This window comes from Solanum lycopersicum, chromosome 3 (genome assembly GCF_036512215.1).
Source record: "Solanum lycopersicum chromosome 3, SLM_r2.1".
Lineage (NCBI taxonomy): Eukaryota > Viridiplantae > Streptophyta > Magnoliopsida > Solanales > Solanaceae > Solanum > Solanum lycopersicum.
Genome location: NC_090802.1, coordinates 52,659,482 through 52,720,429, shown reverse-complemented (window position 1 = coordinate 52,720,429; position 60,948 = coordinate 52,659,482). Strand labels below are relative to the sequence as shown.

At 31.5% G+C, this 60,948-nt stretch overlaps 1 protein-coding gene and 1 long non-coding RNA gene across 2 annotated transcripts; both read left to right on the top strand.

Annotated features, from left to right (window-relative positions):
• The first annotated feature begins 4,891 nt into the window (after positions 1-4,891).
• Positions 4,892-5,723, top strand: LOC112941185 (uncharacterized). Its single transcript, XR_003246244.2, has 2 exons — positions 4,892-5,083; positions 5,486-5,723. It is a non-coding gene; the product is annotated as an uncharacterized lncRNA (long non-coding RNA).
• Positions 5,724-24,709: 18,986 nt separating this feature from the next.
• On the top strand, positions 24,710-27,307 carry LOC138347654 (protein FAR1-RELATED SEQUENCE 5-like). The gene is made up of 4 exons (XM_069295957.1): positions 24,710-26,862; positions 26,943-27,009; positions 27,117-27,188; positions 27,263-27,307. Exons 1-4 carry the CDS (start codon positions 24,710-24,712, stop codon positions 27,305-27,307), a joined length of 2,337 nt encoding a protein of 778 aa, XP_069152058.1.
• Positions 27,308-60,948: the final 33,641 nt, after the last annotated feature.

Genomic DNA, 60,948 nt, shown 5'->3' with positions numbered 1-60,948 from the left:
GCTAGAGGCTTCACGCAAAAACCAGGTATTAATTTTTATGAAATTTGTCTCCAGTAGCTCGTCTTGAGACAATTAGAACTGTAATTGTTGTTGTTGCACAAAAGAAATGGAAGATATTTCAACTTGATGTTAAATCAGCATTTCTGAATGGAAAACTTGATAAAGAGATTTATGTTGAGCAACCTCAAAGATTTTTTGTTCAAGGGGAAGAAGAAAAGGTGTATTAGCGGCTTTCATCGTTGACGAACACCTGCGCTAATAAGACAAAGAAATGGAGTAAAAAAAGCTCTTTACGGGTTGAAGCAAGCTCCTGGTACAATGAAATTGATACATACTTTCTGAAAAATAATTTTCAGAGAAGTAAAAGTGAAGCCACTTTGTATGTGAGGAAAGAACATGGTAGCATTATCATTGTTTGTCTCTATGTGGATGATTTGCTCTTTACAGGAAATGATGTAAAGATGATGCAAAATTTCAAAGAAGATATGATGCAAGCTTATGAAATGAGTGATCTTGTATTGCTAAATTATTTCTTGGGCATCGAATTTTGTCAAGTGAAAGAAGGAATTTTTATTTGTCAATAGAAGTATACTAAAAGTATTTTTCAAAAATTCAAAATGATGGATTGCAGGTATGTGGCAATACCATTAGTAGCAAATGAGAAGTTTAGAAAAGATGATGGAGAAAAAAAAGTTAATAGCTCACTTTTTAGGAGTTTGATTGGAAGTTTGCTATATCTTACTTCAACAAGGCCAGATATTATGTTTGCTGCTAGTTTATTATCCAGATTCATGGAAGAACCAAGCCAAGTACACTTTGGAGCTGCAAAGTGTGTTCTACGCAACTTGTACGGAACAATGGATTATGAGATAATGTACAAATTTTGTGGAAATTTGAACTTAATTGGTTATTATGATAGTGATTGGGTTGGAAGTATAGATGCTATCAAAAAAGCAAAGTGTTGTTGCTCAATCCACTGTCGAAGCAGAATATGTTTCAGCATCCAAGGCTACTTCTCAAGCTATTTGGCTTAGGAGAATATTTGAAGACACTGGTGAAAAACAAAAAAAAAGGATTGTTCTATATTGTGATAATAAATAAGCAATTACAATTGCCAAGAATCCAGCCAGCCATGAAAGATCAAAGCATATTTCCATCAAGTATCATTTTATCCGAGAAGCACAAGATAAAGGCGAAATTTAGTTGCATTATTTTCAGACAGGATAACAACTTGCTGACATCTTCACCAAAGCACTTCCTAGAGAAAAATTTTGCTATCTTCGAGAACGCATTTGAGTTATCAAGCAAATGCATTAAGGGGGAGTGTTGGAATTAATGCATCAATGTTTAGTCTTCCAAAATTGTCTCTTAGTTTTTCAAGAAGTCTTTTTAGAATTTTGTAGTACATGTATCTAGTAAATTGTGATACATGTATTTAGTTATTTGTGCAAGACTTTTTGTTTTCTATTTTGAGTAGTATAAATAGTGATGTAGTTGATGATTGTAATCATCTCAAGTGGCCTTAAGTAGCCTATAATAAACTTGAGCATTCTCTAAAGATATTATTTCCTTCCATATTTCCTACATTACCTTCCTTACTCGACAGACAAGACAAACCAGCAACAAGCATACTCATCATACTGCTCTTTTCTGCAACCATATCCGGCGCATAACAGGAAATTTGGGTGAACTTAAGGCTATATTCATGAACGCTCATAGATTCCTCGTTAAGGGTAAGAAATTATCTTACCTTTGCTTCAATCAATTCCCTAGAAAGTAACGCCCCAAGAAAGCTTCTTCAAACATAGTGTAACTCAAATTTGATCACACTTAGCTCTTTCTTTCTTCCATTGGTCAAACCATATTCTAGCGACACCGTTTAGCTGGTGTGCAGCTAGTTCCACTCTCTGAGCATCAATGACATGCATGATCTCGAAGACTTCTCAAGATCTTCAAAAATAAATTCTGAATCCTCAGTGATTCTTGAACCAGTGAAACTTGGAGGATTCATCCTTAAAAACGCACGATTCTAGAAGTATCAACCACTACTAATGATTCTCTCTTTGTTGCGTGCATAGTTGGTCACAACTTGGCTCAACATCCTGATGTCCTCATAGAACTCAGCATTGGTGACCTCTCGCATTTGCTACCCATTGTTCCTCAATGTTCCTTCTAACCAGGCGACCGCGGATAACTTTTTGATTAGGAATGATCTGAAAGATATGCACATACAAATGAGATCTTGAACTATTTTTTTCACTACACACTCAGAACCAACAAATGTTTTTCCATAGATAAATTTACAGTATGGTTCACAATCATGTTTCTTATCACCTCCTTTACATGATATATATAGCATCCATTTCTGATGGATATACATAACCATTTGCTTTGAGCACTTGAATCATTATCACCAAAATAACTGCAAAATCAATCAATCAACACATAAAATAAAATTTATTAATGCATACACTACATCAAAAATAATCTTTACAACTAATTGATTGCAATAGTTTAATATGTTCTTTCTGACACAATTAGATCTTTTGAAAATGCTTTTAAAGCCTGTAACAACATAATTGGATTCAATGACAACTAACACTCTTTAATAATGTGAATATTTGCTACTGCTAAAAATTATTTTATTGCAGTCATAATGCAAAAAAAAAAAAACAATACAAAAGTAGTGTATACATACCACAAACGTAAGCTATGAGGGAAGAAGTATTGCTAAGATGTGATCTTTAAATATGAACACTAAATAATTAATGTTGTTTGTTTTTATTATTTGAATGTAGAAGTGAAATTGTGTATTAATAAATATTATAAAAATTTTATTTCAACAAAATATATCACTTTTGATTTTTTTTTTTAAAAAAAGCTTTAAAAAATTTAATAGTCATGATTTGGAGTACTATTTTTTCATTCAAAACCTTGATAAACAACTATACACCAAAAATACTATTGCAACCAGTGTTCTTGACACACGTCAATACAAGAAAATTATTAATATAAAAAAAATACTTGAATGGATTTATGAAAACTTACCTAACAAAGTGGTGTTTGATTGAGAAAAGAGAGAAAGAAATTTTTTAGTTATGAGATGAAAAGACACGCTCAAAAAATAGAAGCTATGATTTCTTAATTGATAACTTATCAAATGAGTCTGAATGTTGTTGAGAGTCTCCTACAGATCTGATTCATTCAAACCTTTTCAGACTCATTAAGAGATATTTTTTAAAAATAAAACAAATAAACTTAATGAGTTGAATCTGGATGATTTAGATTCAGACCTAAAAACCAAACGTACTTAATGGACTGAATATGAATGATTAAGATTCAAACTTCCATTTAGTGCAAACAAATGAGGCCTTAGCTAGCATGTCAAAATTACTGTTTAGACCCCCAATTAAATCACTAAAACGAAAATTAAATAATTGGTTAGTGAATAGACAATAGAACCCTTCTAAAATCCGATTTTGACTTTCCCTATCTAGAGAACCCTTCAAATGGGCATATCCCCTCATATGTACATAAAATTGAGAAGGCTCGGCGGCATTGGAAATATAATTCAAAGATATTTCCTACAATATCTTGTAGCACATCTAATTCATTCTTAACTATGAGTTATGGTCATTTGAAGTTGACCCAAAACTCATACTTAACTTAACATGGTCAAACTTTTCAAATTTGATTATTTCCAAAAATATGGCTTCTTTCTAATTCTAATTCTTTCAAATCGCGAGTGTTACAGATGTATTGTTAAATTGAGTGTGATCAACATTTAACTTTTTTGTAACTTTGAAGTGTTTATCTTGTTAAACAAAAGTAGTATTAAGAAAAATATTGGAATACAATTCAAAATCTGATATGGACCCACATATTGGGACTAAGCTTAGTTTTATTTAGTACCTGATCACCCTCTTCATGGATGAGATTTTCAAGTAAACCCAATCGTCAATATCAAATTCAAGTTTGATACAAATTTAATAGTAGTAACGTGTTCGTTCATTGAATAATTAAAAAAACTCACTTCTTTCTGTACAAAATAAGTTTTTTTTTTGCCACGCCAATAGAAACCACAAAATTAGATCAATTTTCATCTCACCAAATGAGTGACTGAAACTTGTCCCTTACTACCTCAATATACGAGCAAAAATATCTTGTCATGGTCACTTAATATTTCTAATATATAAATAATGTTTTATGTAATTGAAGCATAACCTGTATAAACAAAGAGACTTCTTAGCAATGTCACATATTTTCAAATTATTTGTGCAATTTTCTATTGTATATCAGCTTTATTTTTAACCTCATAATTTTTATTGCAATAAAACTTTGGAGAAATTTAATGATTTCAACCTAACAAGACTTGATAAGATTGATAAAAATCTTGATATTGAACACTAAATTAACTTCAATGGTAAGAATAACATATAATGTTCCAACCGTTACGAACGAACGAAATCTATGTGAGATGAGGTCTAGGGAATAACATATGATGTTCCAATTTAGGTTATGCTACACACGGACAAAATCTTTGTTAGATGAGGTCTGGGGTATTTCGAGAAAATGATTGAGTGAAATGTTTAAGTAGAGTTTGTTTTCCTATCCCTAAGGCATTAAGGAGTCCATAGGACTTTTTATAAGTAAAGTCGGGTATATATAACTCCTGATATCAAACTTTGCGCGAAGAGGTTTGTTAGGATCGTCGAAATTTTTGAAATAGACTAATTTGAGAGTATTTTTGAGGTTTTGTCCTGTGCAAGCCGCTATAGTTGGGGACACGTGTCTACGATAACCAAAATTTAATTTCCGCTATGGGCCGCTTTGGTCCACTATAAAGGTATTGGACCACTATAAAGGGTTTAATTGTTGTAAATGCGTAGAAATCCCCAAAACCCTTAATAATCATACAAAAACATTTTGGGGGAAAACAAGAGCGACTATGGGAGATTTTCAGATAATTTTCATTAGGAACCTTTCTCTTACTAAGTAATTCATTTTCTGATTTAGTACTTTGATTTGTTGGCCTTCGATTCAGTAATTGTGGTCCTAGAGGATGGCTTGGGTTCATCCAAAGGTGGGGAAAATTCTAAGTTTATGAGGATTTTGAGGTGTAAGACCTTGACTTCTTTATAAAACATTTGTTCTTGATTCGTTTACCATAATTCACTAGTGTAACGATGAGATTAGTAGGTCTAGGTGCATTAATGTTGGGAAAGTCCTATATTGGATGGGAAAATCACAAGGTTGACCTGGAGTTTGGGATTAAGTTATAATATGAGAATGTTTAGGTTAATTGAGATTTATTTGGTACTTTTGTTATTATTTTAAATCAAGAACAAGCTAAAATTTCACAAAATGAGTAATAGCTCATGATCTAGTGTAGAGTTTACTGAGTAGTTAGAACTTAAATCTGTCTTTAATTCATAATATTCTTGTAGATTGACTGTAGATTTAATACCTCGGCCTTTTGATGCAGGGTTTGGTTGATTAAAGAGTGTTGATTATTGCTAATAGGGCAGAAATGTACTGTGGAAGCAAGTATTATCCTATGACTAACTATGACGGACTAGTTCATGATTGTAAACCTTTTAATATTCTTATTGAGGTGAATTGACGGTATGCCATAAGGATTAAGTAAACTATACATAATGCATGTTCAGGAAATAAATTAAAGGAATAAATGTGAATGATATTTTATTGTGAATCTCACACAATGAATTTGTCTTGATTGCTCGTGGTTTACTAGTGTAATTGTACTCATTGTAATTGTGCGATATATGTGATTCATCTTGATCAGACACCATACCAAATATGAGATATCTCTTGATTATATCATGCAACATGCCTCGTTGATATTATCAATTGACTTGAGTACATGTCTGCTATGAAGTATTTAAGGTTGTCTTAGATATCACACCTGATATATGTTCTATTGTCGGTTGGTTGGGGTAGCACAATTTGCACATGTTGCTATTTGTTTGTTTATTGAGTAAACTAGATTATTTTATTGTGATGTATCTATCATCGTGCCACTACCCAAAACGAGTCGTGAGTGGAACCCATACTTAACCTCCTAAGCGGGTGAACCAAGGAATCCAAACCTTTAACATATACCAATATTTCTACTAGAATATCAACAATAATGCGGAAGCTCCAAAACTTGTTAAAGTAACCAATCAACTAAATCTCTAAGGTCTATTATATATTATCCCCAAAACCTGAAATTCATCACATCAAGGACATCTAATTTTCAATAGTAAGTCTAAGAGTATTAAAGACACCAAAATAATTAAACTAAATAGTTTATGTCCAAAAACTAAGGACATCATGTCATGACCGAGAGAATCCAACAAGAGCTTGGAACCCGATATGCTTGAGACTAGCTAGAGTTGAAGGCGAGTTGAAGTCGATGGTACACTCACTGCACTCCATAAAATGAAATCAAAAGAAAACCCAAGTAGGGCTCAGTACGGGGCAACATGTACTGAGTAGGTATCATCGGCCAAACCAAAATAGAAACTAATATGCAATGAATAATAGTATGAAATAAACTATGACACTTAACTGGTAGCAAACAACAAACAACATGAACAAGCGACAATGGAAGCCAGTACACAATCACTCACAATATCCAACAAACATATGCGGATCATGCCTCCACACCACGCTCATTTAGGAAATGGGTTCTTTGAGATTGAGTATGTTAAGTTAATTCAATAACTTTTTCCTTTAATGTTACTGTGTCGGAATGTGACACTCCAATTCAATTATACCGTGTCGAAACGTGATACTACGATCCAATTATATCGTGTCGGAACGAGACACTCTGATCCAAGTTACCGTGTCGAAACGTGATACTCTGATCCAATAATACTGTGTCGAAACGTGACACTCCAATCCAAGAATATCATTAATTTATTAATTATTATCACCATTTTCAATTGATTACAATATTTCATCAAGCCTTCTTTACTCAAGGCATCACTTTGATAGAGAGAGTTCAAGATCATAAATTTCATGGTCTCACGATTTTAGACCAATCACAAACCACACGTCCAAGCTACACAATCACAATATCAAGTACATAGAAAACTTCACAGTATCATTCAATGCATATCAATCGCTATTAAGATTTTACTAATCGAATAGAATAAACCATAACCTACCTCCACCAAAGAGCTGAAGTCAAGCAAGCTACTTTTCCAATACCTTTCATTTCCTCAATGCCTCCGAACATTTCCAATCTATCAAGTATATATTTGTACATTAACGAATATATAAACACTCAAAACTATAATCAATTTCCTAAAGTTCAAGCCGAAGGGTTTCTAAATTCTTTCTATAAGCATAACTTAATGAAGTTTAAATAATACGAAATACCTAGTATTTAATTATCCATCTCAATACATCAACATATAATTTATAACAAGATAAAACATTTTAATATATCAAATTTTGAGCCACTGCTTGCGAAACTAGTGGCAATGAACACCTCCACTATACACCTCACTTTAATACACCAATTCTTTACACCATTAACGTTCTGACCTAACTTTTCTCTCACCATTCATCTAACATTAAATACTATACATATGCACCCTTTAACTTTGTAATATAATATAATAATATTAGTAAATAATTTAAGTTTAGGCCACTAGTTACACTGGCATTACCTCTGAACCACACGTACAAATCCTACTACCATCAAAGAAAGTCACTCACAGATAGTACTTTTCAAACTACACTAATAATTTACAATATAATATTCTTATAACCATACAATGTAGCATGACCACCAAGTTACAATTAGTAACTTGTATTGGATAAGGACGTACATAAGCCAAAACAATCATGTATTTGTTCCGTTAAAACCTGTCCTACACTGCTAATGATCATTCAAATAATTAAATAATTAATCCTACAATCTATGTGTAAAGGAGCTCAACAAAAGTGTTAGTGTGCCTTAGTTGGTTAACTGATTAGTTGTAGTTAGAGGATTAAATCATTGTTTAAGTGAGCTTAATTAAATCAATTAGAGAAATAGTTAGCATTGTCAGTAATGTGTATAAATACAGACACAATGTACTCATTCTTCTCAATAATGAATGAAAGAAATTTTCTTCTTTTATCACATTGTTCATATTACTGATTACAAATCTTCAACATCTTTACATGGTATTAGAGCGTCAACGAGTGCAGATCGAGAGGATTTCTTCCACATGAAGTGAGGAATTCAAGAGATTTTGCACTCATCTCTTTCGTAGTTTTTTTTTTTTGTCATTTGATTTCATGGAGAATTTAGGAAATCTAGCACCGAATACTTCAGAGAATACTTTTACAAATGTTACTGTTACCACACCATCCATTGATTATCATCATCCCCCTGTTTCTATATCCCTCAGATGCTCCTGGTTCTTTGTCAATTGGGATTATGTTAAGTGGATCTGATAACTATACCTTGTGGAGCAGATCTATGAAGATTGCTTTACTAGGCAGAGATAAACTCGATTTCATTGATGGATCAGTGAATCGAGGTCAATTCACTGGAGATTTGGCTCTCTTATGGGATCGTTGTAACGCAATCGTGGTTTCGTGGATCATGTGCAATGTAAGTAAAGATCTCTTGAGTGGTGTTTTGTTTTGTTCGAATAGTTACTTGATTTGGGAGGATTTGAGAGAAAGATTTGATAAAATAAACAGCTCACGAACTTTTCAATTGCCCAAGGAGATCTTCACTCTAGTTTAGGGTACTTCATTTGTTTCTGTCTATTATTCTAAGTTGAAGGATTTATGGGATGAGTATGACTCAATCATGCCACCACCTTCATGTGATTTCCCTAAGTCTAAAGAATTCAGTGAACATTACAATACCAGAGGGTTTTGCAATTTTTGATGGGTCTAAGTGACAGTTATAGCGAAGATAGAAGTCTGATTCTGATGATGCCTCAATTTTCTAATGTTAACCAAGTGTATTCAATGGTGAATCAAGATGAATGTCTAAGGATTGTGACATGAACTAGTATGATGATGCTGGATTATTCCACACCCACATCTATGTACTCTAAGATGGGGATGACATAAATAGGCAGAAAAGAGGACAATTATTTTGTGATTATTGTCACGTGAAGGGATATACTAGGGGAGAATGCAACAAGCTGAAAAAGTGTGATTTTTGTCACAAAACAGGATATGTGAAGGAAAAATATTTTCAGCTCATTGGGTATCCTGTTGATTATAAAGGGAACAGACAAGATGATGTGGTTGTTGCTGGTTCTTTGACAGGTAGTAGTTTGGCTGACCCTAATTTTGCAGGTTCCCAAAGGATACAGCACTCAAGTCAACATATGATGCCTTAGTGTTTCCAAAATGATATACAGTCTAGATATGATCCTCATCACTATATACAACATCAACACAGTTTGATCAATCAGTCACATCTTCCACCACAACAATTTGCATCATCCAGTCATGTGGATGCTTGTGCTGGCAAAAATGGTGTTGCAACTAGAAGTGTGAACATGGAAGGTACAAACCACTTCTTTTCTCGTGAAAGTAATCATGTAAAGTGGATAGTAGACATTGGTGCCACTAACCACATGATAGGTGATCATAGACATTTGATGAGTGGAGGACTGTTAGAAAATGTAGGACAAGTAAATGGAGGGCAAGTACAATTACCCACAGGAGACTCAACAAGAGTTTAACATGTTGGAAATTGCAACCTGGGTGGAGGTGATATTCTTAATACTGTTTTATGTATGCCAACTTTCAAGATAAATCTTATGTCAGTCTCAAAAATGACAAAAGACTTGAATTGTTGTGCTACATTTTATCCAACCTATTGTGTGTTACAGGATCTCTCATCTGGGAGGGTGAGGGCGACTGATAAGGAAAAAGGTGGCCTCTACACTTTGTATTCACAGATAGAAGATAAACAAAATGATGGCGGAAAGTGTAGTGACAAGTGTTTTACATCAAGTCAAGAAGTAGATACTTTTACTTGGCATCAAAGAATGTGTCATGTCCCAATAAATATTCTTAAAAAGATGCCTATGTTTCATGATATTCGTAAGAATAAATCTTTTACTTTGAATAATTGTGAGATATATACACTTGCTAGACAATCTAGATTACCCTTTTCAAAAAGTATGAGCAGGTCTACTTCTATATTTCAATTGTTACATATTGATGTTTGGGGACCATATAAATGGAATACTTTTGATGGAATGAGATTTTTCCTAACCATTGTTGATGATTATTCAAAATGGACATGGGTTTTTTTTATGAGACTCAAATCAGATGTTTTCATGCTACTTAAAAATTTCTTTACTGAAGTAGAAACACAGTTTGGAAAGAAAGTTCAAAGGATAAGGTCAGATAATGGTGGTGAGTTTTTTAGTCATGATTGCAGCAAGTTATTACAAAGTTATGGTATATTGCATGAGAGTTCTTGTCCTTACACACCACAACAAAATGGTGTTGTTGAGAGAAAGCATAGACACATTTTTTAAACTGCAAGAGCCATAAAGTTCCAAGGTAATTTGCCAAATAGTTTTTGGGGATTATGCATAGAATCAGTTGTATATGTATTGACTAGAATACCCTCTACTATATTGAATGGATAACCATTTGAGTTATTGTATAGAAAATCTCCATCTTTAACACACCTAAGGTTCATAGGGTGCTTATGTTTTGCAACTAATCTTTATCAAAAGGACAAGTTCAGTCCAAGGGCAGTGAAAGTTGTGTTAATTGGTTACAGTGCTCATCAAAAGGGACACAAGTTGTATAATCTAGAAAGTAAGACCTTCTTTATTAGTAGAAATGTGGTGTTCATGGAATCTATATTTCCATTCAAGGGTAGTGTGGAAGATCCACAAATTCACAGTATGACTCATCATCATTTCTCTTATGATGACCTGATCACATGTCCTCCTGTTAATATCAATTTTGATGGTCCTGCAATTTTCCCTGCTGAAGAAATTACAGTCTTGTCTTCTAATAATGTAGTAGTACCTGATGCAGAACATATTGAAGTCTTTCCTTCAGTTGTTGCAGTTCTTATAGAAAGTTTTGAAGTGAGAAAATCTACAAGGGGTTCAAAACCTCCTATATGGCACAAGGACTATGTGATCAAGACAGGGTCTAGTTCTTGTACTTATTCTATTGGTGATAATATAGATTATACTGGTATTTCTTCAAGGTATCAAAGTTTCATATCACAATTTTCAGTTGATACTGAATCTCATAATTACACCCATGATGCAGCTAATGATACATGGGTAAATGATATGAAAGCTTAAATCCAGGCACTAGAAGACAATAAGACTTGGAAAATTGCTATGCTTCCCAAAGGAAAGAAGGCAATAGGGTGTAGATGGGTGTACAAAATCAAATACAAGGCAGATGGGACTGTTGAAAGATTTAAGGAACGATTGGTGGCTAAAGGGTACAACCAAAAGAGGGGATTAGATTATCAAGAAACTTTTTCACCTATGGTCAAGATGACCACAGTGAGAGCTGTCATCTCAATCGCAGCAAGTAAAGGATGGAAGTTATATCAGATGGATCTTTACAATGCATTTCTGCATACATGACCATCCCAGAAGGCTTTTCTAAGCTAAGAAGAAACGTTGGTCAAGTGTGCAAACTTTTGAAATCTTTATATGGATTGAAACAAGCATCGAGGCAGTGGAGTAATAAACTCACTACAGCTTTAACTTCAACTGGTTTTCAACAAAGCGCTGGTGATTATTCTTTATTTACAAAGAAAGAAGGTGATAAGATATCTATAATTTTAGTCTGTGTGGATGATCTACAACTGACAGGCAATGATTGGTTTATGCTACAACACACTAAAGATGTGTTGCATACAACTTTCAAGATTAAGGACTTGGGAGACTTGACGTATAATCTGGGCATTGAATTTGCTAGAAGTGAAGCAAGAATCTTGATGCCTCAGAGAAAATATGCATTGGACCTAGTAGCAGATATGGGACTTGCTGGAGCTAAACCTATTACAACTCTCATGGACCAAAGTCAGAAGCTTACATCAACTGAATTTGATCAGTATATCCCATCATCATATGAAGATCCAGGACTACCAGACCATACTAGTTATCAAAAGCTTATTGGAAGACTGCTATATCTCACAGCAAGAAGACTAGACATTGCATTTGTTGTGGAAAGTCTGAGTCAGTTTATGCATTCTCCCAAAATATCTCATATGGAGGCATCCATGAGATTGGTGAGGTATGTAAAATATGCTCCAGGTCTTGGGATATTGATGTCATCTAGTGGTGATAATTTCATGAAGGTATATTGTGATGCTAATTGGGGAGCATGTGTTAATAGCAGAAAGTCTATTACAGGTTATGTATTGCAGTATGGGCATTCACCTATTTCCTGGACTCGTAGTTCAGCAGAAGCTGAGTATAGGTCTATGGCCTCTGCCGTTGCAGAAGTGGTATGGATGACTAGCTTGTTCAAAGAATTAGGTGTGGATATTAAAGTTCCCATTACCTTATTTTCAGACAGTAAATCAGCTCTTCAAATTGTTGTCAATCCTGTTTTTCATGAACAAACTAAATATATAGACATCGATTGTCATTTCACTAGGGAAAAAATCCAAGAAGTCCTTATTATCACTGCTCATCTTCCCTCTGAAGAATAGCATGCTGACTTGTTTACAAAAGGACTTGGTAGATACTTACATTCTTATTTGATATCCAAGCTAGGAATGAAAAATATTTTCATAGCATCTAGATTGAGAGGGAGTGTAAAGGTGCTTAATAAATGTGTTAGTGTGCTTTAGTTGGTTAACTGATTAATTGTAGTTAGAGGATTAAATCATTGTTTAAGTGAGCTTAATTAAATCAGTTAGAGATTTAGTTAGCATTGTCAGTAATGTGTATAAATATAGACACAATGTACTCATTCTTCTCAATAATGAATGAAAGATATTTTCTTCTTCTCTCACATTGTTCATGTATCTTTACACTATGTTCATACATATAAAATATACGAAGGTTGATTTTTTAACTGAAGTTGTAGTCCTTCTTCGAGGTTGTAGTCTGCAAATTTGGTTCCTACCTAAACCCTTATGTCTTTTACAAAATATTTACTCCTTAATTATTATTTAAGCCTAATTTTGGCAGTGGTAGGAATTACCTACTATTAATTCTAATGTTATTTTTCTTAACTATCAACTAAATAAATTATAAAAACTACCCCATTAATTCTATAATTGTAGTCACGAATAGTCCAAAATGCCTCTTTAAAATCTATCGAGAAGTAATTTATGAAATAAAAAAAGCTATAATACTCAAAACGACCAAAAGGATCTTTACACATTATTATCCATGGGTGGCTGCTTTGTTGTGTTTAATAAAGGGATGGTTCAAGTGTAGACCGATTTGAAATGTTAAATATTGTCGTAGATATTCCTAAGAACCTCAGTGGTCCGAATTATTTTAAAGGTGATTGGAAATTAGATGTGAATTATGGTGATCGTTTAGACATGTCTAATATGGTTAGTAGATCAGGTTGGCGGCCAACAATCTTGTGCATAGTTTATTTGTTGGGACTATATATATTTGTGTGTATGTGTATGTTTGTGTGTGTTAAAGTGGTTTGTAACCTTAGAGTAAGGTACGTGTGGTGTTTGGTATACAAGGTAGGGTTGAAAAATCTTCTAATGACATAAAGGGTAGGTTTGAAAAAACCTTACAATTAGAGTCATCAATATAGGCTAGGCCCATTGGGCCGGCTTGGCCTAATCCGAATTTTAATAGGATTGTTTTTAAGTCATTTAAGAAAATGACTTTTTAGCTCAACCTGAATAACCTACTGATTTGTGGGGCTTGAAAAATATCGGTAGGGTCGGTCCATGGACCAATAAAAATTAATCAAAAAATATAATGTAATATTAATATTTAAAATCAAAAAGATTCCAAACTCGACAATAATGTTAATATTTCTATTCAGATATTTATACTTTTACTTGAAAAAAAACTTTATAATTATTACAAAGATAATTTTATTTGTTAATTTGATTAATAAGTAGCAACATTAACATACTGTAGTATTATTTTGTTGATATTTTTGACAATATTTTAAATTATAAATTATAATTTAGTTTAATTATTTTAAAAAATATAATTTTAAAAAAAGTGAGTTGGGTCGGCAAGCCTATAGTCCACGTACATGTGGGTTGGACCGACCGTTTTCTAGCCTACACAAAAAATAGACTAGCCCGACCTGACCCATAAAATGTCAAAGCCTGTATTGGATAGCCCGAATGGGGTGGGCTTGCCTATATTGACAACTCTACTTACAATGAAAATAGGGTTGAATGTTTAATGGTAGAATTGGCAGCAAAATAGGGTAGGAGGGCTAGAAACAAAGTCTATGGGTCATAATTAGTAGACCAAGGTTGGTAAGAGTGTCATGACTCAAACCGTCATGATTAACACCCACACTAATTCTCTAATAGAAGAACAATTGTTGCAACTCAACTAAACAATGCTAATCAAAAGACAAGCATTTAGAGAAAGTTGAGTTCCCATTAAATCAGTAAGTCACCAAACACAAACATAAACAAGCGAAAATTCAACTCCTAGGACCCTAAAGTCATTGTATCAAAACATTGAACTAAACGTTCTAAAATAAAGGGGATGCAACCCCAAAACAACTAAACAAAAAGTAAGAGTTTGAAAGGTCTAAGTCTGAAGGGAATAGACTAAGATTCTAGATAAATTCATGGTAGCTTGAAAGAACTGGCTCATTCTTAAACTCGACAATTCAGTGATCTCCTAGTTGTGGTCTCTCAACAACCGCTTGAAGTTTCCCTGTACTAAAAAAAATGCAATATCAGTGTGCAAACAATGGTGCATATAACAATGCTCGTGTAAATGCAAACAAGTCCAGATCTAACTATATAAGAAACATATATATATATATATATATATATATATATATATATATATATATATATGCATAAAATATTAAAGTCAATTTATTCTAAAATCAATCAATTGTAAAACCTGGCTATTCCGGTCAAATCAAAAAAGATTTTGTTCCTCAAATTGATTAAGCATGTCTTCAGTCGAAGACAACTTGTAGACATCTTTACTTAAACCTCTTATATCTTCAAGAATTTCAGGTGTGGCAGTTGAAATTGCCTGTTCGCCCAAACTCTTAGATCGTTCATTGTTTTGATGATTGGCAAATGGAACGTTTTCCTCCAAACGTCGAAAATTTTCTATATATCCATAGTTATCTCCGAAATTCAACAACACTTGTTGAGCAGCCACCACATCTTTGAAATTATTAGTGGTCCCCGGCTTATTCTTTGATGGAACTACATCAATTAAACTACTTTCTTGTGAACCAATTCGAAGAGGATCGGTCTTAAAAGGCAGAGGAGATTTTTTGTAAAACAATAAATCACCTATCTTTTTATCCCTAACAGCTTCTAAAGGTGCCTCCATAATTAATTTTGTATATTGAACTAGGTCTATTTTGTTGGTCTATATATACTACTAGAATATGTGTTACCACAAAAAAAGGCTAATAAATCTATTTTTATATTAAGTCCAAGCTTCAAGATTGTTGGAAAATAAGAATCTAGTCTTGATTCTACTTACTTGTAGTCTGAAGCATGCTAATCATTATTTTTCCGTTTATATATATTCAATTAGTGACGAATTAAATGTCGTAGTTAATAATTTCATAGTTATATATCATATTTGTTGTTATATATATATATATATATATATATATATATATATATATATATATATAAATGTCGTAGTTAATAATTTCATAGTTATATATCATATTTGTTGTTATATATATATATATATATATATATATATATATATATATTCTTACTTTATAAGTGGGAGTTAATCAGCTTCCCGTCAGCATGTCACCAGATGGTGATAGACTTCCTTTTAAGGGTACTTTTGTCCATTTGAGCTTAATTCTGTGCAGTGCTTGTTTGTACTTTGTGCTAGAGTACTTTTTGTTGAATCACAATTATTAATAAAAATAATTGTTCCTCTTAAATGTCAAGTTTATCCTATATTTTGAAATATGGGCTCAAAAGCTTCATATTTGTATACCTATTAGAATGAATAGTGTTGTTGATCAAAAAATTAATCAACTTTAGTTACCATAAATATTTTGATCTCTTGACAACGTAGCCATTTGCTTATATGATTAATGAGACATTTTCCCATTTCAATTTCATCCATCATTGCATTTTTTTTTCTTTTCTATTATTAAAGAAGTATGAGTTAAAAACATAGGTATCAACATGTCTACTGGGTGTCCTTTTATTTTTTTATGTAAGAATATTTTAGTCTCTTCAAATTAATTAATGAAATTTGTCTCACTATCGTAAAAGAAACTATAAATTTTCTAGGATCCCTCTCTCCTTCTCCTTTTTATTTTCTGCCACCGCAACATATATCTTCAAAGTTTTCATTTTCTTGGAAAAGTAGCTTAGATGTTCACTGGTGCTCTTTGAAAGGTTTTTGTCTGTTGTTAGCATGCAATACAAGAAAAAAAAGTAATTGTCATTGCTAAAAAAATTTACAAAATGTAAGACTCAAAATCATTACATAAACTCTTCTTCTTTTGAAATTTTATTTTCATCAAAGTTTGAAGATTGTGACCGGTAAAATTTGCTTCTTTTTCATTATATTTCGCAAATCTTTTGAGGATTTCTAAGAGATACATTGGAGGCTCTAAATTTTAGAGAAAAGGGTTAAAATTTCTTATGAACGGTGTGAAATAGACAACTTATAGTATTCGTTACATTTTGGGATAAAAAATATCTCCGCTATTATCTAGACTAAAAATACCCTCAAGAGTTAGAACTCCAAATTTTGACTTACATGGCAAGCCATGTAGGACTAATTCTTCCAGCTAACCGTTGCCAACTAGGATTCACTAAAAGAAATTAAACTAGTCCTTTAGCGGCAATAACAATCGCTACAAAAGTCCAAAATATCGTCACATACAGTTTTTTAACATCAACTTCTGATTTTGTGTTCTTTTTCTTCATTATATTTTTAAAAAATAAAATGATATCGATTAAGGAGGAGTTTGAAGACACTGTATATTTTATTCCTATGTCATACATAAATGTATAAAATGAACAATAATGCATTATGTAATAGGAGATTTGATTCGAGAACTAATTTTGAAAATTTTCGTAACAATTTATTTGTTTCTGAAAATTATGTTGCAACCAAAAATTAATTATAATATTCTTTTGGTTGAAAAAATTGATCTTACTAGCGAATATTGTTGCATCCTTAGTCGCCACTAAAAATCACTCATAACCTTTAGTGACAATATTTCAGGATTTTGTGCTTTATTGCCTCTAAAGTCAAGTTCTTTGAAGTGAATCCTAGTTGGCAACGCTTAAGTGGAGGGAATAGTCCTATTTGACTTGCCACATCACTAATATTTAGGTAGTCAACTCTTGAGGATATTTGTGATCTCTTGGAATAACAACGGGTATGTTTATTCCTAAAAACTATTTAAGGGTATAAATAATCTATTTTGCATACTTTAGAGATATTTTAACCTTTTTTCGTTAATATTATCTTTTAAATTTTAATTAAAATTCAATTTTACGGAAATCTTTATTGAATTTGAGTTTTTTGTTACACATCTGATCGACTGAAGGTTCATTGCATATGAAAAGGATACAAGTAGAGCATGTTAAGTGATACATCTCTATTTTGGAGTTAACATCCTAAATAAGTCACTTAACTTAAAAAAATTATTTAACAAAGTCATTAAACTTTATTTTATATCAATTAAATCATTTAACTTAGGAATTTATATCAATAAAATCACTCAACTAAATTTTTCATTATATTTTTACAATTTGAGAAGATGTTCTCCTTGTATATCATTAACTAGTCAACTGAACCGCGCTTCACGTAGTATTAGTGATTTCAAAAATTAAATTGAAATAAATAATTATTTTATTTAAACCCACAATTTTTTTTTTACATATCAACAAATGATACCAAAAATAAAATAAATCATTAAAATAAGGTGAAACGCCATAACAATAATCAAAAGAAAAGATAATTATTTTTTAAAATTAGATTTATTCGTAAAAAAAATAACATTATTTATTTTTTAAAATCTATGCCCGAACACCTACTTAAAAGATAACAATCTTCTAATTCTATTAATAAAATATTCATAATTATCTTATCTTTCATACTTATAAGTATTATTATTTAATTTTGCATGTCTTAAAATATGGGAGAAAAAATTATTTACTTATTTTATTTTCAAAAAATAGAAAAAAATATTTATTCAACTCGATCAAATTTTAACTTCCCATTATAATTGTCTTCTTTATTATAGATTTTAATGTATATGCATGTATTCATCCCCCTTCAATTTTTATAATTCTTAATTAATTTTATTAATGTAGAGTAAGTAACAATATATTGAAAAATGGGAGATGAAAAGACAAAAATTAACTCAAATACATGTTTCACTATCAAACTATGTATATATGAATTATTCTTTTTTTTTTAGTTATTCAATCTTTTAAAATTAGGAAAAATGTCATTAACAAATGATGAAACTTTTTTTGTGCAATTATTTTAATTAAAAATGTATTTAAAATGTTAAAATAATTGATATAAATAAATATCAAATGCTAGACTAAAAATGATGTTATATATATATATATATATATATATATATATATATATATATATATATATATATATATATATATATATATATATATATATATATATATATATATATATGTTTCAAAATAATTGATATAAATAAATAATTATGTAATTTTTGCTTTGCTATTCTTGTTTAGTTATAATAACTTACTTCTTGGAATAAATAATTGACAGAAAATAAACAAAAAGGAAAAAACGTGATTTATGGAAATATAAATAGTATTAATGGAGAGATTAAGGAAATTAAGTAAAAGAAACTAATAGCATATGGTAGTACTTAAATATGGTCTCTTTTTTTTTTTTATAAAAATTTATAGTCTTTTAAAGTTAAATAAAATAAATATTGAGGCATACTTTTTCTTTTGGCAAAAGTGAATAGTTATTTTAATAAAAATATAAGATAAATATCAAAATAATTGATAAAAAATAATAGATATCAATGCTAAATTTCATAAGGGTAACGTTGCATTTTTATTTTAGTTTTATTATTAAATATAAATAACTTATTTTTTAAAATAAATAAATAATTTAAAAAGTTATTTAATAAAATAATATAGTAAATAATATTATTAGTTATGATATTAAGAGAATAAATTAATATAATTGATGAAATGATTCAAATATGATCATATTTTCTTTTGAATCTAAAAATGCATAAAAAAAAAACAGAGAGATAATATCAACATTAATTTTCTTTCCTTTCAAATTACAAAACATATTATCTATTTATTCTTCTCCTAATTTGAAATGAAAATAGATGGATTCTTTCTCCAAATAATTATCTTACCCAATGTTACACTAATCATTCTTCCAATCAATTTTTTTTCTCTACTTATAACATTTCTCCTATCAATATATTTGAAAGGATCATGATTGTTTCTTTTTTTTCTCTTTTGTTGAAAAAATTCGAAAGACTAGAAATTTGATATATCAAATCATTTTTTCCTGTCAATACAACATTTCTCCTACCAATATCTTTGAAATCATCATGATATACTTTTTTTCTCCTCTTTTGTCAAAGAAAAGAAAAGGATCTCATTGTTATTTGTGATATCCTTATATTCTTCTTTATTATCGTAAGCAAAGAAGAAATGAAGAAATCAGTCTTTCAATCAATTTTTTTTCTCAACATAACATTTCTCCTATCAATATCTTTGAATGGATCATGATGTACTTCTTCTTTTCTCTTTTGTTGAAGAAATTCGAAAGCCTAGAAATTTGATATATCAAATCAATTTTTTTCTGCCAATACAATATTTCTTCTATCAATATATTCGAAATCATCATGATATACTTTTTTTCTTTTCTTTTGACAAATAAAAGAGAAGTTCATTGTTGTTTGTAATATCTGTATATTCATCTTTATTATCATAAGAAAAGAAGAAATGAAGAAAAGAGCAAGAGTTCATTATTGTTTGTCAGAAATACTCAAAAAAATTTATTTTATAGTCTAAATAAAATAAACAGTTATGAAAAATGAAAAGTTTTTAGTCTTTTCATGTTCTATTTACTTAAATATATATTAATGGGAGTGAAGTTTTCAAAGAACATAATTAATTGTATAATTCATTTAAGTGCTTTCAGTTTTTTTAAATACAAATAAAAAATAGAAAATAAATTTAAAACTTCAAAATAATGGGGAGATAAAAGATAATGAAAATGCTGGCCATAGAAAGGTGCCACATAGGATTGTTTAGATTCAGCTTTATATATATATATATAGATTTCATTTAACTCACCAGTCATGGACCTGGTGACTATCAAAAAAAATATATGTTGAAAAGGGTCAAAATTGCGCTTAAACTATGTGAAATAGATCAATTATGTCCTTCGCTACATTTTGGGATAAAATATGCCCCAACTGTTATCCTAATAGACCACAGATATCATCAAATGTTAACACCCCACATTTTTATTGACTTGACCAGCCACTTGGGACTAATCCTTCCACCTAACCATTGTCAACTAGGATTTACTACAAAAGAATTAGACCTTTAGCGGCGATAATTTGTCGCCAAAAACCCAGAAATCGTCACTAAAAGTTTTTAACATTAAATTCTAATTTCGTATTTTTTTCTTCATTTTTTTTACAAAGACAAAAATGATATCAATTAAATAGTAATTTTAAGACACTGTATATTTAATTTTTATGTCATTGTAAATGTATAAATATAAAATGATGCATTATATAATAGGAGACGTGAATCAAGAAATAATTTTTACAATTTTTCCTAATAATATTGGATATATTTAATACTAATATTGCAATTTATTTATTTCAGAAAATTAGGTTGCAATCGAAAATTAATTGTCATATTTTTTTGTTGAAAAAATAGGTTCTACTAGCGAATAGTTGTTGGAGCCTTGGTCGCCACTAAAAATCACTCTTAACCTTTAGTGGCAATATTTTGGGATTTTGTGGCGACATTGTCTCCGCTAAATGTCAAGTTCTTTTGTAGTGAATATTAGTTGGCAAAGCTTAGGTGGAGGGATTAGTTTCATGTGGCTTGCCATATCACTTAAAAATTGGGGTGTTAACTCTTGAGGGTATTTCTGGTCTCCTAGGATAACGGCGGTGGTATTTTTAATCCCAAAATGTAATGAAGGGTATAAGTGATCTATTTTGCACAGTTCAGAGACAATTTTGGCTCTTTTCAAAAATATAAGGGTCATTAAAAAATTTATTTGTTAATCAATATATTTTATTTGCCGATTGAATTTAAAATAGAAAAAAAAAGTTTCAGACTTCTTAACTATGTATACATTTTCTTAGAATATCTCGTGTATCAAACCGTACATGTTGTTTAGGTATGTTTAGTATGTTTCATTTGGATTAGCTTATCATTTTTTATTGTTCCTTTGTTGCATTGAAGCAAAGATTTGCATTTGTAGTAGTCAATAGTGGAAGAAAACAAGAAACTATCTCTATTTTTGTACAATTAAAAATGTCAATGGATATACAGTAGTATTATGCTTCATCTATTAATCTCTCAATAAAATGTACTATGTCCATTTCATAGTAATTATCCTACATACTAAAATAGTTGGTCCAATTTAATTGTATAATTTATAATTAAGGGAAATTTTATTATATCTTTCTTTTTTATCCTAAGATGTATTGTTAAGTTGGATGTGATCAATATTCAACTTATATTTTGTAACTTTGTAGTGTTTATCTTGTTAAACAAAAGTAGCACTAAGAAAACTGTTGAAATACACCTCAAAATCTGATCATATCGGGGACTAAGTTTCCCTTTATTTTCGAACTTAATCACCCTTCATGAACGAGATTTTTAAGTAAATTCAATTATCAACATTTACTTCAAGTTCGCCACAAATTTAATGGCAATATCACGATACTTTCATTCAGTGAATAAAATTTAAAAAAATGACTAACATCTTTCTATCTAACTAGACAAGTACCGCCCGTGCAATGCTTTGCACGCTTGAAAATGTTATATTATTTGACGTGGCTATACTCTATTATACATAGTTTTATTCACTTGAGAGGACTTAAATCCAAAATTAGGATTAACAACTTATAAATAATGATAATTTTTTTTGGGAGATCAGTATATATAGATTTGTTAAGATATAACTGGAATTGCATAACTCCATATCTAGCTACTTGGTGATTGTAACAGAAAAAAAGTCACAAGACAATTTCGTAACATGCACCCTCAACTTAGCATAAGACACTATTTTATAACAGACACACTCAGTTGTAGTAAACTTTGCTCCACACTGTTTTGAAGAATCAAAACATTTGCAAATCAATAAATGACAATTTATTGATGAAATTTCTCAGAGTCAAAGGAAAATATGAGGAAGTTCATTGCACTTGATTCAAGTCCACTATCATAGAAAATAGTTGAATTTTCTGCCTAAAATTTTAAACAATAAAGAAATTATTCAAATCAAACATATACATAAAAGATATAAGGTGATAAATCAATAAACATCAAACTATATATGTTATCTTATACCTTAACTTATTGGCTCCTACGATTACATCAAACTTTAGGCATCTTATTATTTGAATAAAACTATATATGTTATCTCATTCCAACAATCAGTATTCTTCCTATGGACCCTTTGTTAGTTCTATTGCTTCTTTTAAGCTAAACTCGCAAGATTGTTAAGGTGTTTGTAGATGTTCTGAGCCATGTATATTTATGATGGCTATTTTAATAAATGGTCCTTGATGCCCGTTCAAATATCACAAAACATAAAAATTATAATACATTATTACATATAGTAGCAGACCTAGAATTCAAACATCATAGGTTCAGTAAAATGATAGTTGATTATTACATAAAGATAAGTTTATATGTTAAAATTATAACAATAGTAGGTCTTAAGCCTTTGATTTTAAAATCTAATGATTCAAATCTACTAAATTTCAAACGTTAAAATTCATAAAACTTAAATTCAAGATAGGTCTCTAATTAGATCTTTGAATTAACAGTGTATCTTAATTGGACACCACCAATGAAAGAAAATATGAAATAGGCTATAAATTAAATAGTTCATTTATGCATTTTGCGAAACAAGTAACAGACATTAGGCAACGCTTTACAAATAGATCACTGCGAGGTGAAAATTCGTTCAAAAGATTACCGCATTCTATTATACCAAAAGCATATATTTCATCATTATACGTGGCACACAATTGTAAAACTATTTAACTTCTTGAAAATTAAGGATGAAAAAGCCTGATAGTCTGGAGGATAAGTTGAAGGTATATCCAAAGTATTTAACTCTTTTATATCAAATTTAGTATGTAAAGTAGTTATTAAATTCTTAAAGATGTGTTGCTGATCTAACCTTATATCCTGTAGGATATGGAGCCTGTTGTTTTTAGTTGAAATGGAACAGAAACTTAAACAGATTATTGCAGTAAGCAAGAATGTTAATTAGCATGAGAGAGAGGGTTACAAAAGATAAACTCGTGAATCTAGTAAAAACATAAACATCAAAAGTAAAAACTTTGATCAAATCATTGATAACATATGGAGAATCGATCTTTTGCTCTTGGCGACTAGTGATAACATAAAGGCTGCTTTGCTCATCTGTCGGTCCTTGAAATAGCTCCTCTAGGTGTAGTCACGTCTGGTGAGGACATAAATGTGAAATGAAGCAAAGTTAAAAGGCATATTCATGTATTATGTCTTTAGTTTTTATATTATTTTTTATTTGATTCTACTACTTCATATATATATATATATATATATAATAAATAATAAGAGGGTTTCCTAGAGGAGCTTAGGGTCAAGTTTATCTAATTACGGGGAACTAAATTTCTTTTAGAGTTTAACTGCTATCCACCGACGGTGGACAAAAAAATTACACGGACATTTTATTTTTGGAATATTTAATTTTTTTAATTAATATATTTTAATATTATTAATATTAAAATAAAAATAATAACATAGTGTTATATGGTAACTTGAATTATAAATTAATTGTACAAATTTAATTAGGATTCTTATTTGTCTTACCAAAAATAAAAAATACATAATTTCTTGTGTTTTCTTAGTTGTATTAACGTTCTTCTTTTTCTACATAAACCATTGAAGCAACCAACTATCCACCATTGAAGCAATTTGAAACAATTATCATGGTAGCGTTTTCCTCGTATATCTTTTTTTACATAACTTATTAAGTCTTTTTCGCAACATGAATAAACGTTTCAAAGAAATATTCTTGTTTTAATGTATGAAGAAATTTATGTTTTGTAGTGATGAAGATATTTAAAGAATACGTTTAAGAACTTTTTAGCAAATTGAAGAAGTTCAATACATTAGCCATGAAAAATATTTAAAATTTTAAAGCTAACTTACCCTATCAGTCTAATATCTAATAATTGTGTATTGCAAGAAACTTTTGAAATCTCTAATTTAGAAGAGCAAAATGCAGAAGGAATTGAAGATTCCTTGGAGGATATAGAAAGCAACATGAATGCAGTTGTATCTTTTGTTCCTCAACTAGGTGAGCAAGAATTAAGAGAGCCTTACATCGGTATGGAATTTCAGTCACTTGATACTGGATTTAAATTTTATCTTGATTATGCTCATCGTAATGGTTTTAGTGTGCGCAAAAATCGAATTAGTAGATCAAGAAAAGATAAATCCATTATTGGTCAAGAGTTTGTTTGTTCAAAAGAAGGATTTCGTTCAAAAAAATGTCTTGAGAGTAATAAGCAACGAGATGAGACTAGAGAGGGGTGCAAAGTGATGATATATATGTCAAAGAAAGAAGAAGAAAAGTGGGTTATAGCTAGGCTTGTCTTGAATCATAATCATGAACTTGCTTCTCCTAATAGTCAGAAATTCTTGCGATCAAAAAGAAAAAAATCAGAGGCTCAAAAAAATCTTATTGATCTCTTAAATAATTCTGGTATTCGTCCAAGTAAAATCGCATCAGTGTTAACTACTCAGGCGGGAGGCATAGAGAATCTCAATATAACTGGACGAGATATTCAGAATTATTTGAGCACTAAAAGGCAAAATTGTCTTGAGAAAGGAGATGCACAATTGATGTTGAAATACTTTCAAAAGCGACAATCTGATAGTCCAGGATTGTTTTATGCAATACAAATGGATGTGGAGGGTCATTTAGCTAATTGTTTTTGGGTAGATGCTAGGTCTAGGATAGCTTACAAGAATTTTGGAGATGTTGTCCTATTTGATCCTACATACTTGACAAATAAATATAAGATGCCTTTTGTTCCATTTACCGGAGTTAATAACCATCACCAATCCATTTTATTTGGATGTTCTCTTCTTTGGGATGAAACGGAAGAAACTTTTCAGTGGTTACTTCATACTTGGCAAGAGGCAATGTTTGGTATTTCCCCTCGTACAATAATCACAGATCAAGATGCTGCAATAACAAATGCAGTTGCAAAGGTGTTCCCGAATAGTGCACACCCTTTTTGTATGTGGCACATTGAGAAGAAGATTCCTGAATATCTAAGTCATGTTTTTCATGCATTTGATGATTTTAAAAATAAGTTTAGTAAGTGTTTACATTGTACAACAACTCCTGAGGAATTTGAAATTGCTTGGATCGATATAATGAAAATGTACAATTTAGAAGAGCATATTTGGTTGCGTAAGATATACACCATTCGCGAGAAATGGATTCCAGCATATGTGCGAACTACTTTTTGTGCTGGAATGTCAACAACTCAAAGAAGTGAAAGTATAAATAAATACTTTAAAGATTATCTTAACTCTAGTACGCCAATGAGTGTATTTGTGACGCAATATGATAAAGTTGTTGACGCTAGGTATGACAAAGTAAGGGAGAAGGATTATAAGACAAAGCATTCAAAGGCTATCTTGAAAACATTATATCCAATGGAGGATGAAGCAGCCAAAATATATACCAGAAAAATATTTCAAAAATTTCAAGAAGAGTTAATTCAATCTCAAAAATTTATTTCAGAAAAAATTGAGGTTCAGGATGGGATACATATTTATAAAGTGCATTTGTTTCAGAGAGAAACACCGACATATATTGTTAGTTTGAATCTTGAATTAAAGAATGCTACTTGTTCTTGTCATAAGTTTGAGTTCATGGGAATTTTGTGTAGACATGTGCTTATGATATTTATAAAGAAACAGATTCACTCGCTTTCACCATGTTATTTATTGGATCGATGGACAAGGTATGCAACTACAGAAAAAGCTAATGACATTTCAAGTGCAGGATCGCTTGCGTATAATCTGAAGTCTTCTACTATATGGTTTAATAACATTATGACACATTCTCTTGGGCTCTCTGAACGAGCTACTCGTTCAGAAAAGCATTATAAATTTACATATCAGAAATTGTTGCAACTAAGTAAAGAACTTGATGAACTTCCATATGAGGATAATGATAATGTTTGTGATGATCAAGTTAACGAGTCAAATAATGATTTGAACTCAAGTGAACAAAGAGAAAAATTTAGTTTGCTTGACCCTCCATGCGTGACTACTAAAGGACGTCCTCGTTCTTTGAGAATGAAAAGTGGTTTAGAAAGTTCTCAGAAGGTTAAAAGAAGCTCTTCGCTGAAATCAAAAAGAGAAACCAAAATTAGAAAAAAAGGCAAAGGAGTAAGGTAATTTTATAGTTTGATCTTTAATTTAATGTGAATTCATTGAATAAATCACATATTTCAATTATTTGCTTAATTTTCAGTTCACACATTAATGTTGAAAAGGAATTCAATAGCAGGGAAACAATCATTAATGCAGATCCTACAATGGTAAGGTTTTATTTTGATAAATTATGTGAATTTTGACTAAGACTTATTCTTATGTATCATTCTCTTTTTAGCTAACAAATTTTTCTTTTATTTAATCATTTTTAAAGGAATTCTCAGCATATTCAGAACCTTTTGAAGGGCAAAGTGGTCGTGCTGATTCATATCCAACCTCATTTATGGTGGGTTTATTTTACTGCGCTTGTATGTATTTTATTTATAGCATATATGCATTTGTAAACAATTACTGTTTCAGGATTTGATGAGAGCAACTTCGTATCCATATCAAAGAGGTTTCTAATCTACAAGGTGACTTGGAGTTTGTGGAATTTAAAACTATAAAGGATGTCTAGAGAGACAATTATTCAAAATTCATTTTGTTCTGTTTTCTTTCTTTGGCAGAATATAAATCCAGGGATATTTTTTGTTCAAGACTTTTTTTTCTTTTAAGTTTACATACAATAACTCAGAGTTTTAGCTTTGGTTTTTTTTGTTGATTGTGTTTTTATTCATAGTGAATTAGTTACTCTTTTATGCCTTCATATATGTTAGCAAGGATACTCCACTCTCTGATACATAGCAGCAGCAATAACAACGTATAGCAACAAAAAATTTTCACCGAAAGAATAAAATTTGTAACCAAGCATGCAATTGTGATTAAATCATGGGCCGTATTTAATAGTGTTTGATTTTGTTTGCTTACTCTTATAAGTTTGAATATGTTGATTTTGTTGCACTTTATGTTTCTGGAATAGTTTCATATTAATATTTTGCTAGCATTGCTTCAATGGCAACAAGTACTGGTTCTTATAAAAAAAAATAATATGTTGGCAATGATTTTCTTTGAAGGATTGAAGTGCTTTCCAATAAGAAAACACAAGAAATTAGGGATAATGCCCATGTACCCCCTCAACCTATGCCCGAAATCTCAGAGACACACTTATACTATACTAAGGTCCTATTACCCCCCTGAACTTATTTTATTAATAATTTTTTACCCCTTTTTAGCTTACGTGGCACTATCTTGTGGGCCCAACGATGGTTGACTTTTTTTTTCGAACTAGTGCCACGTAGGCTAAAAAGGAGTAGAAAATCACATATAAAATAAGTTCAGGGGGTAATAGGACCTTAGTATAGTATAAGTGTGTCTCTGGGATTTCGGGCATAGGTTGAGGGGGTATTTGAGTATTTTCCCCAAGAAATTATGTATTTTTTATTTTTGGTAAGACAAATAAGAATCCTAATTAAATTTGTACAATTAATTTATAATTCAAGTTACCATATAACACTCTTTTATTATTTTTATTTTAATATTAATAATATTAAAATATATTAATTAAAAAAATTAAATATTTCCAAAAATAATATGTCCGTATAATTTTTTGTCCACCGTCGGTGGATAGTAGTTAAACTCTTTCTTTTATTAAATACTAGGACACACTGAGCTGGGCCCACTTTCTTTTATGAACTCATCTTCCATTATATTTTAATATTTTCCTTTTTAATTCCTCTTCCATTATATTTTAATATTTTCCTTTTTAATTCCTCTTTCATTACATTTTAACGTTTTTCTTTTTAAATAATACTAAAAAAAAAAAATTTAAAATAATACAAATTTGGTTAACTCTCAAAATTTTGCGTGATCTGTATAATTAGGACAAAGGTAATATTATATATTGTTTGAAAAATTACACTAAGAATATCATAAATCACAATAATTAACATAAGATATTTGAAAAACATATTAATTTTAATAATATTATAAATCATATTAATTAATATAGTAATTTAAAAACTTAAAATTTAACTTGAAAAATGCTTTAAAAGTATTATAAACCATAATAAATAATTACAGTAATTTAAAATACTTAAAATTTAACTTGAAAATTAATTTAAAAGTATTATAGATCATAATATATAGTAATTTAAATTATTTTAAAGTATAAATTATAATAAATAATACAACAATTTAAATTGCTTAAATTTAAAGATTTAAAAATATTTTTATAAATACATTAAAATTTTGGTTTACTGTCAAAATTTTACATGTGCCACATAAATTGGGATATAGAGAGTCACACGTATTCTTTTTAACTTACATTAAAGTTTGATTGACTTTGTTAAGTTCATACGTGCTAAAATTAAATCATATAAAGTAACATATATGGGCCCGTGCTTAAACGGCGGCTATAAATAGTATAATAAATAAAGAGAAACTTTCACATATAGCTACTAAAATAATTAATTACTCTTCATAACTATAGTTTAACAATTACAATTTGTAACTACATGTTAATATGGAGGAGAGAGGCGAGCGAGACTGGGAGAGACAGGGGGAAAAGAGTGGGAGTTGAAAGCTGAATTGTATATGTATATTGGTTAGATTATTGTGTATTATACATATGTATTATATATATGGAAAGAGAGATTGGGAGAGGGAGGAGAGAGGCGAGCGAGACTGGGAGAGGGAGGAGAGAGGCGAGTGAGATCGAGAGGGGGAGAAGAGAGGTGAGCGAGATCAAGAGAGGAGGGAGAGAGGCGAGCGAGAGAGGGAGGGGAGTGGGAGAGAGGTGAATTATATATGTATATAATTGTGTCTAACACATATACATTTGTATATAGTGCAAGCGAGAATGGGAAAGGGAGGAGAGAGGCGAGTGAGATTGGGAAAGGAAGGAGAGAAGCGAGCGAGAGAGGGGAGAGAGTGGGACAAATGTGAATTGTATACATATATAGGTTAAATAATTGTATATTATACATATGCATATGTATAAACTCAAATTCGGTCCACGTAATTAATATATAATGTTAGTTGCTAGTGGTAATTATAGCAAACTATAGCTATGATAAGTAATTAAATAGTTTAAATTTGTTTTATTGCATAATTTTTCCATAAATAAAAGGCAATAACCAGACACTAGGTCGACAATCATGAAAGAGTTATTTTTTATTCGGCGCATGTAATCCAAATTTCTTACGGCTATCAGTCTATGCCTCCTCTTCATCTTCTCAACTCTACTGTCAATTTCTGTTGCAATTGATTACTTTGTTTCTATCATAGTTCGTATTGCCCACAAATTTGACTGAGAGTGCTTTCAGGGGCAGAGCCACAACAAATCAAGGTTATGCACATAAACACTCTTGTCGAAAAATTATATTGTACACATAAATCAAATTTATTGAATATATATTGTATATCTAATTTTGCACAACCTTGATATGGTTACAACTGTTGGCTCAGTGGTAAAAGGAGTGTACTTGACTTAGAGCCAAAGGATCGATTCTTGTATTTTACCTCATTTTATAATTGTCATATTTCAAGAGTTTTTTTGTTGGTCATGTACTAATTACTTTTTTTTCTACATTAGAAATTAGAACTATTAGATATTATTTCCGTCATTACATAATTTATGTAGTTATAATTTATTTCATTATAAAGAAAAAATTAAATAAGAGTATAATTTTAAAAAATCAAATGATTTCTAATTATAAACATTTTTCATTTTTGAGACATACTAAAAACAAAGTAAATTTTTTTAATTAAAAGACAAAATAAACATTTATTAATAACTAAATTTAATTGAAACTTTCATATTAGACATATTATTTTATTAAATATTAAATAGTATTTCAAACAAGTTTCTATCTAAGAATATATTAGAAGAAAAGATTATGTGTAATTGCTTCCAATATTATTTTTTATAACATATTAATTTCTTTAGTTATTTTATAGGCGAATCAAGAGAACTAAAACACTTCTAATTAGGATATTCCCATATTCTTTACCAAGGCACAATAAATTTAATATTCATTAATTTAAGAAGTAGAAAAATTAATGATAAAAATAATTAAAAAATTTAGGTAAAAATCGATAAATTAGTGTTATGTTTCTTGAATATATGATATGTGTTCAACAGATACGTAATAAAATTATTATTTCAATCATATAATTTATGGTGTGCTTTTATAACACACAAACAATCCAAACCGAAGATAAAAAGATATATGAACTTTATTTGGTTGAAAACAAATTATGACGTTATTCATGATCGACCACAAAAATCAGTGTTTCTTCTGTTGTTACCTCCAAGTGTTTGTCAAAATTCCTCATTGAATTTGATGTGTAATTTTCGCAGAGCCTAAGAAATTTGTTCTCCCAAAAGTTTGTCATAATTTCTCATTGAATTTTATTTGTAATTTTGCGGAGTTTAATAACGTGACTCTACCGTTGGCAAAATAGAAACAGATAGTCGTCTGAAAACAGATTCTACATGGCATAATTTCTTGAAAATCCCACTATTGACACCCCAATGCAGAAAACATCATGTTGGTACAGAGACGGTTTTCCAAAGCAGGTTGCAGGCCTGCACTTTTCATCTGAGAACCTCCCACACTTTTTGAAAACGTTTTCATTTTACTGCCAATGTATTTCCTCTGCCTATGTGTACAACAATTCACTTACCCAAAATAGCATTTTATCACTATTTCTTGAATGTATTGGTTTAAATTTTTTTATATCCCCCAGTACCTTACTTCTTTTGAATATAACTCTTTTCAACTTTTAAATATATTCTTATGTAGAATTAGGCTGCTTATCGGACGGATAATTTTACTTAATAGTTTGGCCTGTCGGATATCGATTTTCAATTTTAATAGCCTATGAGTCATCTTCTAAAGTTTTGGTATCTTTCTAACCGTTGTTTCCATTTAAAATAAACACCTTCTACTTGAAGAGTATTAAAGCACATGTTAATTATTATATTTACTTGATTATTGTTTGACATATTCTTAAGCTTTAGTAGTCTACCACTATTATATCTCTTCAAGTAATTTAGCACGTTTAGAACGAGTTAGTTTAGGCAATTAGTTAGTCCATTCTAGTATATAAACACAATATTCGATCAATGAAATATACATCGATCTATTGATCTTTTTCTTTTATATGGTATCAAAGCCGTTAGTTTAGGCAATTATTTAGTTCATTCTTGTATATAAACACAATATTCGATCAATGAAATATATACCGGTCTATTGATCTTTTGTTTTCATATGGTATCAGAGCCGTTAGTTTAGGCAATTAGTTAGTCCATTCTCGTATATAAACACAATATTGGATCAATGAAATATATACCAATCTATTGATCTTTTGCTTTTATATGGTATCAGATTCCTAATATACTCTAAAGAGTAAGATTTTTTTTTCTTTTCTCTTCTACCCTTTACAAATGAGAGACGTTATTCGTGTTGTTAATGATGATTACAACATCGACACAATGATCATTCAATTTAACCCTGTGTCCCAATCGCCCAAAAAAATTACATGGCAATCACAATTTTGCGATGTGGAAGGCACAATTATCCATGCTTATGCATGGTCATGATCTCTATGGTCATCTCGATGGGTCTACTTCTTCTCATCTCGCAGTATCACAACTGGAACAACCCCTAATGCCAATCATGCGTAATTCTCTTTGGTTTCGACAAGACCAACTCATTTAAAACGCACTTATGGCATCCGTTGATCCAACAATTGCTGCCAAAGTTGCTGCTACTAACTCACCTAAGACAACTTGGGATGCCCTGCACACTGCTTATACAAATAAGTCTCACACCAGAATTTTCAGTATGCGTGATCGACTTATGCGTCTGAACAAAGACTCTCAACGAGTCACCGAGTATTTGCAAAGTGTTCACTCTATTGGTGATGAACTCTCTATTGTTGGTGCCCCTTCACCAACTCTGAACTTATAGTAAGGATCCTTAGTGGTTTGGGTGCAAAGTTTCATGGTATTTCTACTGCAATTCATGCTCGTGACTCTCCTATAACATATGAAAAACTGTATGAAAAGCTTCAAGACCATGAACTTTTTCTTCGGTGTGAGGAGTCCAAAAGCTTTCCTGCGCAGATTACTGCTGCTGCCACATCCAACCAATCTGGTAATTCAAATTATCACAACATCTGTCGCCCTAATAATAACAATTGTAGCAACCAACAACGGCGGCTCAACAAACATCACTTAACCCAATCAGAGGAGATCTTTAACCATCAACAACAATTGGTCATGTTGCAAACTTTTGTCGTTCGCAGTCTCAGAATCATTTTAAGGACAAAGCCAACTATATGTCCGGTTTGAACACGTCTGAAAATCCATGGATTATCTACTCAGGAGCATATCATCACATCACTGCCACAACCGAAAACCTGCAAGCATACAATGGCATGGAGCAAGTCTTTATGGGTGATAGTAACAAAATCTCCATAAATCACACTGGTTCTACTCATTTAAATGCATGAAATAAATATTTCAAATTCTGTAACACTCTCTGTGCTCCAAGCATTAAATGCAATTTACTCTCTATTAGTGAAAAACTTACAAGATAATAAAGTTGCAAGATTACAATTGAAAATAAAATGAAGAAATTAATCTCTTCAGGCTGAGGCGCGGATATCTCGTTCTCTTTAAGGAGATTCAAGCCCACTGCAGCAAATGTTTTCACCGGTTCAGCAGTAGTCCTCTTTGACTTGTCCCCTCCAGGATACAACAGCCTTCACAAAGTATAACTCAACAACTCTGGACAAGATTTGAGTCCAAAACTCCACAAAAAAAAAAAACACATTCCCTTCAACTAATAAGAACTCTCTTTTAGACTAACTCTTTCACTCTTTGTTTTCTCTTATGAATTGTATGTCTCTAAAACCAAATGAAGACTACCACTATTTATACTACAAGAAGTCTTCCTAGAAATGAATAGGAAGATAATGAAGGTAGTAAATAGTGAAGATAATGGCCTTAGGAGTTTCATAGGTTACAATGAGAGTTACATAGGTTACAAAGAATAATGGAGGAATTAAGAATGAAATACATTGGTGGATGACCAATGCTAATGGGTGATGTAGAAGTCATCCATTCCAATGTTTATTCTTATAACTCCAAAATAAAGCAATTTAATATGTTAAATATTAATATTAAAATGCTAATAACCTAACAATCCCCCACTCATTTTAATATTTAGATAAGAGAGTATATTAGTTGAAGGAAGACTACTATGCATAATGAAGGTGAACTCTGCATTGAACCTCCACTTAGTGAAACAATAACTTTTACTCCAGAGTCGTAGTGGTCTCAGACTTGAACTATGACTGCTTAAGGAAAATAAAATATCACTGCTCACACATAATAATCAAGGTGTTGACATGAGCTTTAACAGCCAGCATGTTATGGCCATGTGTTATCCCGGTTTCATGAGTGCATTTGAGAATAAGCCCCATTCTCATAGGAAGCGACCTACTTCCACACATCACATAGGTGAAATCTTTCGAGAGTGCTCCTGTAAGATTAACACTCCACCTATACGGGCTACAAATATTCATTAAGAGTTTTATCAACTCAACCTTCACAAACTACAGGAAATAATGCACTCACATCATAGGGAGGGAAAAAATAGTGCATTTTCACAACAAGTCATCATATGATTAGTTTTTCCCTTTGAACCTGGATATAAGATCTCTATTCCCCAGGTTGGGTTTTCTCATATATGACTCAAGGATTTGTAGGCTTCAATCCCATCCCCCTCGATGTGCTCCAGACCTTTTCTCTTGTTAAGGCCTTCGTAAGAGGATCTGCAAAATTATCACAAGATTTGACATAATCAACATTAATGGTACCATTTGCCAAATACGATCTTACATTACTGTGTTTCCTGCTTATAGGTCTGGATTTACCGTTGTAATACCGATTTTGAAGTTTACCAATTGCAGCGGTGCTATCACAATGAATTAAAATATGAGGAATTGATTTTTCAAAATAAGGAATTTGAAACAATAAATCTCTTAACCAATTCGCTTCCTCACTAGCTGAAGCTAAAGCAATTAGTTCAGCCTCCATGGTAGAGTTAGCAATTATAGTTTGCTTTTTTGATCTCCAACAAACAGCACCACCACCTAAAGTAAAGACATAACCAGTGGTAGAACAGGAATCACCTGACAAAGTGTTCCAATCTGCATCACAAAAGCCTTCAAGTACAGCAGGATATTTTTTATAGAACAAACCACAATTTTTCGTTCCAATTAAATATCTCATAACTCTTGTTATAGCATGCCAATGTTCATTATCTGGCTTGCTTGTAAACCTGTCAGTACTCCTACTGCATATGCAATATCAGGCCTAGTGCAATCAGTCACATATCTCAAACTTCCGATTATACTAGCATATTCCTTTTGATTTATTACATCATTTTCACTTTCAACAGGAAATAAGTGAACACTTGAATCAAAAGGAGTAGCAACATGCTTGCAATCATGAAAGTTATATTTTTTCAAAATTTTCTCAACATAATGTGACTGGTCAAGAAAAATCCCCTCACATGTTCTTGTTATTTTTATTCCAAGAATAAAATTTGCCTAGCCAAGATCTTTCATATCAAAATGGCTTCTAAGAACATTTTTAGCTTCATCAATAACATTCATGTTAGAGACAAAGATCAACAAATCATCCACATATAGGCAAATAATCACATGAGAATTATTCCAAGACTTATGATATATGCACTTATCACACTCATTTGTTTTAAAACCCTTTTCAATCATGTAGGAATCAAACTTTTCATGCCATTCATTTGGTGCCTGTTTCAAGCCATACAGGGATTTAGTAAGTTTACATACTTTATTTTCTTGGCATGCTTTAACAAAACACTCGGGTTGGTCCATATAAATTTCTTCATTTAGGTCTCCATTTAGAAAAGTAGTTTTTACATCCATTTGATGAATTTGCAAATCAAAAATTGCACTCATAATTACTAAAAGTCTAATGGATGTAATTCTTGTTATTGGAGAAAAAGTATAAAAAAATTCTAGGCCTTCTAGTTGTTTAAAACCTTTTGCAACTAGCCTAGCTTTGTATTTATCAATAGATCCATCCGGTTTCAACTTTTTCCATATGACCCATTTACAACCAATTGTTTACAACCCGGTGGTAAATCAACTAACTTCCAAGTTTTATTAGAAATTAGAGATTACATTTCATCATTTACAGCCTCTTTCCAAAAAAATAGAATCATGTGAAGATAATGCTTCTTTCAAAGTTAGAGGGTCATTTTCAACACTAAACACATAAAAATCAGGACCAAAATCTTTTTCTACTCTAGCTCTTTTACTTCTTCTTAACTCAAAATCAACAACTTTTTTATTTTTCAAAGTTGAAATAGAAGAACTAGGTAGTGACAAAATATTTTGTTCAATCCTTTGACCCCCACTATTTTTAGTATCAAAAGAAATTTATTTTCATGAAAAATAGCATCACCAGATTCTATTACAATATTATCTTCAAGATTAAAAAATCTATAGGCTGTACTATTTGAAGCATAACCAAGAAAAGAACAAGTAGTAACTTTCTTACCCAACTTTGTAATCTTGGGATCCATTAGCCTCACAAAGGCTAGACAATCCCAAACTCTTAGATATCCCAAATTTGGCTTGTAACCTTTCCACAATTCAAAAAGTGTCAATTTAGACTTTTTATGAAGCACACGATTCAACACATAACAAGTAGTTAAGATAGCTTCACCCCAAAAATTTAAAGGTGCATGTGACTCAATAAGCATGGCGTTAGTCAATTCAACCGAAGTTCTATTTTTCCTTTCTGCTACTCCATTATACGAATGAGAGTAAGGAGGAGTAGTTTCATGAATTATTCCCAATGATCTAATAAAAGAATTATACTCATTTGATTCATATTCACTGCCTCTATCACTTCTAATTCTTTTTATTTTTCTTCCAAACTGATTTTCAACCTCATTGAGATAAGTTTTGAAATTTTCAAAAGCATCACTTTTATTTTTCATCAAGTAAACATATGTAAACATAGAAAAATCATCAATGAAAGTGATAAAATATCTATTACCTCCACGAGTTAGAATTCCACCAAGTTCACAAATATCAATATGAACTAATTCTAACAAATCAGTTTTTCTTTGAACTTGAAAATGAGGTCTTTTAGTGATCTTGGCTTTATTACAAGCCTCACATTTTTCAAAATTCTTTTTAACCATTGGGATTAATCCTAAACTACTCATGATTCCAACATAACGATCATTAATATGACACAAACGAGCATGCCAAAAATTAGTAGAAGAAAGCATATAAACAGAAGTAGAAGTTCTATTCATTTCAAAATTCAACTTAAACATCCCATCACATGCATACCCCTTCCCCAAAAAAATACCTTTCTTCACTATTACATATTGATAAGATTCAATAATCTGTTTAAATCCTGCTTTATTAAGAAGTAAACTAGACATCAAATTTTTTCTCATAGAAGGAGTATAAAGTACATCTTTCAATGTTAATATCCTTCCAAAAGTAAAACACAATTCAACATCTCCCTTTCCAAGCACTTGATTAGTGTGAGCATCACCAAGCATGATGGTTTTGGGCTCCTCAAAATGAGTGTATTTTTTAAACCAGTCTTTGTCATAACAGACATGACGGTTTGCACCAGAATCAGCCCACCATCCATCAACATTCTCAACCATGTTTATGTCGGTAATCACCGCTACAAAAGGTTCTTCGGTAATGTTTGCCTGAGGGTTAGGACCACGTTTCTGGAATCTGCAAAATCGAGCAATATGCCCACTCTTGCCACAAACAAAGCATGGTCCCTTTTCTTGAACTTGTTGATTTTGTGCTTGGTGATTTTCACCATTATTTTTCTTGGGAGGTCTACCATTATTTTCTTGAATTTTTCTTCTTCTTAGGCTTTAAAGAAGTATTTTTGTGAGTTTCAGGAGTAGCATTATTTGAAGTAATTAAATTTACCTTCGATGTGATGTTGTTCTCTTCTGTTTGTAAAAGTGCATCTTGGCCTCTTCCTTCTTCTTCCATGCGGATTTTCATTATCAAGCTTTCAAGAGAGGTTTCCTTTTGTTTGTGGCGCATAGTTTTTTGAAATTCCTTCCAAGAAGGTGGAAGTTTATCCACTTTGCCACAAACAATAAGGTTATCTCCAATTTTAACCTCTTCGGACCTAAGGTTTCCAACAATCATGATGAAGTCTTGAGCTTGATCTACCACTGATTTGTTGTCCACCATTTGGAAACGAAAAAATCTACTAGCTATATATTTTTTCGCTCCAGCCTCTTCGGTATCATACTTACTCTGCAATGTCTTCCAAATTTTCTTTGCAGTAGAGTAAGTTCTATCATAATAATAATAAAAATTATCAGATTGACAATTAAGAAGATCATACCGACACTTATAGGAATCACCATCGTACTTTTCCACTTTCTCTAGATGAGAAATAGTTTCATCATCATTCATACTGGTGATGTCTTCTTTATTTGGATTCTTCTCGGTCAAAACGTAAGAAACATTGAGAAGACTTAAGTAGAAAAGTACTTTACCCTTCCATCTCTTGAAATGGTTACCATTGAACCGAAATGGCTTGTTAAGATCTCCCATCTTGACATCCGCGGTTTTTTCAATTGTAGCCATCTTTGAATTCTCCTTAAAATTGTTAGTGAAAAACTTACAAGATAATAAAATTGCAAGATTACAATTGAAAATAAAATGAAGAAATTAATCTCTTCAGGCTGAGGCGCGGATATCTCACTCTCTTTAAGGAGATTCAAGCCCACTGCAGCAAATGTTTTCACCGGTCCAGCAGTAGTCCTCTTTGACTTGTCCCCTCCAAGATACAACAACCTTCACAAAGTATAACTCAACAACTCTGGACAAGAGTTGAGTCCAAAGCTCCACAAAAAAAAACACCTCCCTTCAACTAATAAGAACTCTCTTTTAGACTAACTCTTTCACTCTTTGTTTTCTCTTATGAATTGTGTGTCTCTAAAACTAAATGAAGACTACCACTATTTATACTACAAGAAGTCTTCCTAGCAATGAATAGGAAGATAATGGAGGTAGTAAATAGTGAAGATAATGGTCTTAGGAGTTTCATAGGTTACAACGGGAGTTACTTAGGTTACAATGGGAGTTACATAGGTTACATAGGTTACAATGGGAGTTACATAGGTTACAAAGAATAATGGAGGAATTAAGAATGAAATACATTGATGGATAACCAATGCTAATGGATGATGTAGAAGTCATCCATTCCAATGTTCATTCTTATAACTCCAAAATAAAGCAATTTAATATGTTAAATATTAATATTAAAATGCTAATAACCTAACACTCTCTATATCTAAATTTTTTCAAGATAACTTAATCTCTATTGAACTCTTTCCTTTGCATTTTTATGTGAAGGATTTGGAAACGCGGACTCCGCTAGTGCACGGTAAGAGTAGAGATGGTTTTTATGAATGGCCAAACTTAACTTTCATCTTTCCTCCGAAAGCGCATTTGACTTCCTCCACCACAACCAGTTTCCCTTGGCTCGTCGGTTGGTTCATCCACATACATTTTATTTTGAATAAATTTTCGCTACCTTGCTCGCGAGACAAATTTTCAGTTTGTAATGCTTGTTCTTCGAATAAGGCTCATCACCATACTTTTCAGCAGTTCACTTTATAATGTACCCAACCTTTCCAAGTTATCTTTAGTTATTTATGGGGTCCTTTGATTGACAATAAATTATACTACTGTATTTTTTTGGATCATTATACCAAATACATCTGGATTTACACATTAAAAGATAAAAGTGAGGTTACTAAACTTTTCCAAAACTTTCGAGCATTAATTGAACGTCGTTTTAATACAAATGTTCTTTCTCTATACAGATGGTGATGGCAAATATAGAAGTCTTGATCCATACCTAAAATCTCAGGATATTGAACATCTTGTATCTCCTCCATACACCCCCAAAAGAGTTTCCCTTGCTGAACGCCGTCACAAGCATATTATTGAGATGACCAGAACTTTACTTCATGAAGAATCACTTCCATCGACTTTTTGGTCGTTTGCCTATCAACGTGCGACTTATCTCATAAATCGTTTACCTACCCCACATTTACAAAATAAATCACCGTTTCAACTATTGTTTGGTCAAGATCCGGATTACAATTCTTTAAAAATCTTTGGGTGTCTGCTAACCCTAGCTCAAATCTTACTCCAAAAATAAATTCGAGCCTCGATCAACACCCTATGTTTATCTAGGATTCTCTTTAATTCATCATTTTCATCAATGTTTTTCTCCAAAATATTCTAAAATAAATATATCTTGTGACATGAATTTTTTTGAAAATAGTTTTCCTTACCAATTTTTTTTTCATATGTTTCAGCAACTTGTAAAACACTTGCATTGGAAGGTTCAACTGCAGCAAACCAAACACCATTCACTATTTTTTTTCTCCTCATTTTAGCCACGACTCACTGAGTCCCATATTTATTCCAAAGGCAGGTACCACCAACGCTCACCAAGACACCATCTTTTCTGCTTGCATTCCAACAAAATCTGTATCTCAAGGTAACTTCTCCTTCTCCTTCTCCTACATAGTCTGCTGCCCCTCCTGATCACATTGATCCCCATTTGCCTCAATCATCAAATTTCCAATTGTGTACAGCCGCAGAAACAAAACAGTGTCATCTGCTGGCCAAACCTCTACTTCCCATCCCTCTGCCTCGATTCCCCTACAACCTTCTCTTGAACCTGTTCAGGTCACAGAACCTCTGCAATCTTCTCTTTCTCCACCAACTCGTGTTATGACCCGCTCCCAGCACAAAAATCACAAACCAAAAACCATTCTTGACTTTTTGGCTCATTTGTCCCCCACCATCACCTCTACCAGTTTCATACACGCTAGCAAATACCCAGAGTGGCAGAGAGCAACGAAGAATTTGATGCATATTGAACAATCATACATGGGAATTAGTACTATATGACCCCACACAAAACATTATTTCTTGCAAATGGTTATACAGGTTAAAATGGAAAGTTGATGGGACAATCGACCGCTACAAGGCTTGATTTGTTGCAAAGGAGCTTACACAACGTCCTGGATTTGACTACCATGCCATATTTAGTCCCATTGTCAAACCAACTACTATGCGCTTGGTGCGCTCAATTGTTGTCCATCGGAATTAGCCCCTATGCCAACTTGATGTCAAAAACGCGTACTTTCAGGGTCGTCTAGAAGAAGAATTGTACATGGTCCAACCTCTAGGTTTTGCGGATGAAAAGTTCCCCTCCCATATATTTCGTCTAAAGAAAGTCATCTATGGACTCAAGCAAGCACCTCGGGCATTGTACAATGAACTCAAGACGTTCCTTTTGTATATGGGATTTTTCAAGTCAGAATCTTATGCCTCACTTTTCATTCACAAAGTGTCGAACAACATTCTGTACGCCTGGATTATGTGGATGATATCATCATCACAGGAAATCACAATTCCTAGGTAAATCAAGCTATATCTTCTCTTACTGGACGGTTTTCCATTAAGGATCTTGGGAATCTGCACTTCTTCTATGGAATTGAGGTGCTCCGTGATGCCAAAGGTATTACCTTATCACAGTCTAAGTACATAAATGAAATTCTCTCAGAAAAAACATGTAGGACTACAATTCGGCAAAACCCTAATGAGTACCACTAATGTTCCTCACCTAAATAATATCGTGCAATCAACTGATGCCACTCGTTACAGGAGAGTTCTTGGAGAACTACAATACTTATCTTTTACTCGTGCGAACATTAACTTCTCTGTAAATAAATAATCTCAATTTATGCATTCCCCATTAAAGTCCACTTGAAAGCACTCAAACGAGTACTCAGGTATCTCTAAGGCACAATTCAGCTTGCCTTCACATTCAAAGAGATAATGATTTCAAGCTATACATGTGATCTGATGCGGATTGGGCTGGAGATATAAGTGATTGAGCTTCCTCTACTGGTTACATATTGTTTTTCGGCCAAAATCATGTGAGCTGGTCCTCCAATAAGCAAAGAACAATTGCTCTCTCCTCAAATGAAGCAGAGTATCGTGTTGTTGCTAGTGCATTTGCTGAAACAAACTGAGTGACAAATCTGCTAAAAGAACTACATGTTTCACTTTCCCAAGCACCAATCATTTACTGTGACAATGTGGTTGCAACTAATATGTGTGCAGATCCAGTTTTTCATAGCCGTATGAAGCACATTGCTATAGACTTTTACTTTGTCCGCAAATAAGTTCAGCAGAATCAAGTTCATATTGTTTATATCCATATTACAGATCAACTCTCGGAAACTCTCACTAATGCTCTACCGAAACCAGCCTTTGATAAACACCTATTCAATAGGCGTTGTAACACACTGCCAATCTCACAACTTATCCTCGAACCTTGATGTTTTAAAACCACCCTTTTACACTAAGATCAATTAGGGGAAATCTACCAATGAATTTCATTTTTCCAAGCCATACTTGCTTCTTATCATCTGGATATCCACTCAAATCAATAATTTCATAATCAAATCCCCCGTCCATTATCGAGTTACCATAGACCTAATCTGATCCATATTCCAAGTTACTACTCAGAAATTTTCTGGCTCAAATTTCTTCCCTATTGGCTTATCCATAATTATTGGGGAAAAACTTTACAAAGACTTGTGGCTAAAGATTGGGTTGAGTGATTTTCATATTACATGTTTTCTCCCAAGTATTTACATGATATAATATGGTGAATTCAGGTCGATAAATGATGTTTATCAGTATATATTATTTGTATTGTAACTACTTTTGTTATGCCAGTTTGCATAATCTAATTGCAGGATCAACGATGTTTCTTAGGTGAAGACGAAGATTATCTCCGACAACTTCTACCTCTCTTTTCTTATGACGAGAGTTGTGTCTTATTATTTAGTACCATATAATCTCTTAGAAGCTCATATACATGTTTAGACTAGTTCTTTGGGATAATTTTTTTTTTTTTGCAAAAGTACTATATTTAAACAAAGTTATATAATTACAAACAAAGTGTTTAGCTTATTTTTATTCACTTCCGTATTTCATGCTCCAATTTTGGGGTAAGAATTTTTTTGTCTAGATGTTAGAATAGATATCTAGATGGCCTGGTGGATTGAGTCGTGACATAACAAGACCAAGAATATGAACACATCAATTCTTGGACAACAAACTCAAAATTCAAACATTAATACTCTTTATCCTACACTTGTCCTGTCCCATTGCAATCTCTATCACAAATATGCAATTATAACATTCAACTCATTTGTTCATGAGTTACTCAAAAGTTCAGCAGTTAAACATATACATAAAAAAAATCATCCTATATAACAATATTTTACAATAACAAATCATGTTTAATTATCCTCTAATACACCACAATCCATTTAACTTAACTTCTTTGAAACTATCCAAAACATAATAATCCAAACATGTTTGAAAATTTTCTTTTTTTGTGAATATGGAAAAATTTGCATAATCTAATTTAATTGTCCTTTTTTGCACCTTCAATTTTTAAAGGGTCATTCGCATAAATGACCCTATTTCGGGATGGTATTTTAATTTTTTCCCTCAAATGAGTTGTCTTCAACTTTTATCCTTGACATTAGGTTATGTTTTCATATCATAATATAACACAAGTTAAGTCTTACAAGGCATAACAAGTTATCATGTTTAATCCTACAACACTTATATATGTCGTTATAGGCATAAGGTCAATTAATAACTCACGAGACAAAAGTTTTCTAAACTTATGTCGAATAAATTAAAGAGAAAAGACATAAACTCACCACTGAAATTGTCCCGTATTTTCATAAAGACACCTAAATTTTGGAAGTGTCCTATCACTTCACAAAACTTTTTAATATCTTTGTAAATGGGCCATTTTGACCCATTCTCTATTCTGCGTTGTGACCACGCACATGAAAAGCGTGATGTAATGTTTTAAATGTCATTAACCAGTTTAGAAGTGCCACGTGTCACTTTATTTCTCTATCATTAAATATTTTATTAATTTACATCATCTTACCCAAATTAAAACTCAAAAGAGCCATTGATAACCCACTTTTGATGATTTCATCTTCTTTATTTTTTTCAAAACAAGATCAACATTGATACTCTCTTTGACGAATTCATCATCTTCCTGAAACGCAATATGATAAGAATTCATTTTCTCTTTTAATTTTCAGTAAAACGATTTTTTTTTCTTCTGGATCACTTAAAGTTTCAGATTCAATTTCGTTAAAGAAAATAATGAAGGATAAAAAAGTCTGAGAAACAATGCTAAACTGAAAATACACCACTCCGAAAGACAATGTAGCAAAGAAAAAGGTCGAGATTTAGATGATTTATCAATCTTCTTTCTCCTATCGTATGCTACCTGAGCTCTCTCCTTCATCTTCCTCTTGTTCTCGAGTTCCTTGATTTTATCAAAAATGGCTCCATCCAACCTCTGATGAAAGCTTCCCCAAGAGAAGCTTGGCTCTCTTCTTACTCTTACTCTTGAGTAGCTTGGAGACTCAATACCTTTTAAGCATCAAGAATAACCATCTTCTTAATCTTGTCATATTGGGGTGGAACACCCTCATAAATCTTGTGATTAGATTTTGATCGATAATATCAAATTCAATTTCTTGTTCCTCCAAGAATCTTGAAAGAGAGAGAGAAGAAAATATCAAGAACTTGGAAAGTTGAAAAATAACAAAGACAAAAAGATTTTTCTACTTTAGTAAAGAATCGGGTCGGGCTAAACGGGTTGAATAGAGTGAGAATCACGGCTTCAACCCAGATGAAGGAATGAGTCAAAATGACCCATTTACGAAGATATTAAAAAGTTATGTGGGGTGATAGGACACTTTCAAATTTAAGGTGTCTTTATAAAAATACGTAACAACTTTAGTGCTGATTTTATGTCTTTTCTCTAAATTAAATCATACACAACTTTTCCTACATGACATATGACAGACAATGCAAAAAATTTCTAAGGTAAGTGTTATTAAATTATACCATAGATAAGAAACTTTGGTCAACATTTTCATTTTTTTAATAACTTTTTGGACCGGTGATCTATTTCATTAGTAAAAGCAAATGGACTCAAACTGAGCCCATTACGTACAAAAGCAACAAATAAGATGTCAACATATTTTCAAGCTGTCTCTTCCTCATTTTCGCCGTGAAAGTGTATATAAGGGTCACTTTTTCAAGCTTTTCTTTGAAGATATAGGTAAGTCTCAACATATTTTCATTGAATGAGTAATAGAAATAAAAATTAAAAACCACTCAAATATAATGAAAACTTGTGTTTGAACTAGATTCCCAAAATCTTGAGAATTAGAATCGACCTATATTAACTAACTTGAAATTTAATATGAATGTAGAATTATGTTTTCATAAAAAGAAAAATGATGTCCAAATTCGTTATTAGTCGCAAAGCATGGTATATTCATAACTGGATTCAAAATAAAACAGATAATTAGTGATACTAACAAGAATGTGATACTAAAATTGAATTTTATGGGTTCAAATTCATTATTTTTCTTTGCTCACGTCATGTCAGTATGCATAAAACAATGCACATGTAAATCCAAACAAGTCGAGATCTGGCTATATAAGAAACATTAAGTATTACGATCCAAGGGTACCCCCTAGATGTAGCATGATGTACTTGACCGAGGGGTCTCATACAAGTTCTTAGCATATTACAACATACGATAATAGAAAAAAGTAGGTAAAATTTAGAACTTTTACAATCAAAGTCATTTATTAAAAGCAAGCGGAAGTCTTTCTATGCTTTGTCTCAAACCATCTAAAACATTTTTAGAATAAACTCATGGGACACAAACCATACAATAGTCTAAAATATAAAGAAATGACATAAAGAAAATAATGGGTTTGTCTTCGAAGCTATGAGGACTCACCAAATCTTCAACTCTTCAACTCTTCTTGCAACTTTTAGAAAGCTATCCTCCAAAGGAACTCAATCTGCAAAATCCTACATTTGATTATAATGTAGGCAAAAATATGTGTTCGTAAAAATGTATCAAGTATGATAGCTAGCATATCATTATAAGAGCATCTCAAAATGGTTAGTCAGCATAAGACATAAGCATAAGAGATATAACATAATCTCCAACACAAGCATTGTTATGCGAAATTCGAGATAATACGAGAAAATATAAATGCGAAAAAACAAGACAACAGATTTACGTGGTTCACCAATAAATTGGCTATGTCCACGGGGAAGAGGGGGAGCAGTTTTATTATGGAGAGGCAAGAACATAATACAAAATAGGATTTGCCATAGCGTCTATATATAGTGCTAAGCTACGCCCTAACAGGCTTGGACCCAAAATACAGAATTGACAGATAATTAAGGGCCCAAGGCATTCAACAAGCATCATATAATCATAAGACATAGTTAATGAGCATAGGAGATAAGTCAATTCATAATAAGCCAAATCTTCATCATAAGCACAATGGACTCTTAGTCATCTCTACTATAATAATAACATTATTCTCAAGTAACCTCAAAAGCATACAAGAGCAAAGCATGAATAGTATCTCATAACACTACCCAAGCCAAGTAACCTCTTTTTGGTCATCTTAATCATAGTCCATATACATGATTTAAGTCTTAAAGATTTTCTACCATAAGAGCACCATGCTTCTAAGCAACCTCAAAACACACTTGTGCAATGCATGAAAGTCATTTCATACTACTCTTCACACTAAGAAAAACTTGAAGTTATCTTAATAATACTCACCCTACTTTGGTCTCATTATTAAATTAACTCTCATAACTAAGGGAATCTAGACCTTTAGTCAATTATAGCTATGAGGGAAACTATAGCACAATCATTTTTCTAGACTTCGCTTTTTAATAACCCTAAGTCATACTTGTGCAATGCATGCTTAAGACCCCATAATAATATTCATGCTAAGTACCACTTTTAGATCCTCGTACTAATACTTTTTGGTTTGGAACCTAGTTCCTCTCTTTAACTTTAAAACACTATGAAATACTCTATTAATCACATTTTAGTTCTTTATTAGCTTGAACCCTATGAGATACTACTTTAGTATGTCTAAGTCCATTTATACTCTTGAACACTATGAAGTAATTCATTAAGTAAGTTTTAGTTCAATTATGCTTTTGAACACCTTGAGATGATTCTTTAAGCGTGTCTTGGTTCATTAGATATGGAGATTTCTACTAGAAACCTTAACTCAACTTATGTGGAGGCTTTCATCTCATGATAACTAACTTTGTAAAAATTCACACTCTACTACATAAGATTTTTCCCTTTAACTTAGATAGTCCTCACATCAAAAAAGTGTGGTTCTCCTTTCTTCTTGGAGCCCAGACCCTATCTTGTGACACTCTATCTCATTGTTAATATCCACTAGGAGCCAAGCATAGACCCCAAAATTAACTTGTTAAACCTTGCTTAACATTCATGTCTCATGGAAGGATGTCCTTGACAATCTATCCATGTTAAAGTGATTCTATCACTTTTCACTTTCAAGCATTCATAAGGTAGGTTAGGTGAGTATAGGCCTTTCACCACAATTCTACATATTAGACTTCTATTCTCTTTTGGACTTTACTCTCAAAGCCTTAACACATATAATTCATCACATTAGCTTTACTCTCAAAACCCTAGTGATCAACATTCATGACTACAAGCCCTATACTCAAAGTTTTACTTCTTATTAAATTCATTTTACCTAGATTTCAAGATATTGTAATCACATCCCTTATTACTAGGTGATTCTAGTCAAAATTGATCATAAAGGTTCAATTTCATATTTACAAGTCAAGATCAATCACATTCAATAAAGTCTAATTCAATTTATAATTATATGTTCTTGACTTTGAACAATTACTACTCTTGACATTGATTCAAGAAGATCACCTATGAATTATCAACTTCACCTCTAATAGCATAAATCCACAAATATCGCATTCATCAATTTAGACTAGGATTTACCATAGAAATTACATTAATTCATCATAACATCATAGTCCAATGCTATTACAATCATGATTATGAATTATCCACTAGATTGGAATCATACCTAAAACCCTATTCACAATAGGAAACCCTAGCTAATTGGGTTTTTAACTTCAAATTAGGGGAAAACTAATGAGGGTCTATAGGGGGAAAACCCATAGATGAATAAGTTAAACATGCCTAGATTCAAATCCCTTAAGAAAGTTTGCTTCAATGGTGAATTTTGACATAGGTTGCTGCCCTAACTTACTTTTTTCTTCTTTTTCTTCAATTCTAGAGAGAGAATTATTTAGAGAGAATTTGATCACCTTATAATCGTCTAATCAAACAAATATCATATAGGGTATTAGATGAATGAGTTAATGACTTAGTTTAGGGGCCTATTAAGATTATATAGGTGGTTAAATAAGTAACTAACCGACCTATCTTAACTCTTAATCAATTACTAACTTAATACCAAACACCTAACTTAAAACCAAGCAGACAAAATCTTCCAAGACCTATGCCTTTACACCCATGGACCGTGGGTGGACCTACTGAGCATGTTGCACCTCCATGGGTGAGGTGTTCAGCTCAAAATTTACAGGCCTTCAGAGTCCTTGACCCACGAACCTAACCTGTGGGGCGTGGGTCCACCTACTGGTCGTAAGTGGCAAAGCACAGCTCACTTTATTTTGGCAGTTTAGGGGCCTCCTCAAAAGCCCCTTTGGATGGTCCTTGGGGGTGTTGTACCCGAAGTTTAGCCCCTAAAACCTCCATTCTAAGTACGGGAGTCATTCGGTGATTTTTAATCCTCTTAACACACTCCAAAACTCTTACGAAAAGCTCTAAAACTCACTAGTTCACTTACTACTTTTCGAGGTGTAACAAACATAATATGATATTAAAATATTAAAGTAAAAATTGAACTAAAATGAATCAATTACCAAACCTGGTTGTTCCGATCGAATCAAAAAAGATTCTGCTGCTCAAACTGACTAAGCATATCTTTTGTGGAAGACAACTTGTAGACATCTTTACTTAAACTTCTTATATCTTCAAGAATTTCTGGTGTTGCGGTTGCAATTGCCAGTTCACCTAATCTCTTAGACCGTTCAGTGGATAGATGATTGGCAGAAGGAACGTTTTCCTTCAAACGACGACAACTTTCTACGTATCCATAGTTAACTCCGCAATTCAAAATCACTTGATGAGCAGCCGCCTCAATTTTGACATTACTAGTTGTCACTGGTTCATTCTTTGATGGAACCACATCAACATAACTACTTTTTGGTGAACCAATTCGAAGAGGATCAATCTTAAAAGGGGGATGGGATTTTTTGTAGAACAACAATTCACCTGTTTTTCTATCCCTAACAGCTTTCAAAGGCACATCCATGATAATTTTTGTGTATTGAATTAAATTTATTTTGTGCGTCTATATATACTACTAGAATTTGTGTTAGCACAAAAAGGCTAATAAATCTATTTCCATTTTAAGTCCAAGCTTCAATATTATTGGAAATAAGAATCTAGTCTGGATTCTACTTACTTGGGTAAGTCTGAAGCGTGCTTATCATTATTTGTCTGTTTATATATTCAATTTTGATAATAATGTCTTTTATTTAGATAAACATTCCCAGTAGGAATTTCTTTCATTAAATAATTATTGTCTCAACATTATTACCCAATATTATTGTAATTTTAAAATAGGTTTAATACAAAATTTTATTTAAATGGTCAAAAAATTTCTTTTCAGGGTATTTTGGTTCATTTGAGCTTACTTTTGTGTAGTATTTGTTTGTTCTTTGTGCTGGAGTACTTTTTTTGACTCACATTTATCAATAAAATTAATTGTTCCTCTTAAAATGTCAAGATTATCCTATATTTTGAAATATGGGCTCAAAATGTTAATTTTTGTAAATTTATTAAAATGATTAATTGTAGTTATTATGATATATTTTGGTCTCTCGACAACTTAGCCATTTACTTACATTATTACAAGGGACATTTTTCTTTTCTATTATATTATTTTATTATTATTATTTTATTATTGTTGAAGAAGTATAACTTAAACGCGTAGGTACTAACATGTCTGTTAGGTGTCCTTCAAATTAATTAATGAAATGTGTCTAATTATTGTGAAAGAAATTGCAAGTTTTCTCTTTTATCTGTGCCACAAAAATTATCACGTTTTTCATTTTCTTGCCAACTAAATTTTTCATTACATTTTTACAATTTGAGAAGATGTTCTCCCTTTTGCATATTATTAACTTCAAGTAACTCACCCGTTATGACTATCAAAAAATATAAGGGCCATTGAATCTTTATTTGTTAATCAATATACTTTATTTGTCAATTGAACTTTAAATATGCATATCATTTTTGTTTGTTCCTTTGCTATAGTGAAGCAAAGATTTGCATTTTGCAGTAGTCAAGATTGGAAGAAAAGAAGATACTATCTCTATTTTTGTACAATGGAAAATGTTAATGGATATACAATAGTACTATGCTTCATTTATTAATCTCTCAATAAAATGTGATAGGTTCTAAATTACATAGTAGTTATCCCCCATACTAAAATAGTTGATCCAATTTAATTGTCTAATTTATAAATTAAAAAAATTATTATATCTTCCTTTTTATATTTTAGTATCAAATAATTATATAAATTAATAATTATCAATTTAAAATTAGTTTTTATTAATAAATGTTAATTTAGTAAAAGCCTTTTTTAATTAAAGTTTTTCTAAAAAGGTATTACGTCAATAAGGTTCAAGTAAATATCAAAATGAAATACATGTTTCATTCTTTTGGCATATAAGAGAAACACGATATTCGAAGGCACAAAAATTGAGCTCACGCTCTGCACGGGCAATCTCCCTTTATAATTATTTAGACTAGACTCTTATGTTGACATGAAAATTACAAATAGTGATAAAATCTAAAATAAGAGATACTATTTTTGGATTTTATTTTAATTTAATAAGAGAAATTATTTTTTTTATTCTTATTTTAATTCAATTAGTGTATTCTTTTCTTCTTCTTCTTTTTAAAAATATGAAACCCATTTTAGCTTTATGTATATTTTATAACTACTTTGAGTAAAAAATAATTGTTGATGAAGAAAAATACTTTAAATCATTTAATGTACCACCATAGTAATAATATTTATCAGGTATTTATTTTATACTTAATGAGATGGTTTAACATATTTAGCTAGTTTCACTTAAAAAATAAAATTCTGAATAAATATTGGACACATGCATAGCACGTGTTTTTCATAACTTACAATTATTTTTTTACTTTTATATATGTTTACTTTTCATGTTCTAAATCTCCTACGTAAAACTTTTGAATACGCCACTATAGACTTCTAATTATCATTCATGTCACTAGAGGTTTAAAGTTATGATAAGCATTTTATTTTTTTCAACTTGCGCAAACAAGTTTCAATAGTTTTAATATATTATATAAAAGTATTCTGTTAAAAGAACAAGTTCTATTTTTAGCATTTTCTGAACAAGTTTATTTTTTATACGACTTATTTGAGTCTGAAGTCAAAAAGGAAAAATTTAATTAAAATTTTAAAAGGGCAACAAAACAAGTTTAAAACCAAAAGAGTAACATTTAAACGGTAGGGTGGATGGCGTTTAAATTAGGGTAGCAAGGCACAGAGCCCTATGCGCCTTACAAGGAGCAAGTTTGTCTGCGCCTTGTAAGATGAATAGAGCCTCGAGCCTTTTTCCTTACTTAAAAAAAGAAAGAAAAAACCTTTTAGCCCCTAAAATTCACATGCAATTTTATATTCTATTGTAAAACTTAGAATAAAAGAACAATATAAAGAGGAAGATAAGAAGAATATAAAACAAGAGGAACAACATAAAATAATTTTCTTTCTTCAAAGTTTTCATCAAATCTTCTAGTGTATACAACATGAAACCTATGCCTCTATTTATAGTGTAACATAGAGACATACAAAAGGTTAGTCATAAACATGACATTAACATGAATATAATGGGGAGATTATGAAAGTGAAAGATTACAAGAATAATGGTTATAATGGTGGAGGTTATGGAGATTATGACTATCTTCATAATGGAGGGAAATAATGGAGTAACTTCTTGATGTAGTGGACATCCACATTATATTATTTTATAACACTCCCCTTGGATATCTATAAATATGTCTCGTTAAAACCTTAATAGGAAAAAACACATGTGGGAAAAAAGTCTAGTGAAGGAAAAAGAGTACACATATTTCTTAATACGCTTTGAATGTTGCCTCGCTAAAAACCTTACCAGGAAAACACAATTGGGATAAAACAATGGTTAAGGAAAAGAGTACAACGCGTATTCTCCCCCTGATAAAAACTTTACTTGATACCTTGAAGACGATGCATTCCAATCTTATATAACAAATTTTCAAATATTGATGTTGTTGGCAATCCTTAGTTAATAAGTTTACAAGATCATCACTTGAATGGATCTTTGAACGTCTATCTCACCATTTTGTTGAAGATCATATGTGAAAGTACTTTTGGTGAACTATGTTTTGTCTGACCTCCTTTGATTATATATTTCTGTATATGGTGGTTATAATATCCTTTGCCAAAGGAAAATCACATTTTTTCTGAATATGATAGATCATGATTCCAACCATGCACACTCCCGACTTACTTCATAGATTAATATTATTTATGTATGATTTGAAGAAGTGTTTACCAATGTTTGATTATATGAATGCTAAGATATTGTTGTGCCTCCATATGTTATCAAATAGCTCATTTGTGATCGAGCTTTATCCAGATCAAATAAATATTCTGCATCTACATAATAAAATTATTTCTAACTTAGAGATTGATCATTTCGATGTTGTTGAAGCTCGTTTTTTCTTCTGAAAGAAAATCACACATCTTCAATGTGTTGAGTCACTTGCTTTGTTATTTTCTTTTCATAACTTGAATGATAATATGACAATCATTTCACATAACTTTCATTATGTATATCTAGCATTTCCAAAACCAACGATTTGTAAGTGCAGCAATTGCACTAATACATGACATTTTAAATCATTTTCATGAGATGAAAAAGATTATCTCTTTGTGTTAAGCAGTCTCAAAATCATTGGATACTCAATGGAACTTCTTTACGAATTTTTAAATCCTTCAAGGATTTTCACATAACATTTATCGTCTAGTTAGACATAATAATCAATCATTATACATATTCAAGTATTTCATCTATTGCCAGACTGAAAGAAGCATCCACCACTAGAGAATATATCTGCATTTAATAATCTCAAAATTTTTGCGAAAATCCTTTATGTCCCGAGGCACAAATCGCAGTTTATATCTTACGGGTATACTTTAGCACAATAATTCATTTATACCACACTGACATTATATTTTGATCTATGAACTATAAGAAAAAAAACATCACTTTTATAAGTGAAACAAAATATACTTGAATAGTGCCAATCATTTATCTGTCCACACTATATGACGGATTCGAATTTAAGATCCTCGTAACCATTTATAGAATTGAATGCTACTTCATATCAAAGATATAGTCAACGGACATTTTTATTTGATTCCAATACGACATAACTTATCGAAATCTCTTCATTTTGTATTATTTTCAGGTACCTGAACCTTTGTCAAGGTATTATGAAGTGTTATGTCATAGTGCTCTTTCAAAACACTTACCTCATTATCATGACCATTTTGATAATTTGCTCCTCTCCTTCCATAAAGATTTCTACGTTTGGAATCGATTGGTCTATCACGCTTTTGGCGTATCATAGACTCTGTCCTTCAAGGACTATTTATTAGAGAATTTGTAACTTAATTAAACTATTCGATCAGCAAATACATCTGGCAAATTATATGCAAAATTTTACAAATAATACTATTATCTCTTGAACTTCAAGTTCACATTTTTTAACGAGGATCTAGATAATTTAGCGCTCACATAATTTTCAGTTGCTACACATGTCTCCCCCTAATGTTAGGAAATCTAACATTCACCCTCAATCTAAATTGGGGATCCATCTTTGTGTATGGTGGAGCAATAAAATCATATGTCCACACATCAAATTTTTAGATGAAAATTATTTGGTTTCTAACCCTGAACAAATTGTGATGGAAGAACCTTGTTGGCATGATGCATACATGTTAAATAAACTTGTCTCATATTAAATTTTATTTGAGAGATTTATTCTCATAATCAATATCTAGCTATAATTGGAGGCATACAATTTTTGCTAAACCAACCAGGATAATCAACATGATTTTATAGTTTGAAATTATGCTCTTAATTTAATAATTCGAGCAAATAACCTTACAAAAATCAATTTGTAAGTTGATACAAAAGCACATGTGACCATACCATATATGCATCTATTAAATCAAAATAGTAAACGGTCCACATGGCAGGTGAACGGGTTCATATTCACCTTTTTATATGTTCCAAATAATTTCAGGGGATACAATATTAACCTTAGTTGGTATAGTGATTATTTTATCACGAGAACAAACTACGAAAGAGAATTCTTGAAGAATCTTTTATTTCTTCGGCATAGAGCCACATGAATTTTCAATTTCTTTTGCATCACATTTGAATCGGAATGGTCAACCAATTGTGTCAACTGATATTTATTCAAGTAAACTTCTAGTTTACTTTTACATGTGACTCCATCAGCATGCCCATGTTTGTATACAACAAACAAGAGGGAAAAATAGGTAATCTTATACACAAATATTAACAACTCACTTTTGTTGTAGTAATTTGAAGATATTAAATCTTCTCATAATTTATAGTTTCAATATAATATTTTTCTTTTATAATTCTTCTGAAACTTAAAAGTTTCTTTTGAGACTATACAACCCCAATATTATGAACAATTTCATCCCTCCGGATAGTAATAAGTTAGACCTTTCGAAACTCTCAACTAATTTTGTGTTCTTAACCACAAATTGCACAATGTCATTATTATGGTGACCATCTCCTTCAAAGAGAAAGTTACTATTATTATTGTCATGGTTAAATTATCACATGCAAGACTTATTTCTTGACAACCAATGACTTTTTTTTGTTTGGTCTTAGTCAAAACCTTTATAAGAAAGAACTATTTTTTTTCTTTGTCCTTCAATAGTTCATAATTTAATATATCATAATATTTGTGTAGTACTTAAAGAATATGACTAAATGATCATTTATGTCAAAATATTTCTTTTCAATATCTCAAACCTCCCGTAGAGGTGAGATGCGATATTTATCCAACAACTCATGGACATGTTCTTATCCATAAGAACACAAGTCACATTTTCTTTAAGAAATGGACCATAATTATTTGAACATGCTCCATAAGTTTTTATTAAAAACTCATAATCATGCTTTCACATTTATCAAATTTATATGACTCACCTCAACATTATTTTAAGAGATCAAATGTACTATCACTTTGTATTCTTTTATTTGATGAAGGATTTACAAAAAAATTCAAATTTGGGTTGCACCAACAACAATGTGCCCAATAACTTCTCATATCATTTCATGTATAATAATTACCTTCATATCTGAAGGACCATCTTATGAATCCTAACCTAATTATGATAAATAAAAAAATTATATTTTATATATATTAATTTAATTATTATAATAAAGAACTTATGATTTAATATAAATATAAAAAATTTTGTTAGTGAAAACTTACAATATAACAAATAATTAGAAGATTACAACTGTAAAATGAAATTAAAAAATAAAATCTCTTCAGGCTGAGGCGCGGATATCTCGCTCTTTTTAAGGAGATTCAAGCCCACTGCAACAACAAATGTTTTCACCGGTCCAGCATTAGTCCTATTTGACTTGTCCCCTCTAGGTTACAACAGCATAATCACAATATATATCTCAACAACTCTGGACATGAGTTGAGTCCAAAGTTCCACAAAAAAGAACACCTCCCTTCAACTAATAAAAACTCTTTTTTTAGACTAACACTTTATGCACTCTATATTTTCTTGTATGTTGTGTGTCTAAACCAAATAAAGACCACCACTATTTATACTGCAAGAAATTTTCCTAACAATGAATAGGAAAAAAATTGGTATGGTAAATAGTAAAGATAAATGACCTAGAGGTTACATAAGTTACAAATAATAATGGAGGAATAAAAAGTGAGATAATAGAGAAATTATGAGTGACCAGCAAATAGGCAGTAATCCCATCAATGGCATTGTGCATCCTTGCAAAAACTGAAGTGTCATATTGCACTAACTCCTAATGGAGTAATGCTCCATATAAATGTCCAACATTTAAGACAATAAATTGTTAAATTGTTAGCACAATACAATGTATTATTATGTGGATCTATGATATATTAGCTGAAAGAATAATACAATGCATAATGAAGGTGTGCTCTGTATTGAACCTCCACTTAGTGATGCAATAATTCTTACTTCAGAGTCGTGATGGTCTCAGACTTGAACTATGACTGCTTAAAGAAAATAAAATATAAGGTGTTGACATAAGCTTTAAAGCCATCATGTTATGGTCATGTGTTATCCCGATTTCATGAGTGCATTTGAGAATAATCCAATTCTCATGGAAAGCGACCTATTTCCACATATCACATAGGTGAAATCTGTCGAGAGTGCCCCCATAAGATTAACACTCCACCCATACGGGCCAAAAATATTCATTAAGAGTTTATCAACTAAATTTTAAACTACAGGATATAATGCAATCACATCATAGGGAGGAAATAACAATATAGTGCATTTTCACAAGAAGTCATCATATGATTAGTTTTTCCTTTTGAACCTGGTTAAAAAATCTTTAGTCTCCAGTTGGGTTTCCTCATATATGAATCAAGAATTTGTAGGCTTTAATCTTATCCCCCTCGATGTGCTCCATACCTGTTCTCTTGTTAAGGCCGTAGTAAGAGGATTTGCAAGATTATCACAAGATTTGACATAATCAACATTAATGATACCATTTGTCAAATACAATATTACATTATCGTGTTTCCTTCTTATAGGTCTGGATTTACCGTTATAATAACAATTTTGAACACTACCAATTGCAGCGGTGCTATCAAAATGAATTAAAATAGGAGAAATCGATTTTTCAAAAAAAGTATTTTGAAACAATGAATCTCTTAATCAATTCGCTTCCTCACTAGCTGGAGTTAAAGCAATTAGTTTAGCTTCCATGGTAGAATTAGCAATTATAGTTTGCTTTTTTGATCTCCAACAAACAGCACCACCACCTAAAGTAAGGACATAACCAGTGGTAGGACAAGAATCACATGATAAAGTGTTCCAATATGCATCACAAAAGCCTTCAAGTACATGAGGATATTTTTTATAGAACAAACCACAATTTTTCATTCCAATCAAATATCTCATAACTCTTGTTAGAACATGACAATGTTCATTACCTGGCATGCTTGTAAACCTATCAAGTACTCCTACTACATATGCAATATCAGACCTAGTGCAATCAGTCACGTATCTCAAACTTTCAATTTTACTAGCATATTCCTTTTGATATATTACATCGTTTTCACTTTCAACAGGAAATAAGTGAACACTTGAATCAAAAGGAGTAGCAACATGCTTGCAATCATGAAAGTTATTCTTTTTCAAAATTTTCTCAATATAATGTGACTGGTCAAGAAAAATTCCCTCACATGTTCTTGTTATTTTTATTTCAAGAATAAATTTTGTCTCACCAAGATCTTTCATATCAAAATGGCTTCTAAGAAAAGTTTTAGCTTCATCAATAACATTCATGTTAGAGTCAAACATCAACAAATCATCAACATATAGTCAAATAATCACATGTGAGTTATTCCAAGATTTATGATATATGCATTTATCACACTGATTTGTTTTAAAATCATTTTCAATCATGCAGGAATTAAACTTTTCATGACATTGTTTTGGTGCCTGTTTCAAGCCATATAGGAATTTAGTAAGTTTACATACTTTGCTTTCTTTCCTGCTTCAATAAAACGCTCGGGTTGATCTATATAAATTTCTCATTTAGGTCTCCATTTGGAAAAGCAGTTTTTACATTCATCTGATGAATTTGCAAATCAAAAATTATAGAATAGCAATTAAAAGTCTGATAGATGTAATTCTTGTTATCGAAGAAAAAGCATTAAAAAATTCTAGGTCTTCTAGTTGTTTAAAACCTTTTGCGACTAGCCTAGCCTTATATTTATCAATAGATCCATCCGATTTCAACTTTTTTCGTAAGACCCATTTACAACCAATAGTTTTACAATCGGGTGGTAAATCAACTAACTTTCAAGTTTTATTAGAATTAGAGATTTCATTTCACCATTTACAACCTCTTTCCGAAATATAGAATCAAGTAAAGATAATGCTTTTTCAAAGTGAGAGGACCATCTTCAACGTTAAACACATAAAAGTCAGGACCAAAATCATTTTCTACTCTATCTCTTTTACTTCTTCTTAACTCAAAACATTAACTTCTTTACTTTTCAAATTTGAAGTAGAAGAACTAGGTAGTGACAAAATATTTTGTTCAATCCTTTGACCCCCACTATTTTTAGAATCAAATGAAAATTATTTTCATGAAAAATAGCATCACCAGATTCTATTAAAATATTATCTTCAAGATTAAAAAAATCTATAGATTGTACTATTTGAAGCATAACCAAGAAAAGCACAAGTAGTAACTTTCTTACCCAACTTTGTAATCATGAGATCCATTAGCCTCACAAAGGCTAGACAATCCCACACTCTTAGATATTCCAAACTTGACTTGTAACCTTTCCACAATTCAAAAGGTGTCAGTTTTGACTTTATATGAGGCACACGATTCAACACATAATAATCAATTAAAATAACTTCACCCCAAAAATTCAAAAGTGCATGTGACTCAATAAGCATGACATCAGTCAATTCAACCAAAGTTCTATTTTTCCTTTTTGCTACTCCATGAGATGAAGGATACTCAGGAGGAGGAGTTTCATGCATTATTCTCAATGATCTAACAAAAGAATTAAACTCACTTGATTCATATTCACGGCCTCTGTCACTTCTATTATTTTTTCTTCCAAGCTGATTTTCAACCTCATGGAGATAAGTTTTGAAATTTTCAAAAGCATCACTTTTACTTTTCATCAAGTAAACATATGTGAACTTGGAAAAATCATCAATGAAAGTGATAAAATATCTATTACCTCCACAAGTTAGAATTCCATCAAGTTCACAAATATCAGTATGAACTAATTCTAACAAATCAATTTTTCTTTCAACTTGAAAATGAGGCCTTTTAGTGATTTTAGCTTTCCTTCAAGCCTCACATTTTTCAAAATTCTTTTTAACAATTGGGGTTAATCCTAAACTACTCACGATTCCAACATAACTGTCATTAATATAAGACGAACAAGCATGCCAAAAATTGGTAGAAGAAAGCTTATAAACAGAAGTAGAAGTTTTATTCATCTCAACATTCAACTTAAAAATCCCATCACATGCATACCCCTTCCCCACAAAATTATTCTTCACTATACATATTGATCAGATTCAATAATCTGTTTAGAGCCTACTTTATTAAGAAGAAAACTAGACATCAAACTTTTTCTGATGAAAGGAGTATAAAGTACATCTTTTAAAGTTAATACTCTTCCAGAAGTAAAACACAATTCAACATCTCCCTTTCCAAGCATTTGAGTAGTGTGAGCATCACCAAACATGATGATTTTGGGCTTCTCAAAATGATTATATATTTTAAACCAGTCTTTGTCGTTACAGACATGACGATTTGCACCAGAATCAGCACATCATCCATCAACATTCTCAACCATATTTATGTCGATAATCACCGCCGCAAAAGGTTCTTCAATAAAGTTTGCCTGAGGATTAGGACCACGTTTCCAAAATTTGCAAAATCGAGCAATATGCCCACTCTTGCCACAAATAAAGCATGGTCCCTTTTCTTGAACTTGTTGATTTTGTGCTTGGTGATTTTTATCATTATTTTTCTTGAATTTTTTATTCTTAGGCTTAAAGAAGTATTTTTGTGAGTTTCAGGAGTAGCATTATTTGAAGTAATTAAATTTACCTTCGATTTAATGTTGTTCTCTTCTTTTTGTAAAAGTGTATATTGGCCTCTTGCTTCTTCTTCCATGCGAATTTTCATTATCAAGGTTTCAAGAGAAGGTTTCTTTTGTTTGTGGCGCATAGTTTTTTGAAATTCCTTCCAAGAAGGTGGAATTTTATCTACTATGCCACAAACAATAAGGTTATCTCCAATTTTAACCTCTTTGGACCTAAGCTCTCCAACAATCATGATAAAGTCTTGATCTTGGTCTACCATCCATTTGTTGTCCACCATTTGAAAACGAAAAAATCTACTAGCTATATATTTTTTCGCTCTAGCCTCTACGATATTATACTTACTTTGCAGTACCTTCCAAATTTTCTTTGCACTAAAGTAAGTTATATCATAATAATCATAAAAATTATCAGATAAACAATTGAGAATATAATAGTGACACTTATAAGAATTTCCATAGTAATTTTTCACTTTCTCTAGATGAGAAATGGCTTCATCATTACTTATAGAGGTGATGTCTTCTTTATTAGGGTTCTTCTCAGTTAACACATAATAAACATTTAAAAGACTTAAGTAGAAAAGTATTTTACCCTTCCATCTCTTAAAATGATTACCATTGAACCAAAATGGCTTGTTGAGGTCTCCCATCTTGACATCCGCGGTTTTTTCAATTGTAGCCATTATGAATCTCTTTAAAATTGTTAGTGAAAATTTACAATTTAACAAATAATTAGAAGATTACAACTGAAAATGAAATGAAGAAATAAAATATCTTAAGCTTGAGGCGTGGATATCTCGCTCTCTTTAAGGAAATTCAAGCCCACTGTAACAAATGTTATCACCGGTCCAACGGTAGTCCTCTTTGATTTGTCCCCTACAGGATACAACAACCTAATCACAATATATAACTCAATAATTATGCCCAAGATACCAAAATAGGTATTCAGGCAATATGTGAAAGTCA

Excerpts from the sequence above, each read along its gene's own strand:
- LOC138347654 (XM_069295957.1), top strand. The coding sequence starts at position 24,710 with ATGAATGCAGTTGTATCTTTTGTTCCTCAACTAGGTGAGCAAGAATTA. Across the intron at positions 27,010-27,116 it reads TTAATGCAGATCCTACAATG|GAATTCTCAGCATATTCAGA; the intron begins GTAAGGTTTTAT and ends TCATTTTTAAAG. Across the intron at positions 27,189-27,262 it reads CATATCCAACCTCATTTATG|GATTTGATGAGAGCAACTTC; the intron begins GTGGGTTTATTT and ends TTACTGTTTCAG.